At 36.3% G+C, this 72089-nt stretch overlaps 1 long non-coding RNA gene across 2 annotated transcripts; it reads right to left on the reverse strand.

The window, feature by feature from the left end:
- Positions 1-6383: 6383 nt before the first annotated feature.
- On the reverse strand, positions 6384-49174 carry LOC111925622 (uncharacterized). Of its 2 annotated transcripts, none has more exons than XR_015289441.1 (5): positions 48006-49174; positions 45579-45651; positions 36293-36343; positions 23841-23885; positions 6384-6496 (listed from the first exon to the last, which is right to left on the reverse strand). It is a non-coding gene; the product is annotated as an uncharacterized LOC111925622 (long non-coding RNA). The 2 variants fall into 2 exon arrangements; XR_015289440.1 differs by lacking the exon at positions 6384-6496 and adding an exon at positions 16181-20070.
- Positions 49175-72089: the final 22915 nt, after the last annotated feature.

Below are 72089 nucleotides of genomic sequence, written 5' to 3' on the forward strand. Positions count from 1 at the left end.
ACAAAGAAAATGAAACAAATCACCCCACCTATGCTGCTCCACTGTTCTGGTATTTGCAATGCTGGAGAGAAACATCTGTCTCTGCACGTGCAGAGTATGTGTATGCATATGGTTGTGAGCACCATGTTTGCATGGGTGTGTGGATCTTTTTTTTTAAAAGTCTCTGAAGACTTCTATATCTATATAGCTTGTTGGGGGAAAGGAATATAACTAGACACCCATGTCTAGTTATATTCATGTCATTATAAAATAATTTGAGATCTATTAAAAAAGTGTTGTGAGACTGTCCAAAGAAGAGAAAGCCATATCTGTCCTGTCCACATCCGTACCCTCTGTCTGGAGGTGGTCCTGGCATATGCTGCTGTGCCAGCTGTGCTCAAGTCACGTTTGATCAGCTTGGTCCAGATTGTTCTTTCACAGAACTTCTCTCAGAAGAGACCTAGGAAGAGACCTAGAGGTTTTGCAATGCTATAAGATGTTTAAGGTGCCCATTTCAAACACTCTTAAGGCCACAGAAGGACTTTGCCATGAGATAAGCACAGAAGGGAGTGACAGGATGGTGTGAACTCCAGGCCTGGCCACATCTGGTTGGCTCATCCTGGTTAACACATCAGGGCAGAAATTCCCACTGTGGCAAACCGTGTGAAGCGACTGCTCGTACACATATTGCTGGTCAAAGATTACCCCAAGTTATGGGACAGATGGCATCTGCAACCACCAATGAACATCAAAGCCCACCCAAACACCTGCTTGGGTACCCAGAACTTGGACTGTAAAAGAAGCCCACGTATCAGGACTTTGAGATAAGATAAAGATGGTACTACTGTCTGGGTGCTATTTCAGAGCTAAGGGAAGATTAACTAAACTGGGAGAGAGCAGTGGATCATTGAAAATGAAGAAAGCAAGCCAACTCAGTAACTGTTCTGAAACTGGCTTGGACTGGATGAAATGTAATTCCAGCAGGGGAGATCACACCAACCAAAAAAAGAAATTACTGACTCAAAAGAAGAGAGAGACTGAGCATGGGACAATTAGTATTAGAAGTGAGGGAATCATTTAATCAATAGGAGAACTGTGTAGTCAATGAGCATTAATTTTTTCTTTGCCTAGATGCATAAATAGTGAAAAGTTTTGAACAACCTCAGGACTCCACCACTGTCCAAGATAAAGAAGGACCAATGGGATGCTGCTGGATCCATGAATGGCAACGATCTTCTACCTGATCTTTCTCTCTCTCTCTCTCTCTCTCTTTCTGTCTCACACACACACATAACCCCCACTTCTATTTCTTTCTATCTCTTTACCTCACATTCATGCTTAAATAAAATCCATGTTATTGACTTCAGGCATATGGTCTCATTTGCACCCTAATTAGGGCAGCGGCATCTCTCACTAATCGGACCTTAACAAATGTAATCAACAGACTGTGCACCTGCCTGAACCAGCTCATTAAGTGAGCTTAATTGATAAAGTAAGCACATCCAAACAAAAATAAAACTAAATTATTTGGAGCAAATGATGCACTCAGCTGAAGTAAAACCATGATTATTGTTAAAATATTTCTCATGAATGCCGCCCTGAAACTGGGGATCTACATCTCTGATAACAGAAAAAGCCAAAATCTGAATCCGTATGTGGAACCAAGAGATACACACCCTTCATCACTGGGCAATGTCTGAGATGTTAAATGTCCAGGTCAGTCTAAATATTTTGAATTGTGAATTGACATAAAATTACCACTTTGAGAAGAGGGGCATTAGGAGCTCATTAGTTAGACGAAATGAAAGGCATTTTGTTCCAAGGTTGTGACTTCTTGTTATCATCTTTGGAAGCATCTACAAGATTTTGGATATGGATAGCATCTAAGCCTAAGGAGTCCCTATTTATCCTGAGAGTAGCTCTAGTCTGATAAATGTAGCTCTAGTCTGATAAATGTCTGCTAATATAATAAAGATATATATTCTTAATGAGTGTGCTTGCATGCTAACATGAGAAAACACAGATAAAATAGTCTCCTGTTGCTAAAGAAGTACAGTTTGTGTAGAAAGGCAGACAATCATTAGAAAACAGGCTCTTGTGTAGTATCCAAGTCTTTGTTGGTAGTGAACAGATGCTACACCAGCAGTCCTGGGACTTTCATGGAACTGCTATGAACATGTTCACGGCATGAGAATACGGGCAACATGCTGTTAAAATGCTGCTTCCCAAATCCCAGGACTCCTATAGAGCTGTTGTAGTCTGCCTTAATTCAAAGGCATGCTTAAAAAAAAGACCCTTTATAGTGGAGCATTCTGAAATCATGTCAGTGATTTTATAGTTCTGTTTATGGCTGAAGGGCTGGGAAGGAAAATGTGCATCTTGCTATTTCCTGATATATAAGAATCCATCCCTGGGTTTGAGATTCTTGGTTCAAGTACTAATAAAGGTCCTTTTCAAAAATCATGTGGTAACTTAAAGGAATGTTTTAATCAACCAGATTTTTCTTGTGCTGCAAATACCTGCATTAAGAAGCCTCCACTGTACAGTGTTACAGGGATTTTTCTGTTTTCATTAAACACATTCTAGAAAGGATGAATGCTACTAGGCAAATAATCTAATACAGAATCTATGCAAAATACAGAATAAAAGGAAAAAGTTTTTTTTACTTTTTTGTTTTAAAGTCTTTTCAGGAACCTGTTTTTACTGCTTACATCATGTTGGAATAAATTACATGCTTGCAATAGTAAAGAAAATAGGAAAAAATAACTTTATTTAAATAAAAGGTCTAAAATAAAGAAAATTGATTACTTAGAACCATGGTTATTTAACAGAATATTAAACAAACTCTTGTTCTGATGGCAATATTTAATGATAGGTACAGTGTCAGTGACAACAGATACCTGCAAAATCAGGAAGAGGTAAGAAAGAGGTTGTTAAAGCCCTGGGCATGTTTTAGATTGGATTTGTGCTTTCCAATCCTTAGTCCTCACAGAGGCACAAATCTAATCTTTAATTCACACAGAGGATGTAAAACCACAAAGGAATAGTGAGAAAAGTTGTTTTCTCATTTTTTACAGTAGCAACCTTTTACATTGCATTTCTGGCTTAATGGTAGAGAAAGTATGTCTATATTGGTCTTCGTTCTGCCATGTTGAAGTTTCCTTACACAAGTTTATGCTTTTTGTCTGTACTGCAAGAGTACAAATTAGGCAATTTCAGTAGACTGTAATTACCTCTGAAGTGACTGCACCATGAACATCAAATCAGAAAAAGATGTTTTTGGGAGAGAGAGATAACCACATGTGCTTTTTTCATCCCTGAAAAGTAATAGCAGCTACTCTTTGTACTGTGGGTCACCTTCTAGGTATAGTTGAAGGTACAACGATAATACGTTACCAAAACTCTGGGAACAGGAACATTATGAGGCGCTGGTAATTTCTGCAAAGGCTCATTTAAAAGTATTCACAGCAATATACATTTTTTTTCACAAAGCCAGGACTTTATGTTTGAATGATTCTTACTTGTAGGGATAGGGCAGCAGAGTTCAAGCACTTCTAGACTACTCTGCAGCATGAAATAAAGTATACAAAAAGGAGATATTAAATTTATTTTTTTAAAAAAACCCTATAAAATGCTAATGTAAACACGTCCTAATATGTCTTATTACACCAATTAATATGACAGTCCCAGCCTATAATGATCAGACTTGTAGTGTCACTGTATCTAGCTGTCATTTATGTAATGTATGGGCACTTCACAATAAAACATTTATTTTCCTTTGTTTACAGGCCTCAAACAATTCTGCAAGGCTAATTTTTATTCTGGCTACAGAATTGTATGTCCTTGACAGATAGCTATTATATACTATGTGAATATATTTAACACTCTAAGGCTTTTCAATAAAGAATTGAAAAATACTTTTACCTTGGCCTCTCAAATTAAGTGGCTTTCTCTGCTTTCTGTACAAAAATACAGAAATATGTACAAAATAGTTAAGAAAAAAAATATGGAAATATTGCTATCAGTGGCAGGACCTCGAAGTGCCACGTCTCCTTCTTTTATTTATTCTCCCTCCTCCCAGAATAGTGAACAAACATGTCAAAACCCTTTTAATACATGGCAAAAATTACTGAAAATTTTTCACATACTTCATACTGCTTCTATAACTTAGAGCATAGACTGAATTCAAGTGCAAGTGACATAAATAACTTTTACCTTTTTGTTGTGTTTATTGAGCAGAGCCACTGTGTATATCTGTGCACACATATGCATGCACAACACTGTCTGCATGCTTGTTCCTGGAAAATTGTTGTGGGTTATTCCATATAGTCTTGGAGGGAGAATGGGAACTGAAATTACATTGCAACAGCAGTTTTAAAGAGAAAGGGATCCCAGTGCCTGAGGCCAATTTCGAGGAAGTGAAAAGCTGCTTCGCAAAGCAAGTTGTAGTCTATTTGGAAGCCTATCATGCTTTTCACAGGACTGCATATTCCAATAACCTCAACTGAACTTTTGAGATTTTATTGGTGTTTTTTAAAGCTTTGACTCTTAGAATCATGCATGTTTTGCTTAAAAGTGGTTTTTATACTACTCATGGTTGTACAACAAAAGCCTTACAAGTCATTTGCCTACAAACTAATTGTGAAAAGCCAAATGAGAAGTAAATGATATGGTTTTGTTCTTAAATTTTTTTTGCGGGGCGATGGTTGGCTTTATCTGCTGTATTTGATAGGCAGAACACTTGCAGTTTCCATTTTTAAATCTTCTAGAAATACAGCAATACTATGGCTTGGTTCAGTGATGTTTGCTTGTTGCTTTAATCTACAGAAGCGTGCTTCAGGTTTTTAAAGACCAGAAATACATAAACTAAGACTGTGTACCCTCTAGACTTCTTTTAGGAAGGGTCCAGATATCTTGGGGAAGACTTCAAATGAACTTCCAATGATCAGGAAAATTGGTCTGGTCCATAAATATTTTTTTTCCTTTGTGACCAGAAGGGAAAACAAAACCAAGAAAGAAGCCAAACTCTTAAGATGACCAAAGAAACAATCTGTAAAATAGCAACTATTCCTTGTTCTAATGATTTCAGTCCAAACTTTAGAGATCATTACATCTGAAATTGCTGGCTTGTTCAGATGGTAGAAGTAGGCCTTTTTCATAAACTGTATAAATTACCTCAAAATACCTAGGCAAGGTATTGTATTGTATTGTAGCGAAAGGGAAAATATATTTGTTAAATTGATTGATTTGGAAAGAAGCAGTAGCATTTGAAGAGAGAAGCACATCTTCTGATCTGCTGCATCCATACACAGCTGTTTTGATGTTATAACTTGTGTATCCCTGCTAATTAGCTATAATATTTCTCCTTTGTAGTGTAAACAGGGTGAACTAGAGGTTCTTTAGATAGATGAGACCCAAAAGAAATAAGAGGTTTTGATTTTAGAAGTTAACCTAGTTGTGATTCAGATACAGATTTCTAAGATTTCTAAGTCACAGTTCATAGCCTGAGAATTATAGGGAATATCTCATTTTCTCTCTGTTCTGTCATTTTTTCTCTTTGTTATTTTTCTGCAATAGCTTTTACTGTTAGTTTCTATGTAAGTTTCATTAACTTGTCTGCCAAAGAAAAATTTCCTGTCATCATCCTCCTGGTTTCCTACTAGAGCTGTAGAAAACCTGCATACTGTGACATCTATTTTTCAATGCAAGCAAGCAGTTTACTATAAACTATCAGAAGTGTTGACTTTAAAATTCAGAACTAAAAGGACCACTCGTTCATATTTTCTACATATTAATTAAGGCATAAAACTTATAGATAGCCTGTGTTAAATATCTAATTTTTGTTCCCCATCCCATTTTCTATTACTGGGAAAACAGATGCTTTTGTGTCAGCATTTTTGCCCTTGAGTTAAAGGCAGCTACTACTGCCATCATATTGTGTAGATAAAAGTATTTGTAGGTGTAATTAGAATCACTGCATGAGCTGTCTTCTCATAGAAGGAGTAAAATTCTTTTTCTGCTTTGGATTTTGAAATAGATTTGGTTTTAGATAGAAGCCAATTGCAGAGAAAATAGATTAACATTATCAAGTGAACTTTTACATTTCTGTATACTTGTTGGGAGGAGGATAGTTTTTGCTTTGTTCTTGATTAATTGTTAAGGCTAAATATTAAAATATATCAGAGATTTGCTTTCCAAGATTAATGTGTCCCAGATGTAATTTGTGAACCATTTTAGTAGTTGTCCCTGACATTATTTTGTGTAGGAAGTTAGCTGGTCAAAGTAGAAACTGATCAGGTACCCATGATTCTCCACATATGACAGAAGAGATGTTAATTGATTAAAGCAGGAGAACAAGACAACTTTACTACAAATGGTTTTATAACTTTTGGAGTTATTAGATGTGAAAGCTTGAACTTCAGGGAGCTCTTGGAATGTCTCAGTGAATATTACATGCTTCATTTGAAGTCTTGCAGAAGTTACAAGGAAGGCAAGTGTGTCTGTGGATTTTTCCTGTCTGAGAACAATAATAAAAAATAATGTTATCACTACAAGCATTTACAGCATTAAGTAAAACTTTAACCCATTCCATTTTTCTGAGATGAAGTACCTGGGTTATACTTGAAACTAGGCAAGTGCAGAATTGTTGTGAGATAGGAAATGTGTCCCAGGTATATAAGCACTGTCAGGGGAAGCACAGACTCTTCTATATCAGTAAAAAGTAACATATTCAGTGTATTCCCCTAAATTCCCATATACAATAACAAGTGGTGTCCCTCAGATGTCTGTACTGGTATTCTTCAATGCCTTTATTAGTGACGGAGTGGGACTGAATACACCCTTGCCAGGTTTGCAAACGGCTGAGTGGTGCAGTTGATATATCTGAGGGATGGGATACTGTCCAGAAGGACCTTGACAGGCTTGAGGAGTGGCCCCATGTCAGCCTCATGACATTCAACAAAACCAAGTGCAAGCTCCTGCATTTGATTTGAGGCAATCACCTGTACTGCCAGTGTCATTACAAACTGGATTTAGAGCAGCTTTGCAGAGGATTCAGGGGTACTGGTGGACGAAACCTGAAATATGACCCAGCAGTGTGGGCTCACAGCCCAGAAAGCCAATCATACCCTGTGCTACGTGAAAGGAGGAGTGACCAGCAGATCAAGGGAGGTCATTCCGCCCCTCTGCCATTATAAGACCCCACCTGGAGTACTAAGTCCAGTTAGGAGGCCTCCAGCACAGGAAATATAAGGACCCATTGAATTGGGTCCAGAGGCCACAAAAATATTTTCAGGGCTGGAACACGTTCCCTATGAGGAAAATCTATGAACTGTGATTATTCAGTCTGGAGAAAAGAGGGCTCTGGAGTGTCGTAATGCATCTGAACAGCTTGGGCCATGACGTGCTCCAGCCAAACAGTATTTAGTTTCTTATCAGACCCTCTGGAATTTCTCAAGGTTGCTGAGACACAAGCTGTTCTAAAAGTAAGAATAGAAAGAAAAGAAAAGAAAAGAAAGAAGAGGCTGAAAAATAAGAGAACAGATAACAGAGGGCGGTTGAACACCTGGACTGTAACCAATCCTGTGCCACAAGGGGTGCATGCAGAGTGCGTGGACAGGAAAGGGGCACCAATGAAAAGATGTGTGTTTGCATGAACAGTGGTTTTGGAATGTATAAATAAGTATAAAATGTAAACAATAAATGTCTCTTGCAAAATCATATTGGTTCATTGGTCAGAGGTCCTGAGCTCCCACACTGGAGAGACCTCTCAGTATTTGTAATGGGCTTGTAAAAATAAAGAAAATATTTTCACCAGGACCAGTAATGCTGGGACAAGAAGCAACACTTTCACACTGACAGAGTGTAGGTTTGGATTAGATGTAATAAAGAGATTCTTTATTGTGGAGTCTGTGAGACACTGGAAGAGGCTGCCCAGAGACATTTGGATGCTCCTTCCCTGTGTGTTCAAGGCCAGAATGGATGAGGCTTTGAGGAAGCTGGTGTAGTAGAACCAGGTCTACTCACCCATGGTTAGGGGAGGTAGATTAAATGACCTGTGATTCTAAGACTCTGTCACAAAGGTCAATGGAAATTGTGGAGTTATTTAAATTGTCCCATCTACATCAGGGACAAGTGTATCTCCTGGGAGAAAGAATGAATTCTAGATCTTATTTTGGTTTCCAGTTAATCAGAGTTCTTCTCAAAGTCAAGTTTAGAATTCACAAGGAGTATTTTGCTTTCTGGGAAGTTTCTGTCATTTGCTTTCCCATACCTCAAATCAACCTTAGGGTTAACTAAAAGATTTATTGTTCAAAGTTTTAGAAAAACTTGATCTGACTTTTGTGAAAACACCAGATTTTTTTTGTGTTAGGCTGTTACTGAATATTAGGATTATAAAATAAAAAATATTGATCTTTAATGAAAATTTCTCTGGGTGGTTTTAAACATGAAGCTGAAATTGGACAGTATTATCCACCTGCTTTTATGCTAAATCACTTGAGTCTTGTAATGAAGTTTTTCCCATTTTTCATGAAACAAAAGTGTTTTTTCTCTACTTGTGCTCTCTCACAGTTTATAGTTAAGAAATCTCCAATGTTTGCTGTAAAGCTAATATGAATTGCAAGTAACTTCTGTAAGTACACAAAAGAAGTTCAGAACAACATTCAGTCAGTTTAATTTCTGTGAATATAACTTGTAGGTTTGCAGGTGATAAGCTTCAGATTTTGAGTCTTCTAGTCCTGAAGAAGTCTTGCTTCAGGAGTTTATTAGCTAAATGTGTCAGTTTCAGACTACTAGGAAGAGCTCATCTCACCTTTTCCTCTCAGAAGCTGCAGCTGGAAAAGTCACTTTTAGTTCAGGCTTTCAGCTTTAAAACTCAGACATTTCATACTGCAAATTGAAAATCTGAACTGGACTCCTATGTCAAATTAAAAGCATTTCCTATTACATCTCATATATCTATGACTCTATGACTTTTGAGACATTCATGATTTTAAATATTCACTTTTGCTATCCATATTGGTCTTGCATAATGTGCTAGAGGCCAGAGACACAAGGATCTCAACTATTAAATTTTAAATGCTGACTGCTTTCATATTTGGTAGAAATTGCTTGCAAACTATACTGATTGATGCCAAACAATTCCACCTGATTTGGAAGAATCTGCAGAATTATGCATTATATTAATCTTCTAGCTGCCTCACCTGTGTTTGAAAAGGTTTACTCTGCTATGATGAGGATTAGATTAACTCTACTGATTTTCATCAGCTAAAGCTTGAATCAGCATATGGCCTGAGGCTTAGGAGCACTTGAGTCTCTAGATTTGGTAGGGATCAGTTATTTTCCATCAAAGAAAAGAAATGTCATGGTGAATTTGTATAATTTTTCATTAACAAAAAATTACTCCCATGATTATTTCTAAATCTCCTTTAATCACTCTTACTTTTAACTAATTTTCATCAAATAATGAGAGGGAAGAAGTTTACTTTATTGTGGAACTACTTTCACTGTATTTATTAATTTTTCTGGCGTAAGAAGTGCAGTCTATTTGCCTTTCTGCTTAATGGCTAATACACAACTTCAAAGATCTTTCCACAGTTAATCAGCTGTAGGGAGCTGCCTTTCACTATGCTCACTTAGTAAACCGTTCTGATTTCATCTGGTATTCCCACTGTGGGGCAGATGGCAGAAAAGGCTGATATCTGTGCTACTCAGGCATGGTGTCTTCAGATCCCTGCGTCAGAACTGCATAATGTAGAGGGAAGCAATTTTTTGGCTGCTCACTCAAGATAACTCCCTTGAGTGATGAGGCATGTAAGCCTTCAGGCTCAAACCAGTGAACTGTTTTGTTTTCCTTGTCTCTGCTCCCTTCCTCTTCTCTCTCCCCTCCAATTCCAATTTTTGATGAATTAGGATATAAGCTTATTAATTCCATTCTAAAACACTACTGAATGTGAAATAATATCAACGTAGTGATTTCATTCTGTTTCAACAATTGGAACAAAGCAGAATATGCTATTATGTAATTCAAATCTCAGTGTATTATAACTGGCAAATGTTGACAAAAGGCTTACTGTGTTAAAACAAAATATGTAGGCTGCAATCAATCTCCTTTTTAGCTTTCATGAAACCTTAATGTCTGTGCTTCACACAAAGCTGTAACTATGATTCTAATGTAAAAAGAAATCCTTAATGGGATTTCTTTATATTATTAATCTTATTCGGCTTAGTCTTCATGGCTTGTCTAGTGCCAGTGTAATAGAGAACACAGTTTTCTCTCATTTCCTCTAATATTCTTTCCATTCTGGAGCATCAGGGCCAAAGCAGGCCACAACAAAAAGACTTCTAGATTTCCAGATAAATTTCCACTGTACAGTTCAAAATTTTAAAGGTTCTAAATGGTTCTTTTAACTCATTTGCATTGAATTTTAAGTCTGCATGTTATTTCCCAAACTTAATTTTTAAATCTAAGATAATAGCTTAATTAAAGTACTATAAAATCATCAAATTCTTTACACATTTCTTGAGGGACCATATACTCTGAAGTTTGACTTAGTTATGACTATGTGTCAGCTTTGCCTTTAATATTTACAGATAGTAGATGACAAATACAACAAAAGACTTTTTATTTTCTGAGTCAGAAAGAAGATATCAGATCTCTAGGCACTCAATATGCAATCCTTCTAAGTCGGAGAAAGATGTTAAATTCCAACCCTTCTTTCAGCTGAGTCATTTTGTCATTTATGTGCTACTAACAGAGTTGCATGCAGTTAAACTGCAAGCAAAGTAATTCAGCGTGTGATTTGGTGTGAAGGTTGTAACCCCATTCCAGAATGCTTGTGCCCCAGGTCTTTTGAATGAATATTTTTCCTGCTGTAACTGGTTCACTGTCCTTCAAGCCAACCTTTCAAGGAGCGCACTGTTTTCAGCTTTAGGGACTTAAAATAGCCTGCCAAAACTCCTGCAAAAGCACGCATCTTGCCATGGTTTGATTTGTTTCACTGTAGGAAGTTTAGGAAAGAGACCTAAATTCCTCATTCCAGATCAAGTATTTTTTGTTGATTCTGGGATGTCTGATAACTCTTGATGAACTGAAAGAGGTGAGGGAATAAGAATGAAACTAATGGAATCCTTCCTGCATTTTAGAAAGCGTTTGCACTGATTGTAATTACAGGGGAATCTATAGAAATAAATAGATGTGAAATGAACCTATAGAAAATATACAGTTCCTGTTCTCTTTCTGATGCTATCCTTTTCTGTTCATTTTCCACAATCTTCATGGTATATAAGCAAAGTATGTGTTTCAGGTCATCTGCTTTTATGAAAGCTCATATCTAGAGAGAAATATGGCCTTGGTTTCTGTGTCTTCCTCATACATCATCACTGGGAGAACAGATCTGGTGGTCAAGGTATGGAAGAATTTTGTGTGCTGACGGAACATCCAGATGGAGGGAAGATGAATCATGGGTTTATAATACAGAGTTTTTTCATGCCTAGATGAGGTTTCAAAGGGACCTACACAGACAGTTAAATATTTTTTAAGTCCAAATTAATGTCGGTGGAAATTCTGACAATCAATCTACTGTCCCAAATTCAATCATTTTCTGAAATGTTCATTGGTACCTTGAGAATTCAGGAGAAATCAGAGGTCTCCATTGTAATGGGAGCTGTTATAACTCAGTTTGTGTTCTTAGGAGATTCTCCAGTAAGAAAAGTAACAAAACAAGTAAAGCAGGATTGAAATAACTTACATGATGTATGGAGCTTGATTAAGAAATTAGATTTCACATTTCATAATTTGGATTTCTGATTACATTGCTGTAAAAGCCATAATCTTCTATCAGAAAGTCACATCTATGTCATGTACTACCTAGAGAAAGTATGCAAAGCTAATGCACTGTGGAAGTGGAAGGTGAAAATATGAACAAACATGCGTTATCCAGTCTGTAAGTATTCTAACAGCATTTTCATTTCTTCAGCTACATATATTTAATGATTTTTAATATACTTGATTAGTGCTTGTTTGTAACAAACACAGACATCGTGTTTTACATGACATTTGTTCTTGGCCATAAACTCTTTATTGAAGGGTCTTGAGGGTCTTGAGTTAAATTCTGAGAAGGAAGCTGTGTGAGACCATTGTCCTTGAAAGCCCACAGAAAGTGTACAGAAAGCAAAAGAATAGTATGTATGTTTTTCAAGTGTATAAACATAGTGGAGATGGCTTGTAATTCACATCAACTTTTGAGCTACAGGCAGAAATTGCATAAGAGCAAGTTAAATGGTATTTTTAGCTAAAAGGAATGATTACAAATCTGTCTTGGGCATTTTCAAGGCAAAAAAACCAACAGAAACTTGGATTTTTAAAAAACAAGATTAATATTTGAAACATGAAAAATGAAATTCACATAGTTTTATAATGTTAAATTAAGATATTAACATTACTTAAATGATGGGATAGAAGGTATTTCTTTCTGATTTTGATGTGCAGTCATCATTGTGGTGCTCATGTAGTATATGCTTAAGCTTTGCACCACGTGTCTGGTGAGATTTGAAAATAAACATCAAAGTTATATGTTGGGCCTCAAATAATGAGGGATGGGATTACCAGTGCTATTAATTTGATTTATTGCTGAAATATACCAGATAAGGCATCAGTCTCAAAGGTGTGAGATTTTGAGGAGCAGCAAGTCAGCCATAGCTCAAAGGTAGTCACGAGTTTCTCAGTTACACACCAATATATAACATTTTGCTCCAATAGACAGCTGACACGAAGTTTGTTTTTACTTAATAACCTATCATCTTTGCTAATTTGTCACACTGCATCTGTCTTTCAGCCAATAGACTGTTAGCTCACATACACACATGCTTCTTATTGTAACCTCTAGATTCGTAACTTACCCTATGAAATCACACTATTACAGCCTAAAACCCTTCACCATCTTACTCAATACAGTTTCTTTTTTACCTAAAGCGTATTCTTACTTGCAAGTATGGGAACTTAAGTTTATAATTTTTCTACTTAATGTCTGTGTACCTTTATCATTCCATTAACCCAAGCTCTTTCCAAGGCTGCAAATCAAACCCTTCAGTGTCTGTGGAAGTTTCTATTTTTTCCATTTCCCACAGCTGTAAAGCATTTGATGGCTTCTGGCCCATGTATGGGAGTCACAGAGTTAAAAAGAAAATATAATACACAAGGTTCCTCTAATCCTAATTACCCCACTAAAAAAAAGCCCTAAACTTTCGTCCTGAAGGCGAACATATAAAATATCCTTCAAGATTACAGTTTGAATGTTTCCAATGAGTATGTTGAAAACAATTGTCACAGCTGAAGTTACTCTTTGAAAAATATTTTATTTAGTATTGGTGACAATACATGTACAGCAACTGGATAGAAAGTATATACTACAATATGATAACTCACAAAGAAAAGAAAAATAAATTTAACTACTGTGATCTCAAAACCAGATAATTTATGTTCCAAAAATACATTGCTTACTAGTAATACAAGAACAAAAATTAAATTATGGTCACTTAAGAAACCAAAGATCATTTTTTTCTGATGGCAAGATTAAGTTGGTCTGAACTCACAAAATACAATTATTAGTAACTTCAAATTGTTATGAAACAAGAAGAATTTTATACTGCTGTTCCTGCTTTGACTTTTTCGGTGCGATGAATAAAGAACACTGGACTATCTGGACATTTTTGATTTTTCCCTTTTACAGACTTCGTATTTTAAGAAGTGAGGATGGGATGATAAAAAGATCATAAGAATCAGTATAAGAATAAAAAATATATCAGAAACTTTTTGTGATTGACAAGAGCTGAGGATAAATAGCAAGAAAATTAAGAATTTGTGCACAGCTGATTGGAAAGTAGTGCTACATAACTATTTAAAAACACTCTTTATGCTAATTTTTATCTCAGCACTCTCAATTATCTCATTACTTAGTCTTTAATGAAGTCTAGGAAAAAATATGAAAAGATACATTCATCAAAAGCAAATCTAAACTTTTGTTGAAGAGACCAGTTACTCAAAATGAGGTAAAAAAAAAGGCAGAAAGCCATGACAGAGTATGCATAGAAGCCTTTTTTTTTTCCCTACCACTTTCCTTGTTCTAAAAGATATATTTATGTATTAGATAGAAATAGACTTCTTAGGCAGAACAAGCCAAAAGCAGCTGGCAGGAATTTGCATGAGACAGCTACTACCTGGTTTTTTTCATGCTACGCTAATGCAGCCATTGCTTTGCAGTGCTCCACTGGTAATTTTTAAGATCTCATCTGAAGAATTCTTGAGATATTTCTTATTGAGTTTGTCCTCTGCTGCTTGAGGAGAATTTTTTTTTTTTCATTACTTGAGGGAAGAGTTTCAATGTGTGTTAAATGTTTTGCGTCTGCTTTAATAATGTTTTTACCTTCAAATCTTTTTCTATACCATCTCTCAAATGTTCAAAGTTCCTGATTATTGATATTATTGTTTATTTCCCTGCTCTTCCACATTTCTTTTTTGTTCTTGCAAGCTTATGACTTCCTTTTCATGTCTTTAGGAGGTTTGCAGGTTATTGGGGTGTACACTACAAGTGCATCTTCTGACCTGTGAGGTTTCTGGAGTGAAACATTAAGATGAGCCCTTCAAATCTAAATATAGAAAAGGAGATCGCTTGATATGTGAAACCTGATAGTGTAGTTAGATCATTATTGTCTTTAGACTGAAATGTGTAAGCACAGAAAATCCAAAATACATAAAATGCATTGAAGTTTCTTTCATTTTTTGATCAAATTCTTTCCATTATCAACTGTAGACCCATTTGACATATGACTCAAATTCTGCCTTTCCCTTCATCTAGATAAAGTATATAATCATGCCTTGTGCCCTATTCATAAAACTAACACCTTATGTATGGTTGCATGCTCCTTCCAGAGTAGCATGGGAAGGATTTCAGCTTGGCATGGAAAGGGGGAAAATATTCCCAGATCTGCATATTACTTTGTTTTCATTTGAGTTTGCTCCTGTATTAATTGTTTCAGATTTTAACCAAAACAATTGTGACTTTTTCTACATTTCTTCTCTCCTTCACTTTGCAAAACATGTCTTTCTGGACTCATGCCTAGAGTTTCCAGTCTCAAAGAAATAGTCTCAAGGTTTCCAAAGAAATACTAATTAAAAGCTGATGAGAACACCTTGACCTCTGCTACTTAAATAGATCTAGAAAAAAACATGCAGTGTACTTCACTATTCAATGTATTGGTGTAGCCGTGTATCTATTATATTTAACCAATGTTTTAGATTTTAACTGTAAATTTTGACACTTAAAAATTTAGAGTTCAGATATCTTCAAGTAACATTTCCCATAATTAGGAATTCCTAAAGTTTCAAAAAGCTATTTGTAAGCATACCTAAAATGAAAGTGAATACAACAAGCTGTTCTTCCTTACTCTGTGAAGCATAATAAAATACTTATTTAGTGTTGACTTTAAGACAACATGGAAGTCTTTCTGGGTAATTTGGAGAGAAATTAGGAGGAAGAAAGTAAAATATTGTAAAGGGAGTAGATGACTTTTTTAATGTTCAAGGTGTGTGAGTTGTGAAGATTTTGTTATCTTCCATCTCAGATAATAGGGCAAGTGAGCATTGTGGGAAGATCAGAAACAGATTACTCCTCAGTTTGGTTATTTCTTAATTTGGCTTACCAGGAAGCAGTTCCAACCTTGTGCTACACAAAATGTCTCAGTGAAGTCTGCAGCAGAACCTGAAGTGTTGTTCATTGGGGGTATATTAAGAAATATAATCTTCATGAACACAAAAGCAACAGTATGCCCAGGAATCTTGAAGCAATTGAACAAAATTTGTATATAATTTATCATTATAAATTTGATATGGACATGTCTAGAGATGCAGACCTCTAAATATTGACAGAAGAGATAAAATTTTCAGGCAAACTATTATGAAAATGTGGTTCTTTTTTAAATAACCTTATTCCTCTGAAAAATTCTAGATGAGATGTCATGTAACTATTTGTCTATTGTGTGGTTACAGTGAAGAATATCACAACAAAATAGAAAAACATTGCAACTCTCCAGATTTTGACTATTATAATTTATTATCTAATTATGAGATACAAATTATAATAAAATACTACTTTAGATATTTTAATTTTAAAATGTATTTTTAGAGCAAAGAATAAGCCTTCAAGCATAATTTAATCAAGAAATAAGAAATATGTTTTAGTTACATAGACAAACTAGTGTGGTAAGATACAAACTAGTGTGGTAAGATAAAAACTGGGTAACAACTTGTATTTGACAATCTAAAATGAAATCCCTTAGCAATTCACAAAAGTGGAAATTCTTAAAGAAATCTTACTTTTGTCAAACCAGTGCTTCAGTACTTATAAACTAGAGGATCTTTAACATTTTTTATCACTTCCTAATAAATATCCCTGAAAAGTTTCAATGGCATGTATTAAGTGGTTATACAGGAAGAACAGAATTCCTTTAAAGGTTTGTAGTGTTTATATATATTTTTCCAAAGTAAAAGGAACTTATATTGCAGATCACATTAAAAGTGGGGTTGCTATTCCATTCATTTAAGTTTAGTCCAGTGTTGCATGGTTTCCTCGTTCTATTGTTTGCTGTGCATTAAGTGTTGTAATTTGAGTATGCAGCATCTCAGAACAGCAGCAATCAGTTGGAGAGGATAAAGTTAGTTTTCTTGACATAGAAAACATTGAATTTTGTTTATGATTTAAAAAAAGAAATATAGCCCAACTTTTCTTTCCTTAGATGTTACTCTGTGTCACTAACTATGAAAAGCAAACATATGATTGCTGAAAGACAGGTGACTGGCAGTGTTGCTACAATTTTGTTTATCCAAAGCCAGGGATTCTTGAAAGACAAAAAAAAAAAAAAAAAAAAGAGTGCAATGAGGTATTTTGACATATATTGGCAAAGACTTCCATAATATAATTTATCATCAAGAGCTCTTGTGGCAGATAAAACATAGGATGCTTTTGTCTCTTTTTCCAGAGTGTTTTGTGGCCAGCTGATGAACATTTTCTGTTAATAAAAGATTTTTCCTAAACGCAAAAACTTGAGGTTTTTTAATCTCCCTGGCAGCTTTCATGAAATCTTAACAGCAATGAGGAGATCTATGAAAGTTTCTTAGTGATAATTAATATTTGCTTTCTCCAGTTTCTTTTCAATTTTTAATATTTCACTTTTCTCCACTGTTTTGAAATCCCATAATGTCAGCAGAGGTAAGGAAAAAAACAACATTTAAAAGACTTGCTACCATTACCCATGATGTCACCTCCTTCCCAGCCTTTTGAAAGTGTCAAACTTCCATCAGCTATGCAGAGATTACAAGGGATGTGTTTGCTTCCCTACAAAACAATATCAGCCATCTGTTCATTAGCACATTGCCATGGATCAAGGGTGGGTATTTGTCACTGTTGGACATGAAATGATTCACATAGACACAGCTCAAAGTGTGATGAAAGAAGAAGAATGTTTACTCTGTCCTTTCAGTATTTATAGGTTTTTGACAACGACCAGGGATTGGACAGTCAGGTTACCACCTTCTCAATAGCACTGGTTGTGAGAGACATCCATCAAAAGGTTTTAATGGAATGTATAAACACCTATGTTTATTGTTACTCTCCTGGGAAAGTGGCTAGAAATTATGAAAACAATATCAAAAGGCCCGATTCTCAGGGCGACAGGTATTCAGTTCTTTGGAAGACCCCTAAAGAATGATTTAGAGCTACCACTCAGTCACTGTTTTTCTCTTGCAGTAATTAGACTGTACACCTTGCTCTTTAAATTTCAGCAGAGGAAGTTTGTTGTCCTCTGTATCCTTTTTATTTGGATAGATTAATTTAGCTGGATATGTATATTTCAAAGAGAAATTCCTGAAGAGTTGGTAAAAAAAAACAACACATAGTACAGCAATAGGAAATTTTCTAAATTCCTGATCTCTCTTCAGAAGAATCACATAAAGACATGCAAATCATGATGGTTGCATTCATTGTATATAAAGCCTTGTGCAATCTTCAATTGCTTATTTTCAATAAACATGTTTAAAAGATAGGTAAATTGTGAAAATTATCCAGCATGGTTTAAAAATTTGTTTATGAAATAGCATAGAAAAAATGTATTTTAAAAATATGATGAGTCTGTTGCTGATCTATATCAGATAACTTTGCCTTATTTTCTGTGTATCAGCTTGAAAAATCTTGCAGCTGATTTTAGAACATTTAGTCATTCAAACATCAGGAAACTGATATTTTTCACAAAATGGTGTGGTAATTGCTCTTCTCTGCAAAATATATCGCCAAACCTGCTTTTAAATGGCATGGTAATGCTTGTGTCATATGCCACTAAATTGTACTCTTCATGTGAGAATGAGAATGTGAAGGCTGAAGCTAACTTGCTTAAAAACTCTGGATGTGTTTGTGCATTAAAAAAGTTATTATCAAAACCACAATCCAATCTTCAGAAACTCAATCACCTTTAATTTAATAACTTGATTATTAACTGTATTTAGTAACTGTACATAGCTAACAAGCTTGGAATTGTATGCAGAAGAGAAAAATTATGAATTTTAATAAAGTTTGTTCTACAAAAGAATAGAACTACTCATACATGGTTGTCAAAATGTTTTAAAGTGATTAATTTAAAAGAAAGAAGCATCAGCAAAATTAGAATTCTTTTTTTCTCTCCTCCTACTCATTTTCATTCTTTTATTATTTCTTTTAGTTTTCTTTTATTATGTCTTGCCTTGACTTTCTGAGGTGTTGAAAATCTCCAGTTAACTAAAATGAAGATAAATGGAGAAGACTAAACTCCACTGTTTCATATTGTAGTGATGATGACAGTGTTTAGCATGGCTTAAAATAACATCTAAAATATGAAACTTAGAGGAAGCAGAGACCTCAGATAGGTAATATTTCACAGATAGGGTCACAATTTGTCTTAAGAAACCTGTGACTCAAAGAATGCCCCAAATTATGTAAATACCTCTACTTGATTTAAATCATGCATTGTGTAAGAAAACAACCAAAAAATTTTATAACATGGAACTTTAATGGATGGATCTTTAAATTTAGAAAAATAGAGAGCAAAGTGATTTTTTTAAATTTTTGTATCTTGATGAATCGTGCGTTTATAATACAATAAATTTTGTTTTACCCTAAGTTTTCTATTTCCATGCTTCCTGAAGGAAATGTTATTCTTTTCTAGACAGTGAAACTATTACGTAAAATAATAATGCATTTTTTTAGTAAGAAATCCATTTTTTAATTTTGTAGCCTGGACTTTAATGGTTTCATAAGCATAAGATTATAAAATAACTCAACATAAATAATTGCCTTTTTTTTTTCTTGTTATTTTACACTATTCAGATGAATACACTAAGTGTTTATTTATTTCACACTTGTTAATTCTTTAATTAATTGGAAATTTTTTTGCCTGACTAGAACTTTCAATAACAAGCTGAGCTGGGTAGGAAAACAGAACAGTTATACTTCATAGGGGAAAACTACAGCACTGTAGTTCCCTAAATTTCCCTAAATTCTGACTATCCTTTAGGCAGTTTATCTCTTTTACTGTCCTTTCTAAAAAGATGTGGCTTGAAAATACCTGTCGTCTTATCGGGGGAAAAAACGAGAATCCAACCATTTAGAACATCTAAGTCATTTTCAGACAAATAGCATGAAGTAAATAAAAATGTCAGTTTTTCTCTCAATTATCTTTGAAGAGGTTTCCTAATTTATGACAGCAACAACAGCAGAAACCTACAATGACCTTTGATATTTATGAAGTTAATTATGTTCTTTGTAAGCTAATTATAAGTATGAAACATTTTTCTTAGTTTCACTTAATTTGTACTGTCCTTGTGCAGTGTATTGTAATGTCTTCTAAGAGAAAAATAAAACATAAGAATAGCTTACCTAATGAGTAGGGTAGTGGAATGATGGGTTTAATCTCCATGGGCTTCTGAAAACCCTTTGCTTCTGAAACTCTACACACTGAAAATTGGCATGAAACCAATATCACAAATGTAGGGATCACTGGCAACCACAACTGAAGGAGTCATGAGAAACATGAGTCAAAGTTTGCACCAAATACTAGTCACATCTGTTTTCTCCTGCTATGGATTGTTAAATCTGTTTTGAGATTAAAAGTCTGTCTAATACTTGGAAAAAAAGTTATAAGGTTTTTGAAAACGTGAATAGTATTTGCTCCTAACCCAAACCACAACTTCAGTATGGAGTGAGATTGCTTTGTAGAGGGCTTTCTGGAGGTACATCCCAAGCATATTGGAACAACTTCAGAGAAAATATGTTTACATAAGCTTTGTGTTATTTACAAATGCACCAATTTTTCTTTTCTATATATATTTTGAGATCTTTTTTTCTCTTTCAATCTGCTTCTCCGCAAAAAGGGAAGCATTCATGTTATGTTTCATGTCAAGGAGGTATTTCCACCTCTTAGACTGATTGTAGCCTAGCCCCATCTATATGCATGTTGTTGCTTATTTAGTTTTCTATGACAGATATTATTGTTCAGCATTCCACTCCTGGCTAGAGGAGTAATAGGTTCTCTCTCTCAGCTCTTTCACTGTGCATGCTTTCCCATGACACACTCTCAAGTAATCAAGGAAATTGTATTTTGGCATTATGGGAAGAAGGTGTGGTCTTTATTACCCAGTTTTTCTTCAACGTGCTGTTATGTTTTGAATGTGCTCTTCTTCCCATTTGCTGAATAATCCAAGTTTGTCTTTACTAAGAAAAGAAACGAGTAGTTCAACCCTCTCTTTAGGCTGAATGCAGGTACACTTAAGAGCAGAAATAGATTCAGTGGATAGTGTTGGTCTAAAAGAAAACCTCCCCCATGCTATACATGTGCACTAGGAAAGAAATCTGCACTGCTGACTCTTCCTAAGAGACACAGATATTGTAGGGTGAGTAACTATTCTCTCTGTAATGAAGGATCTGTGAGACTCTACACATATTCTAGGCTTACTTAAATAAAATAGTTTGCTCTTCTGTTAAGCAAAGGATTTTTTAATAATTTTGTTATCTGAAATGTTTAGTATATACTGAAGAGTTCAGTGTTTGAAATCTCTTTTCTGGTTTTCCTCTGTTGCTGTGTAGGATAGAAAAAATAAGCGCTGGAAAGCAGGCATGAAAGAAAGGTCAGTAGTTTTGCATCTGCAGTTCTATATTTGCACAGGTTGCTAGGCAATGTGAGAAAATCATAGCTCTAAACTGCAAGTGTGTTTTCAGACATCAATTATTAAAAAGAAAACAACTGTATTTAATAATATACTTCAGTCCAATTGCCTTTCATTAATGTTACTAATTTTTAACAATTATTAGGTGAAATTGATATTATACAGTCTGCATTTGCTTCAGAATTGGTAGGCACCTCCCCTGAAGGATCAGCTTATATTTTTGTCATGCAGTGATAAAAATTCCTTATTCTCTATTTAAACATAGGAACTTGATTCCTTTTTTGCATTTTTGCTTCAAGAGCAATCGACTGTCATGATATGTGTTGTCAGAGTTATCAGACTGTAAGAATGTACCTTCTTCTAGTTTTATGGCTGCTGCTGAAACAGAAAGCATGATTCTGGCTGGCACTTGGCAGGTGTAAGCCATCTAATATATTTATGATAAAGACTGAGGAAGGGCTTTCAAATGATTTAAAAACTATAATATGAATGTATTGGGCCTGAGCTGTATAAGCAGGGAATATAGGAAGAACCTACAAATACAAGAGAGGGAAAAGACTGGAATCAAAGCAGAGGATGCTGCCTGCCCTGGGGCACTGTCTGAGGCTCTGCCTATGTAGATTTGGAAGCACAGTGACTCAGCAGGGCTCCTGGGGATCTAATCATGGTGGGGCAGAAGGTGACATGATTATTTTTTTCTGGCTCACAATGTCACTTCATATTTTATATAATGGATGAACATGGAGAAGCATAAGATCTAAATGCTTTGGATTCTGTGCTTCATTCCAGAATTTCTGGGTCTGTTGTTGGCAATCTAGATAAATTCCTTAAAAAGTAAAAAAAACTTGTAACAGTGAGGGAAAAGGAACTGGGTTTTTTTTGAATTATATGCTAATTTGCTGTCTTAATATTTTACATTAATAACCAGCTTTAAGAGGAGAAATTAAAGCATCAGTTCAAGATTTTTGTTTCTGTGATATTATACAGAACTCTGAATGTTCATTTTATCTTTTTCCCCTCTTAATAGTTTTCATTCAAAAACACACATACAGACGTGTGATCTAATGACTTGGATTCTGCTTATTATAATTAAATGTCATCTGGGACAAACAGTCCCTTATGAGTCCTCCCTGTTGCAGCCTGGAGGGGTCCAGTTAATCCTGTGTGTGTTTATCTCTCCGTGGCTCACCTTAAATCAGTTTTAAGCAGAAAATCTCTGTCTGAATATGTAAAATGCTTGTGTGGCTACATACGGTTAGAGTTTTCAAAAGATTTGAAAAGACTTGAAGATTTGGGATTATGTAAATATAATCCAAGAGGTGAATATGTCTTTTCTTAGCTCACCTGATCACATCAGAGGGCACAGTTCAGAAAATTTACATCAAGGGGCCTTGAAAGGTAAACCACCTAAATCACCCAAGTATTTGCATAAATTATAAATGAAGTGTGAGTTTAGTTATTGAGGAAATGGAGATGAAGCAGAGGTAAAAATTAGAATGTGTTCTACTAAATGGAAGAAACTATTTTTAGAGTATGAAAATCTTAACAACATAATACAAAGGAACACTAAATGAAAACCTGAAGTTTAACATTAGGCTTTCTTAAAATAACAGCAGTGAAGAGAAACCTGGTTGCTTTGGTCCTCAGCTCCCCAGAAGACTAAAGTCTTGTTCAGCTAGATATTATCAGTATAAATGCAAAAATAAATATCAGTAATGTTTGACCCTTTAAAATCAATATTAGATATTACAATCATGGTCAGCACAGTTTTGCAAACTATTTAGTTTTGTTCTCTGTGAAAAAAATAGAATTGCCTCACCAAAATAACTTCCATGCTATTATATAAAAACATTTTAATTGTTTGATATTACCATTAAAAAAGACAGACTAGTTCTGTGTTCATGCGCATGCTTGTGTGCATGGGTGCAGTGCTGTGCAGCAGCAATCTGTACTCACAATACCTTTCTGAGGCAAGGTGGATGCCTTATTCCTATCAATGACTGCAGGGGGCTTCAGAGGGCCATTTGGGTAAAAAAGATGTGCAGCAGCTGTTCCTACAGCATCTTGTGTGAGCTACATTGACCATTCAATTTATTACATAAAATGCCCTTAACTGACTGCTTATAGTGGCATTCAATAAATAACCCACATTTTTCTTCGGTTTGGTAAATTGTGTCATCAGCTATTTGGAAAAGCATGATCTTTTGGAAGTTATTTTGTGAGACTATTTTTGTGTATTCTAATGAATTCTGTGAGAATTCTTCACTGAGATTTCTGAGAACATGGTCTTCTCACAATAAATTTATTGGAGGTTCTTTCAAATATTAAAATAGTAAGAGTAACATGCGTAAAATGATTAATAGAGTGAAATCAGTTGGATTGTTGATGATGAAGAGAAACAAAAAATATATTTCTTTGATTTGTTGTAGTGTAAATCAGATTTCTAACACTACTTTAGCAAGCTTTGCTATTTTTCGTATCTAATACAATATTACCTTTTTGAAAAAAAAGATATGATATTCAACATGCAGAAAATATTGTAAAGTCTTTACAGATGTAAATTTTGACCACAATTATGTGATAATATTTTGATACTATATGAAAAATGTGCACTTACTTCCTCATCAGCCTAAGTTAAACAGGTCTTTGCACAACTTCTTTCCTGTAGGTGGATAAGAAAAGTGATTGTGAATGAAAATCTGAAAAAAATCTAAAACATACAGCAGTCAAAGATCAAGGAGAATCAACTTCAAAATGGAAACACAATCTAGGACACAAACCAGTAATATTTTATGTTTTATACTTCTTCATTTGGAATCACTAATACTTTTATTACATGATTACATCATTTATCCTCTTAGTTTTATTCAGTACCACATCTCTTATACACTCCATGTAAAACAGAATGTAAAGTCTGCTTTTCATTGCACACTTCTATATTAATGGTAGTTAACACAGAACTCCTGGGTTACAGTATATAGTGAAATTAATCTTATTATACTATATTAACCTAATTATAATGTATTGATTTAATGCTTTATCCATACTTATGTATTTATTTCATTTCAATGACTTTAAGAAAATACTGGAGTTGATAAGATAGGAGAGAGGAGATATCGCGCAATACTTTCCTTATTAGTGTAAACTCTAATTCTTTAAGGCACTGACAGACTGTAGTTTTTAGGCTGAAATATTTTATGCTCGCTTCCTGTTTCATGGCTCATGTGTTTTCAGTTGGTTTTTAAGGAAACAAGACCTGTTCAATCATGCAATCATATTAGCCCCCACTTGTTTTATCTCCAAGGGCCAGTTTCAAAGACACCAAATTATCACAAACTTTGTAAAAACCATCAGCTATGTAAGGGAGAAAAATTCAGCTGCTGTCTCAGCTAAGGGGTAGCAGAGGAACTGAACAGACTTTTAGCTCTGTTAGCTGCAAGCCAGCTTGCACACAGATATAGAGCAGCCACAGTACTTGCTGTGCTTTTACCAGTCAGCGTGCTAAAAAGGCAGGCAAAGGACCCAGCAGGTGCCTGGGATAAAGGATGTGCCTCATGGCATTTTGATAAAAACCCATCCCAACTGTGCCGTATTATTCTCATACTAGTGCAATTTTCATATGCACATATAAAAGCTGCTCTGACCATAATTAGAGCTGCACATTTAACCAGGATGAAATCCTTATCTTGTTATGAATCCATTAATTCTTTGTTGACAAGAAAAGAGCTGGTTTTGAAGATTCTGACTCTGCTCATAATCACTGTCAGATGTGATGCCTTTATTGCCCTAATGGCCTTATGTGCCCCCTGCCCTGTCCAAGGATGGCCCTTTGAACTCAGACCAAGATATTTGGGCCTAATATGAGCTTTCTTTGGACTCGGGTCTGCCACATGGCCTGGGTTGCCTAGACAGACTTCAAATCTATGTAGTATACCAGTTTCAACATGTGGTATGACTAGAGCTTTGGTTGTTTCCTTTTATCCTGGAAATTGTAAGCAAAGTGGAGAGACATGAATTCAAGTTCTAGATATGGTCAGTAAAATTACATTCTTTCAAAGCACTTGCCTATTTTTCCATGCCAGTCTGGACTCAGATCTGAATAGGCAGGCATAAAATTCTGCATTTCAAGCCAATTTTCATTACAATGAGCAGGATTCTTCAGCAGAGATTCACAGATACTGCCTCTGGTTTGTAGAGAACTGTGCTAATCAAGATTCAAAACCCACCTCTTGCAGCTGAAACAGAGACTTCTGAATCCAGAGCATTGCAGGTTAGCTGGCTTATTGTACACCTTCCTATGAAGTGTGGCAGAATAGGCTGTTTGAAACTAGAGGAGTCCCCCAAGCCATTCCATGGAATAGCTCTTAGCTCCTTTCTTGCTGACACAACTACAAGTTCACTATAAATTGTTTCTGAACTACTTTATCAATGGGTTGTGTGAGTGGAAGTTAGGGGGATATAAAGCTATCACTTGGCTTTGTACCACTGTGTTAGATTAATGCTTTTAAAAAACTTATATGGCTCTCTGGACCTTGAACCTATTTGGAGAGTAGCCCTGTCTCTTGAATGTACTTGGATCTTTGTTACAGCCTTGTCTCCAGCTCTGATTCCTCAGTGAACCTTGGTGGCTTTTCTCCAGCCCTGTCTTTGTCCATGTCTACTGCTATTCCTGTCAGGACTCTGTTGCCCCTGAGACTGCTGGAGCGCTCCTTTGTCATGTCTAGGGGTGCAGATATACCTTGTTTACTGTGACCTGGTGTGGGATTGTGTCCTGTTGGTGAGATCCCTATCACCAAGTGCTTCCCCTGGCTCCTGAGTCACCCTATCTCTTCCAATGATTGTGTCTTCATTAGTCTCTGGTACTTGGGTATGAAAATGTGGTGAAGATTTTCTCCTTTAGTTTGCTTACCACTAAGGCTGGAAATCTCCTGACATAAAATGACTTTGAAAAAAAAGTTAAGCATAAAGGAATAGTAGAATGAAGTTGTTTATGGAATCCTTATTTGCCAAACTCTTGTGAGATTTCTGTCTATGTCTGTTGCTATAATTACTGTATTTTGCTCAGGGCACTGTAACGTGTATTCAGCAAATCAGCAGGCACATTTTGTTGTTTGCTGTATAGCTCAGACCTTATTTCAGTCACAGTATTTGAACACAGAAATATATGAGACAATTTTGCACATACTTTTCTTGCTAATCACTGTTACACTGCATAGGCACAGAAATTATTATAGTAGTTTTAGCTTGAGTGTGATTCTTTTACTAACTATTTTTCTTGCATAGTAACTGTCCAAATGCAGTTATTGGGCAGAGGTTAAGCAAATTTATTTTTCTTTTAGTGGAAAATGAGCCATTTATGCCTACTTGAACAGAAAAAGTCAGGTTCATGGACATTTTAGATAGCATTGACATGCTGCAAGCTGTTGGCTTGCCTCTTCCTAAATGTCTTCATGGTGCTTCCAGACCATGAATTTATCCACTTCTAAAGCACTTGGCTTTTTATCCCACTCCTTGCCTTTAAAGTCTGTCTTCCACTAACATCATATATACAGAGTCAGTATTTATAGTTTCAGCAAACTGAAACTCAGTGCCAGGGGGTTCCAAGTAGGGCCTTTATTGACCACTTATGAAAAGTTTTGTTAATACTCATAACCAAAACCCTGTCACCAGACCTCAGACAGAGCTAAAAGCAATTTGCTCATGAGTTCTTCTGTAGTGTTGTCTTTTTCCTTTTATTCACGTTTCCAGCACTTGTAACAAGGAAGCTGTCTTTTCTAGGAAGGTTTGTATTATGCAATGCATACTTATTAATTTCTGAGGTAAATCTACACAAGTTTGGCTCAGAAAAAGAACAGAAGATATTCCAGAGGGACTTGGCCCTCTGTGGTACTTCAGTAGGTTTGCTTTCTAAGTGAAGCCATGTCTGCAGGTAAACATAATAGTTTTATAATAGGTCATCTGCAGTTTTGTGTGTTTTAAAATTATATGCAATAAGAAGGAAAGAAAAGGTAATACATCAGCATTGGCAGCTGTGCTAGAGAACAAAAAAATATTTGTAGAAAGACTTTCTTCAATAATAATTTCCAGTGACTTGCATGCAGTGTTTTCACTAATAGAAATTCTTACACATTAGTTGTTGCTGCTATGTGAGCCTGAATCTACAGATACTTAGCAGTGGCAGTAAGGGTTTACTGTGGAATTCTTGTGACAGTTTGACACTTATGACTAAATATGCCTAGCAATAATGAGACATGGTTTGTTAGTGCCTGCGTAAGTTAGAATAAGTTTAAGGATGACCTTCTATCATAGCTATTTTGGAAGAGTTATCTCTGTGCTTGAGCTTAGCTCACCCCAATAAATGTGAGCTAGCGAGGAAACTCCAGCATTTGTGAGATGGTCATGAGACCGTGAAACCAGACTGACAAGTTACCACCCCTGGTGGGTTGGTTCTTCATGCACCCATCCCATGAAATGAAGTTTCTCAAGAGAAATGTCTCAGTTTGTGACACTGCCTCATTTTACAAAACCCTTGCAAAAAGGGCAGAATGGAGAAACCTAGTGGCCATAGGGTGACTACATCAGTGGACATGAGAAGGATTGTTAAAGTAATTTATCTGTAAAGCCTTTGACATGAACCTCCAGAATAACCTTTTCTCTAAGTTGGAGATGAATTTGATGGGTGGACTGTTTGATAGATATGGAATTGGTTGGATGGTCGCATCCAGAGGATGGAAGTCAATGGTTCAAAGTCTCAGTGGACATCAGTGACAAGTGCTGTCCCTCAGGGTTCTGTATTGGATTATTTAATATCATCATTAATGACACAGACAATGACAAAGTGATCAGGCACAGCCTCAGCAAGTTTGGAGATGACATCAAGCTGAGTGATTCATTTAATGCACCTGAGGCACGCAGGGGGAGGTGGACAAGTCCAAGAAGTGGGCCCATGGGAATTCCATGAAGTTTAACAAGACCAAGTACATGGGGCTGCACCTGGGTTAGGGCAGCCTCCAATGTCAACTCAAGCTGGGGGATGAGCAAATCAAGACAGCCCTGATGAGAAGGGTTTGGGAATGCTGGTGGATGAGATAACCCAGCCATGTGCACTCACAGCCCAGAAAGCCAGGAAGATCCTGTCCTGGGCTGCATCCAAAGGAGAGTGACCAGCAGGGTGAGGAAGGGGATTGTGCCCCTCTGCACTGTTGAGAGCCCACCTGTCGTGCTGTATCCAGCTCTGGGAGCTCCAGCACAGGATCTATTGGGACAAGTCCACAGGAGGCCACCAAGATCGTTAGACAGATGGAAAATCCCTCCTGTAAGGAAAAGCTAAGAGAATTGGGATGGTTTAGCCTGGAAAAGAGAAGGTTTGTGGGTGGCGTAATTATGGCCTTCCAGTACCTGAGGGGAACCTACAAAAAAAGATGGATAGATATTTTATAAGGTTGTGTAGTGAAAGGACAAAGGGGAATGGTTTCAAGCTGAAAGACAGTCAGTTTATATTAGAAGGAAAAAAAAATTCTTTACTGTGAGGATGGTGAGGTACTGGGACAGACTGATCAGTTAAGTTGTGGATATTCCATCCCTGGGAGTATTCAAGGTCAGGTTGGATAGAGTTTTGACCAATATAGTCTAGTGGAAGGTGTCCCTGTCCATGGCAAGGGGATTGGAAATAGGTGGTATTTAAGGCCCCTTCTAATCCAAGCCATTATATGATTCCTACTTTAGTAATTTTACTTGCTGATGCAATGGAAGGCAGTGTGTAGTGGTGAGTTTAGATAGGTACTCTTGCATGTCCAGCAACTGTGAAGAGAGCTGTGCTAATAGATGCAGCTTTTTAGTTTTTTAACAAATCTATATGCAATTTTATGTTTTCTTTACCTGTTTGTATTTTCTGTACCTGTTATGTATTGATGCTTGGGTGGTTTAGAAAAGATCTGAAATTGTGCATGGGTGTTTTTGTACTGAATAATCAGTCTAAAGAAAATGTTTTTGCAAGAGACTTTTTCTCATCTTGACTTAGTTGTAATTCAGTAGATGATTCAGGTGCTAGTCTTAATCCAAATAATATTTATTGCTCCATTCTGCAGTAACTGGTAAATTCTCATTTGAACAGTGTTTATTTTATAACATAAGACAAATCTTGACCTGCTGGTTTGTTCTTATTGAAGTATCAGGAATTCAAATCACATATATAAACTAAATGGCAAAGAACACAGTAAGTTCAAATTCTGACCTCATTCTGGTAGGTTACAATGACTGTTCAGAGGTGGAAGTAAACACATAAATTAAAACAATTTCCTAACTGCTTTTCATTTTCAGTAGGTCAGGACATAGAATATATACAACATTACTGATTTATAGCACTATATCTATTGTTGTCTAAAGAAGCAAATGAACATCTGTACTCCAAGTTTCTTGGGACACTAATCCATTATAAAATGAGAAACTTGACAGAATGTTTGCCCAAAGTGTAAATGTATGCGTGAGTAGCATGTAAGTGATGAAAAAAGCAACTAAATTATCAAATAAAGATTAAAAAAATAAAATAGCATGTAGAGATATGAAATATATTTAATATTCCTAGGGAAAAAAAGAATTTTTCTTAAACAAATACTTAGGTTAGGTAAGTTTTATTTTGGAATTCCATTTTCATCCATGTGGCAGGATGCTGTAACAGCTAAGGTCACTACTTAATGTAAACACAAACTTACACCTCCTTTTCTCTGCCACAACAACCATTAATAGGTTTAGAGAAATAAATCCAGTGGCTATCTACATCTGGACTAGATTTCTACTACCTCAGTTACCATTTCCTACCAATTAAAACTGACTGGATGTGTTTCTTCCTTGTTTCACTTTGTCAGTGAATTGCACTGAATATTGTACCTGTTGTAAGAGAGAACATTGTTTCAGGTACAACATATGTGGGAAGTCCCCGAATCAAACCTTTTATTTACTGAAGAGGTGCTCGTCTATTGGTAGGTACATGGACTCCTGATTTATTACATGTTACTTCAGATCAATCATGTAAATATCTATTAGCCAGAGAACCAGCAGAAGAGACACTTCCATGTAGCAACAGCCCTGTGGGAGAGGTGAGCAGCTGTTTCAAGCTGCAATTTGAGTATTCTGATGTGGAATGACTAAGTTGCTCAACTGGAACAACTTTCTACCAGTAGCATTCCTAACACTATTAACCTGAGTTACAGGCATGCTCCTAATGAAAGAGAGAAAACTGCTTTGTTCAAAAATAGAGTAATAACTGCTGATCTTTCTCCATTTTCTCACTACACATGCTTTCATGTAGCCAGCACTTCACAATCTTTCACAAAATATGATAATGAAGAAGACAACAGATATGGACTTCTTGTTTTTCTGGAGAATTCTTAGAAAAGAAAACAAAACCAAAAAAAAAAATCCAATAATAGCAACAAACCCAACCAAAAAAAAAATCCATTCAAATTTTTCCCTGAAAAACCCTGTCATTTTGCCAGATGTTAGCCTTTGGAGATTTTTTTTGTGCTGGCTAAAAATGCCTGAATTTCATTTTTGTGTGTTGGAGGACATTTTTGCATCGCAGTTATAATAGCAGAAGTAGGTCAGGGAGCAGATGCTCTAGCTGTTCAGACCAGACCACTGTCATGGTGCCTTAGACAGTTCAAATGTCTAAGATCCTGTCCACAAATGTGATGCTTTAAATGCTTCCTAGCATGTTCAATTCCATAAGCTGGCAAAACAAAATCTCAATAAAGACTTTTATGTCTCTAATTTTTGACAGAAGATGTTTTTTCTTCAGTCTTTCTAAATTTCTTTATTTGGATAAGTGTATTAAAGATACATTTTGTAATTTTAGAGTTTTGATCAGTCCTTTTGATACATCTAATTTAGGAGCTTTTCTAAGTAAACTTGAAAATTTACAAATAATCTTAAACATTTTTTTTTTCACATAATGAATTTGGTGTTTGGCTAGTACTGAAATTTATAATTTTTAGGAGAGTAAAAGCCTTTTGTTAATTCATAGCTTCTGGTTCTCTTAACATTTCAAACAATGGCATCATTTTTGATAATGACTTGGTCAGTCAAGTATGTTCCATTTCAATTTTGAAATGAGAAATTATGAAACTCACTGTCAAGGAAATTATGTTGGAAAGAATTAAGGTAGAGGTAATTATAGCATGAGTTTGACTATCCAAGCAATTATTAACTAACTACATCAACTTTAGGGAAAATTATGCATTTTTTTCATAATCCAGAAATGAATTTTCTATACATTGTGTATGCTCTGTCTATGATGTGGATTACTATTCACGAATCTTCATGCAAATAATCAGTTATTGTATCATGCTCAAACACTATTTCTTCCTGCAATACCTGTTTTCTTTCAGTCTCTGACATTAATATTCCTATTCTTCATTTGCATAAGAGGTTACTTGTTGGCAGCAACCAAAAAAAAGGAGATTTTTTATGGCATGAAAAGACATGTGAAGGTAAAGTCTTGTAAGAGCTAGGTAAACTTTTTTTGTTTGTTTGTTTTTTTTCAGTCCAGCCTTTAGGCAACATAAGTGGGGTGGGTTATAGCAATGGTGATACATAGCATTGAAGTTCTGTGTTGATGACTTCAACCTCCTAGTTTTAGGTACTGTTAAGAAAATTGTAAACCAGCAAAGAATCTGCTTTGGTTTTAACATGTGTTCTCCCTCCTGCCCCCCACCTTGTCTGTGAAATACCAGTTGAAATGTATCTGTCTTGTTTTTTTTTTTAAATAAAACCTAAATAAAAACTGATTGTATTTGTGATTTAATGAATCTCTGGAAAGAAGCAACACAGTCATATGAAATTAAAATGCTCACACCGTTTAAAAAAGTCAAGAGATTTAGTAATAAACATTTTCAAATTTAAAAGATCAATTAGGTCAGTAGAAAACAGACACTGGGATACGACATATCAGAGAAGCCCAGACAGTCACCCTTAAACTCTCCAAATCTAACTAGACAAAAAGCATGCACTGTGGTTAATCAAGCAGTCTATTATGTTCACCTACCATACATATGATTTCTTAGAAATGTAAACTGAATGTGAATGAATGTGAATGAAGATGTGATTTGGGAAATTTGCTTTTCAGACAGAAACTGTCTGTGATTAATATTTTGACTGCACTAATTGAAGTTTGACTGGACATCTGATTTATATGTAATTCAGTTCCAAGCCTGTTGAAAGATGGAATACTGAACATATAGATTTGTCATGTGGGTCACCACTTGTAAAATCCATTGCCCTGGCAGATTTATCTTGTGCTAGCTGCAAGAATTTTTGTTAGCAAAAACATGAACTATTATGCATAGCTCTTGCCTGAGGTTTGGAACAAGACCTTGCTGTGAAATGGTAACTGACTTAAAAAGTCTGTATTGTATATAACAATGATTTTGCCTCTCTAGAGATCTGGAAAATATTGACAACAGAGATGAGAAATAATGTGCATGAAGAAGAGGCAAATCAGTTTGTTTTTTTTTTTAGAATTTATAATTCCTCTTTTGAGCAGAGGAACATTACTCACTTCAAAATATTTGTACCTTTTTTAAACTCAGCAGATGATTGATTTAGATGGGTATGCTGTAATGATGTGACTAAATGCTACCAGGAGTACAAAATAAAGTCTGGAGTTATTGGTAAAAGAGGAATTTGATAGAGGCAGATCACTGAGATACCATGGTTGATTAAGTAAATTAATTAAATTTATTGAAGTAAGTACAGTCCTGCTGGCATGTTAAATGGTTTCTTCTTGGTGAGTGTGTGAAATCTGCTGGAAATTAACAATTGATTTCTATTCATAATTTTTTTCCTTAGATCAGCCTTCAAAAATAAATGTTATTGCGCCCTGTGATTTAGACTACATTTATATGTTGACTTTCATTTCAAATTGTGCTGTTAATATCTGTGAAAACTTAAAGCTACAATTAAGCACTATGTATCATTTAGCTAAAATTCAAATTTGCAAGCCATGCATGGTTTTGACTGATTGGAAGAAGAAGTCATCTGTCTAGCACAAAGGATGATATGAACTTCATCATTCATTTGCTATCCAGGAATGTAAAGAATTTCATGTACACAAATCTACCAATTCACAGAAAGCTTCAAAAAAAATTTTATACATGAAAAAAATCCTTCATGGAAATTGTCTATCCTTTGTTGAGGCTGATATTATTTAAGGGGACTGTGGAATGGGAACAGGCTGACAAACTTCACTGTTTGTCACAGCTGACCCAGAATCCACAGTCCAGGAAGGTTTCCTAACAGTTTGACCATCTTTCGTCTTTTCAGACAGTCCATCAGACTGCTTTTGGCTTCTAGATCCTTTGCCAAGTTATCTTTCTGAGAACCAGGATATGTCACATGGTTGATATTTAGGTTTATTTATAATTAAAAAATTTGAAATATGAAAATCTTATTTTGGTGCTTGTCTTGTTCCAATTTCAGTTGCTTTGTAAATATTAAAATTCTTAAATAAAATATTGGTAGGGATGTATTACTCACTTCTACTGTGAACTAGCTTGCTTATGTCAATGATTATAGCATTTTTATCCAAGAACAAAAACATGTATCTATCTCAGCTAATGTGCTGTAGGAGGTAAAATTCTTGGAATGGAAGGGTAACATGGTATTTCACACATGCATCTTGTGGCAAAGATTACACAGGATGAAAATATTCTCCTGACATAGAAAGAAAGCTCTAGACTATCTGCTTGCACTGGAATATTGTCCTTCACTATGTAACATTTGCAAACTATCACCTTTTCTTTTTGTAAAAAGCTCTGAAAATCTTCCAGGTCTAATTCAAAAAAAACACAGAAGCTTAGTTGCGGGTCATAAAGATATTGATTTTTTTTTTTTTTTTTTTAATTATTATTATTTTTTTTACTTTCAGTTCTCTTTGGATGCTTACCAGGAAGCTGGGCACTGGACCTATCAAGCTGAGGAATGTTTTTTCTCCCCTAGGGAACTTCCACTTCAAAACACAACAAACAGGGGCAAACAAGGGGTCATAAATGGAAAAAAGAAGACAGGAGCTTGTTGACAGTATCATGTGGTTATTCAGTAAGCTATGGCCATATCTTAGTTGCTTTTATTTTACTTTGGTAGTTAGAGGTTTTTGAGGAGTTAGAAAGCATGAACTTTATATGAACTATGGTTTTCTGGGTGCCTGATGGCTGAGCTGCAGGGCTCTCAAGCTGCATGTAATTGAAAAGACAACATATATTGGTGTGTCAGGAAACATCACTTAAATCTTTTTATGCTGCACTTCTATTTTATCAAAACTTAACAACTGACACTCCCTCAGGTCTAGAATAGCCATTATGAATGGACTCCTACAAACAAGTGAACAAATACTGACTTTTAAAAAAATTATCCTCTGGAAAACAGATTTTGGTAAAATCAGTGGAAAAGTAAAACATTAAGAGATTTCTTATGGTTAGCACAGCATGTTTTCAATACTTCAGGTGAGGGGTGAGGACTGGGGTAAAAGACACTCCTCTTCTTTAGTCATGCTTTAATCACCATAGCTACATGAATCAAGAAGAACAACATGCTTGAATTTCTAAGTGAATTTTGACCTGAAAAACATTTCCTGACAGATAGTGATTAACAGGACTCACAAAATGGAGAAATGTTCTTCTAAGGTCCAAAAGGTGAAATAGTAACTTCTGCCTCCATGTTTTTTTTTAATACAGTAGATATTTAACTCTGTGTTTCAGAATTAAGCAGATGTGAAGTAGCTGCTTCAGTAGATTTCACAAAGATTTAAGACAACACAGATCTATGAGTGGTCTGAAAATTGCAGGATTAGCAGGCTGTTAAAGGATTTAACTCTTTCTAAGGTTGGTTAATTTCAAATGCTAACAGTTTTTCCCAAGGATGTGTTAAACATTTTTGCAGTCAGGAGATAAATGATATTGAGGCTGTTTTCTTACTGACAGTTCCTCAGTAAAATATTGAAAAAAAAAAAAAAGAGAAAACACAAAAAAAACAAAGGGCTAAACACTATTTTTTCTTGGGGAGGTACAGCTCAGTTTCTCACAAGAACAAAATTGAATTTACCTTGGTTTAGCCAGCTGATTTTTCTGGACAGGTTTCTGGAATGTAAGGCAGGGTCTTAAACATGGTAGGTTTGATTGGCTTGTGCAAAAAGAAGTTTGTAATTAAATACTTTGTCCTTGCATCTTTTACAAAGGATTTTCCAGGAAATGACAAAACAGTATTCTATTGGTGATTGCTCCTTTACGGACAGTCTTTTTAAAAAAAAATGAAAAAATCCTATCCCAGAATGATTCAGGGATTTCAATTTTGAAATAAAGAGGTGTTGAAACTTCATAAATGAAAATCTTCTAACAATTAATTGAAGCTTAACTTCCTACTGAGGTACCATGCATTGTCCTGGTACCTCAATGATATTTGTAGAGAGCCATCTGGAGCTCATTAACAGGAATTAGAAATACTGTGAAGAAGGAGCATTAAAGAAATATCTGCCACTAAACAACTTGTGAGCAGCGGATGATACCATAAAATACTACCTCTCTGCCTTGCCTAGCACTTTCTTTTCTGGATTGAGCAACAATCAAAAAGAAGTGACTGTAAAAGGGATATATCTGATGAATGTTTTCAGAATTACATCAGTATCTTGCCTGAAAGTGACTTCTTTCTGGGTGATGTATACTCTCTGACTTTTTCAAATCAAGCACTAAAGCCTTAAATCTTCAGTTCTTCTGTCTTCTGTATTTTTCTTTTTCTTTTGCATGTGCAGAAGTCATTAATAACCCCCATGATCCTAACTTGCCTCTATATTTTTATTACTTATTTGTTTTGCTAAACTATGGTATGTGCAATAGCGAATTTGTTCAACCTTTCCAAACTCTGAGAAACCCCACAGTTGAATAGTGGGGAATACTTTTTTTTTTATCTTTGTGGAAAAGAGTGGTTTAGAAATGGCTTCATCAGCTGTATCCATTTCATACAGAACTGCAAAAGCTGGTTGTCAGCAGGGAACAAAACCAGACCATACAAGTTTTTAGTTACCTTAACTCATAAGCACTGCAAGGAGTCAGATCTCATGGTATTACTTGAGGTCTGTACGGAAACAATGAGAAAATGGTTGCCATAAATTAAAAATAATAATAAGAAAAACAGAACTCTGCAAGTAAGCAGTAACTAACTCTGCAAACCTGTTTAGCTGCATAAACAACTCTCTGCTTTATAAGTAATTTTTGGTTGTAAATAATAAATGAGTGATATACTTCACGTATAAGAGTTTTCTTTATACTCTATAGTACTAAGACTGTTTTTTGCTTATTAAATTTTGAGAAAGTAACACTGGAATTCAAAATGTTTTCAAAAGAGCACTGGAGGAGATTTCAAGAGTCTATTTATGAGCCTGAAACTGCAGCATTTCCAGGTAAAATAAACTCAGATTTTTTTTATTTTTTGAAATGCCAGATACTTTTCTAATGCTGTAGAAATATGATCCACATTGTGGTTTTCCAGAATGTCTAGAACTATCTGGTGACTTATTTAATTTTTAGCTTTGCAATGAAACTTAACACTGATAGGCTTTGCTGTAATACTGGGATGCTATTATTGTTACAGAGGATGCAATGACCTTAAATTTAGGAAAATTTTGAAGGTGAAGGGAAAATAAGATCCAGCTTTACAGGTTTACTGAGTGTAGGTCATGCCAATATAAGTGGTAGAGGGAGTAGGAAATAAAGCAAGTACTCTGATCAACTGATGTAACTGTCTCGGTTTGGAAGACAGGTGTCTGCTAGGGAGGGCAGGAGCCTCCCTTGGAATGAAAAATGTAGACACCCCCCCCCCCCCCCCCCCCGAATTTTTATAATTTGAAATCAAGGGGCTCTCAGGCAGAGATCTGGGGATAGGAATAACAGCTCTTTACTAAGATTTATAACAAGGCAAACAAACAAACAATAACTACAGCATTAGCAAGAAAACAGAACCAGGGACCTCGTGACAGCTTTCTCGGCTGAGACGGGAAGGGATGGAGGAGAGGCTTTGCTTCACAAACCCCTTGGGCAGTCCCGGTGCTCCTGCAGGGCTCTGAGGAACACCCAGCTGGAACAGCAGGGACGAGCTGAGAAAATAAGGTATGAGGCCCACAGATGAAGAAAAAGAAGAAGCAGCAGCAGCTCCATCTGGGTGATGGCGAATGTTCTTCTCCAATCAACCTCAGCTCCGAGTTGTGTCCTGCTCTGAAGCTGGAGAAAACCAACCAGCCCCCAGCTGCCCTCACCTCCCTTTTACCTGCCCCGTTTCCCCCGGGCCCAGCCTCACTCTTTCTGCTCTCAAGCACTCAGTAAGTACCAGCAGTCAGATTTCCCCACCACTAAAAGGGAAAAATTCTATAGGTGAGAAGGAACAAAAGGAAGGACACCTAACCCCCAACAGTAATACTTCATGAGATGTCATAAAAAAGGAAAAGGAGTAATATGAAAGGTCACCAACACTTTCTTTTGAAGGAAGTTCATTGGAGTGAAGTTGTTGGCAGATTTTAAATGTTCCCTTCTCATATTCCCTTTGTTGTTTACTTTGCATGTTATGGAATTTGTTAGTGTACAATGTGTCCCAGGTGAACTCCAGGACTGTAACAGAAGTTCAGCGGTGCTTAGTGGTACAAAAGACACAGACACGAATGCAAAACCTAGTTCTGAATTTCTGCTGTCTGGAATTTACACCCAGAAGTTAAAGAAGACAGACCTGAGTGTGATAGGTGAACCCAAGTGATGCAGCAACTAAAGAAAGTAAAATATCAGAAAATGTAGAGGTGCTGCTGCCAATATTCCATCAGTCGTGAAACCTTCTTATCTGGTGTGGCCATCTGAGCTGTAACAACTGCAGTGATGGCTGTGGGCAGAAGTTGAGAGAATGAAAGAGCTCATCTCATAACAAAAAACAGTGTGGCATGGTCAACTGAGGCCAGTGCTTTACTGTCTTTATGGGACAATAAGTCTTCTGAAGAAAAGCAATCCTTGGAAAACTGGAATAAATGGGAGGGGAGGAGGGAGGGGTGGGAAGAGCTATTAGTGATCAATACAATATTTTGTGAAAACAACAATATTATAATTTAATATTAAATATTTAAAATTAAATTTAAATTTTAAAATTTAAATTTAAATTTCAAATTCAATTTAAATTTGAATAGTAAATAAAAATGTTTAGTAACAATATTATAATTTAATAATATAATATTATAATTTCTGAACATATGTGGGACTTTTGTAATAGTTGCAGAGAATTAAAAAAGCAGTTTACAATGTGTCACATATATCTGTGGAATTTAAGGAATCTAATGGCAAGGGACAGCTTTGAAATATTTCTTGATAGTTCAGTAATCCATTGTTTGACTATAAAACATAGATTAGAAATACCTAAACCATTTGACATTAGAAAGGAAAATGTTTATACTTTTTCCCCTTTATGTATCAAGATAGATATGTAGACAAAATTTTTATTAATTTAGCTAAAAGAATACCTAGACACTTGAATTATAAAGAAAAGAAAATGAACTGACCTCTAAAATGCTTTTCTTTTTAATATAGTTATTTTATCTACTTAATCAAGCCACTAAATGAGGAAAGAAAGGTATTGATGCATCCCACAGCAAACCCAGACTCAAGTTAGCTTCTAGTAATCTTTGAGAAGTAGTCAAGGATGCTTTAAAAACTTAGAGCAAAATGCAAAATTATGGCACTGAAGCAATGAATTACTTCTCTGGTCTTTTAACACATAGCTACAGATGCAAATCTTAATAATTTCTCAGATAAATATTGCAGAATACTCAATAATGTAATTGGCAAAAAATATATATTTTTTTTAAGAATCTTATTCATGAGTTAAAATTGTCAATATGAGATTTATCTAGATATCAGGAAATAACTAATCTGTATGTATTGTGGGGTATTTGTTTTGTTTTTTTTTTCCCTATTAGTTCTAATGTTAATGAAGACTGAGTGCTGGGTGGGAAAAGGCCTTTTTTTACTGTTTGTATAAACTGTGGTATTTTCTGACATTTGCAGCAGCTTCATACTGGTAAACTGTCTGAGAAAGATGACTTTTAGTCTTGTCATTTCCAAAGTTCACGCTCAAGTTTATATGGTCAGGGTCTCAGAGACATTCGGGGGAGTAACATCTGAGTTCTAACTCCATACAATATGAATTATCCATGAGGGATAATGTAACTGTTCCTGGAATATGCTTTAACTTGTATATAATGAAAAAAAGCATATTTTGGAAGAATGGACTTGGCTGATTTTAGGAAAAGAAGACAGAAAAGAATGAGAAAAAAAACCAATACAATAAATAAAGATGATCAAGGTGCATTTTCCTTTTCTGTAATGTTCCTCAAAATAACCCTAAACAACAGTCTAACTAATTCCCCTCAAAAAAAAACCCCAATACCCAGAAACACCCCAAACCCCCAAAAGCAAACAGATAAAATTTTGACTTTCACTTTTTCTATTGGTTATATTTCACAATTCATCAAGTAATTAACAGTTTTGATTATAAACCTGCATTTAACTGAAGGCTTTTCAAACAGCTGTTTCATAGAAAAGTTTTCACTCTCAAAAGCAATAATAATTCAATAAAAAAATTTACCACATCCAGCTGAACAGAAAATGGCTATGAGTGGCTGTGCTACTGTACTCTGAGGTATAAACTTTAAATTCAATAAGGAACTATTTTAGCAGTAGCATCCAGCTAGAGGATAGGCATATTTCTTCTTCTTTATGAATTGATATAATATTTTACTCTTTTCTTAGTTTTGGCTAGAACATGTTTGTTTTGGAGATTCGCCTTAATATGAGAAATTGTGCCTCAGATACAATAATTAATCTTCATAGAAGATAATTTTCACTTCAGAATGCAAATGTTAACTCTAAAGCAGGATTCATTAAAAGCTTTGTTAAGTGGATTCATAGTGATACCAGACTTAAAGAGCTCATTACTTGCCAGCAGACTAAAAAAGTTGAAGGAGACTTTGAAGCTGCCCAACTGACTAAATATTCTCTGATAAAGTTATATTACTTTAAGGCTAACAACTTAAATATAATTGTTCTTTTTTTATTCTAATCTCATTTGACTATGAAAAAACTTTGCTATTTAATCTAGAATTATTGTTGCATTCTTGAAATGTTTAAAAATTAGCCTAAACTGTTACTAGTTTGTGTTTCAGCTCCAGTCTCTAAAGTATGGTGCTAAAATTTGCTGTGTTTCAGCTCCAGTCTCTAAAGTATGGTGCTAAAATTTGCTTAGGAGGGTCAGAATAAATTATAATATGAAAAACAACTTTTACTGAGGTTTTTAACTCCCTCTGCAGTAAAAATAAAACCTCAACTAGCATATTACTTGGTGCATCTCCATATTGAGGAGAATATGTGTCTGCAGCAAACAGCAAACTGTAGTAATTAATAAAATATGGATTTTTTATGACTCAGCAAGATTGATGTGTCTTGTAACCAGTGTTGTTTTAATATAGGAGAACACAAAAGATGTACTGATTTCTCTGAAAAGTGCTCAAAGTTCACCCAGTGGTGAACTTGCTGGTTCATTTGTTGTCAAAATAAAAATTTCGTGTGAGAGAGTCTAAACTAATACATCCATTGAAGACTTTCTGTATTACATGGCTATGCTAGCACAGCAGAAAATAAGGCAGTAGCATTGTCTTCAGTGCCTGTCATACTTCGAGAAACTTTGAACCTATTTATTTCAAAACAACAACAATAAATCTAAAAATCTATTAATTTTAAAATAATAGAACACCATGAATTGTTTTTGTCCATAGAGGAAAAAGAAGTACAAGTGTCCTGGTTCTGGACAGTACAGGGCTAATTTTTGCAGTCGGCAGGATGGGCATGGCCAGGACCCAGAGATTATTCTTTACCACCTGACATCATTTTTCAGGGATGGAGAAAGGACTAAACAGGTTTCAAAGGTAATCACATAACTGAAGGCAGATTTCTAGCTGTATAAGATTTTAGATTTATTTGTAATACAAGTTCCCTACTGAACATTCTGAAGATAAAAATTCTAAGCTTCTCTTCCTCATCATCCAGGGAAAAGATTTAACTATCATTTATCAAAGGTATTCTTTTAACTGCTTGATATATATAGACCACTTGATTTAACTATTCTGTTGTACTTCAAGGTATCCTACCTGCCTTTTCATCTTCTCTTTTCACTTAAACAGAACTTTTATTTAATTCATTTACCTTGCTCCATAGGAAAATGAGGGAAGGGGAACTGCCTATACTGAGGAGTAAAAGCACTTATGTGCTATAAATTGTAGGCAGAAAATAAGTCTATCCTGCAAATAATAACATGCTAGGTTTAAGAACAATCAATCTTCTGTTGCAAGGTTTGGGATGTAGTTTGCTTGTCGTTTAACCTTTGATGTTGTCAGAATGAGAACATGCAGCTGTTTAAATCAACAGTTACCATGGCTTTGATAGTCCTTGGTAATGCTTGCACCAAAAGTTTGAGTCAAGCCAAAAGTTTAAGGTTATATTATTTGACTAGGGAGGTTTTTCTGCAGCATCTGTCTACTCTCTACATCAGAAGTGTGTGTAGCTGCATCATGACAAACCAGTACAACACTAAAGTCAAAATTTATGCTGTGATTTCATTTCATTTTCCGTCTAGAGATTGAACACAGAGAATGGTGTACAACATATTTAGACCAAATATCTCACTGTTCAACTGCATTAAAATGAATGGAGATCCACCAGGCATGCTAAGTGATCTTCATGTGTGTTTTTTAGAAAGTCCTTTCTGTCATATTTTCACTGCTTCTTCAGACAGTGGTGGATCACTAAATTATTATAGCATTCCTGAGTCAAGAATTTAATAAAAGTTGGAATGTTTATTTGGCACTTTTATCCCTAGTACCACCTAGTTTTATGTTTGTTTTATGTTAGTATGTTTGTTACCTATATAGCATAACTAAAAATACAAGAATAATTGTAACCTCCAAAAGTATCCCTAATAGCAAAATAATGATGCCAACTGTATGTCTTTGAAATTACTTCAGTATTTTGTGCATTGTCTTGCATGACATAATAACAAGTAGAAACAGAGTATTGTTTGGCTTTTTTTTTTTTTGCCAAAAATTTCAGGAGAAATTAAAGAATATAGCAAAGGAGTTAATTTTTTTCCCTTAAATATCTAGAGAATTACGATTTAGATAAATCTCCTATGGAAATAGTTTTCTGAAGGAAACAATATTGAGTAGACAATACAGGAATACTATAAATTATTGGCTAATGTTTCACTATATTAAAAGACATAAACTTTAAATTATGTCCCAAAGTTCTAGTACCTCTGAGGACCTCTCAGTTCTACATTTAGAATGTATAAGTTTTCTCTAAGAGAATCAGGATTTCTGACATGTTTGATACAAACAAGTACTTGTTTTCCCTGAAAGTAAATGAATTTTGGTACCAGCAGCAATGAATTAAGGGGGGTAGTGAAAGTTTCAATTTCCTGTTCTTTATACTATTTTTAGTAATGCACTGAAGTCCTCCTGTGAAACCCAATCTCTCAAATTGGAATTTAGGTGACATAAAATCTGTCTGAGAAGAGGGTGCCTCAAAATGGCTCTGGTGGTCTTGACAAACACTTGTAAGTGTCAGATAGGTCTTCTGATGTGCTTTCGTTTTCCACATGAATTAGGACTGTGTACTAGTGCTGCTTAACATATCCTGCTCTCTCTAGTCTTCAGTATAGCAATGACAAGGTAAATATAAGTTAATTCAATCGACAGGCAATTAATGGAGAACTGCTGTACTTCCTAGTAGCCTGTATAATGTGTTTTCTGTTAACTTCTGGATGGGGATAAGAGGTGGTTTTTTGAAAAGAGAAAAAGTTCACGCAGTCTTCCTGCTCTAGATATAATCCATTCTGTCACAGAGTTGTTTTTTACTGTGGTTCTCTTGCAATCACTGTTGATTTCTGCTGGAAATTAATTTTTAGATCTCTTCTTGCTTTTGTTGCTCTGTTAATGAAAGTATCTTTTGCTCATATATTGAGACAAAATCCTTCTTGGGTACTCTTTTCCCTTTTCACTTTTTCATAGCATGATTAATTTAGTCAAATGTGAAAGACTGGCTATGATTTAAAGTCACATATTTTACAATGGGAGCCTAAGACTTTTGAGTAACATTTTTATTATTGGTTATGGATACCACCACAGATAACTGTTCAGACTAGAAAATTTTTATAAAGAAAAACTATCTCAGTTGCAATTTTGCCATGAATAGAAAAGCTGAGTTCAATGCACTGCTTCAAACAAATTTTTCAGGCTATTGGAGTGGCACATTAAATAAATGTTTCACAGGATTCACTTGTGAATTCACAGTGGATTCAACTGTATCTCTTAGATTTTTTCTGCTTTCTGATTTTAAGATTTGATGGGGGAGGGGGGTTGCTATTCAAGTGTGATTAAATGAATGAAAAGTATAGGATATTTCATGGAATGCTGGAAATAAAATAAAAACTTTCTGAAGTTTTGAAAAACAGTCATGCTGACAATAAAGGCACAATTTTATTATTAATGACTTTATAATTGTTCTAGTGATAATTTTTTAAGTAATCACAAAGTTGATTTATAAACCATTGTGAAAATATAAAAATTTTATTGGCTAAAGAAAAGGCTAAACAACAATCTGTTCAGCATTAAAATAAAAAAGAAACAAAAACCCCAAACACTGAAACTCATTCTAAAGCCAAACAATTGTTTTTGTACTTTTTTCACTTTAAAGGTCAAAACCAGAAACATATTGCAATGATTTGAGGGCTGAAAATAACAGTGCCTTTTCCTTGAAATGCCTAGTTTTCTTAAAATGACTAGTTGTACATCTGGTTGGTGAAAACTTGCTATTTGCTTATTTTAAATTCTACTAGTCTTACTACATGGACATCTGCTGACCTGCAGATGTGGATTTTAATTTCTACTCCAGATCAATGTTTTGTTCCAAATAGAACATTTCTTTTAGGACATGCTGAAATAAATTGCTTAATATCTATCTCACATTTAGAAAACTGAAAATTAAAAATGTTTTGAAGAAACAAGAGCAAGCCAGGAGGCCTCAGACTCTTGTCATAAGTTTTGCCCTTGAGATCTTTCTCCACCTTGTCTGTCATCCTGTGTACACATTGTTACAGTTTGATGTCCTTCCTGTATTGATGGTCCCAAAACTGCAGACGTCCTGCATAGATAGATTTGAATGGTTTAAGAGGGTATAATTTAAAAAACAAATAGACTGAGAAGACACCAGTATGTCTCAGAAATAGATCATTTGGGAGGGAAAAGTGATATTTGTTCAGAAATGTAGTAGAGAAAAAAAAAATCTTTGTTAACTGGGGTGGGCTGAGGACTATCTTGTGGAGGCGTTCTTCAAGTGAGATTGGTGGAAGCAAATCTTGTGAGTGTGATATGATTGTTTCAACTGGAATAGTGTTAATGAATAATGCAAGAATCTGAAAGTTCTATATTTGGGACAAAAAAGGTGTTTCAAGGATAAGAATATAATTAAATTAAGTTAATGACTGGAAGGAAAGACAATTGTAGCTGACAGTGTTACAATAATCAAGTGTTCTGGGAAAATGTAATTGATTAATGATATTCAAAATTGATTCATAAAGTAGTGATGCAGAGAACCAATGTATAAATCTTTAAAAGCAGAAGAATATTAATTACATGAACAAGTTAAGCTCATAAACAGATTATGTAATAAATTAATTATGGGGAATTAAAAATGCAGAAAATTGATAATGGAGTTATAAATGCAAAGAAAGGGTTAAATGACAAATTCCAGTAAGATATTATGTAAGGCTTGACTTAATTGTTATGGTCTCAGGATGTGGAATGACTTGCAGAATGACAATTGGTTATTCATTAGAAAAATGAGCAAGCTCTTCATGTGAATGTAATGGTATAATAGCTAAACATGAGAAATTATTCCAAATCTGCATATGAGTTGTGGTTGGCTTTTGAGATCTGAAGGGCTGAATACACAGAATTCTTTTCCTTTTTTGACTGATAATATCAGTTCATTTAGTATAATTTTAATTTTCCTATATGTTTTACCTATATTCAGTATATCTGGTAAATGAAGTGTGAATATACTTCTGAATGCCAGAAGTGTACCTTTTGGCTTTAGAACTAATTATTTCTTCTTTATTCAAATAATCTGGAAATTATGTGACAAGCATCCTACTTGTAAATATCTTGACTATACTTGCAGATTATTAACATAAATATCTGCACAAATGTTGACACATTTTTGCTCTTTACCTTCATTTTCCCTTCCATTTTTCCTATGGATGTTCTTCATGCTGATTAAAATTTCATTGTACGCAGGTACCTTCTGGAGTAAAAGGGAAATTATATTGGAAAACTAGATATAGGATGCGGAGGAAGCCCAGTCCTCTGAAAGGCATCTTCCCTGGAGATCAACCCCCTAAGATAAGATAAAACTGCCTAGTCACGGTGACTAAGCTGTGGACCCCTTCCTGCTTCAGGACCCCATATTATCTCCCTGTTAACTATTGGTCATTTTATCCCAGTCTCAGACCATTGGCCCTTTTCCCAATTCTTCCCTTCCCTATGAAAACCCCAGCTTTTACCCAGATCCTTGGTTAGACCATCACTGTCCCCCTTCACTGAAGCCCGCACTAAAGACTCTCTGCAGAACAGCACATGGTCTACCTGTCTCTTGTCTGCGTCGGCAGAGGTAACACCTTAACAGAGCTGGCTGGGCTGATCTGAGCTGATCACAGGGCAGAAATCACTTCTAAAAGAGATGATCACCCTAAAACCTCTGCCCATGCTCCAAGGGTTGCCCCTGGCTGGAGACTGCCTGCAGAACCCCGGAGCATGGCTCTGTCCCCTGGGACAGCCTGGCTATCTGGGTTGTTGCCAGCAGAAGCCAGGGGTCAGACAGGCCCCTAGGACCCAGCCGCAACAATGGAAAACTTACTAGGATAACAATGTTAGAATAATAAATTAATGAATTTTCTAAAACACTAATTTTCTAAGACACTTCTCATAAGTCCTACCCTTGAGACCTTTCTCCACCTTACCAGTTTTCCCCTGGACACACTCTAATAGTTTGATGTCCCTCTTTATATTGATGTACCCAAAAACGTAGACCTGCATGGATCTGCATTTGGGAGTGGGCTGCAATTCCTTGGATCATAAACAGATCTTGCTGAATGGTGAAGATGCTTCCTAGTCTTCCATCCCCACCCTAACCCCAGAACTATTGTTGCTGTAAGGGTTTCTTGCATGTTGCTGAAATCAGTCTCTTCAGATAAATGCATTGCACTACATCAATTGTCTTCCTTTGGGAAGAAGAAGCCCAGAGATAGAACCTGCTTAGCAGCTAGGAAATACAGATTAATTTTCTAAATAAATATCTTTCATTAGTCAGCATTAGTCAGGCCTTCAGAGACACTCGATATACTGCTGTTTCAAATATTTCACTTTTGAGTTCAAAATACTGTGTAGTGTAAGCCAAATCGTTTTCAAAATAGTAAGCAGTGAACAGTATTTGAAACCTGTGGCTGCCACTTTATTAATATTTTATTCATGTGGCTGTTCAGTGCAGTTCAATTGACTTCAGCCACTGACACCATGGTTCCACAGAATTATTGACTGTTGAATGATTATAAATGCTATTGGTCTGAGCACTTAAAACTCTCAACAAATTTGAAATGGACTTCTCACATTTTAGAGATGAGGCCATGGAAAAGGAGAACTTGCTCTTTCCAGCTTTCTCATTTTTCCTTATTTCTCTCTTACTGATGTGTTATCATTTCTTTTCCAACCTAAATCAAGGTGCGAATGTAATCCAAAGAGAATCTTCATGACCTATTTTGGGAAGAACTACTGATATGGGAATACAAACTACGTGCAAGAATTTTATTTTGCAATTCAGAATGAAATAATTGTACTTGGGATGAATTAGACTTTAAAGAAAAACAGGTGGATTGTTAGCGCTCCACGATTTTTGTGTAATCAAGACACAGCATTCAGTCTTTGAAGCCCTATGTAATCAGAATCTTTCTTTCTAAATCTCGATTACTGCATCTCTCAGGAGGCAGATGAATCCTTAGGCTACTATCTAAACAAAAAGCAGCAAGTTTGAAACAAATTAGGCACAGAGGACTGGGGGAAAGCATGCTTTCTAGTCTAGTGGTTCTCAGAAATTCCTGCTGTGATCTTTTCTATAGTATCAAACATGTTCAAAGTAAAATACCATTAAAGAATTGTACATTTTACCTTGTAAGGAGAAGGGTCTCCTCCTTCAATAGAGTGGAGAAAGAAGCAGTGACGAGTGTGTTAGTATGGTACAATCTCTAAATCATATGTCCTGTTGAGCTTTCTCTAAAATCCTCTAACTTTGATTTTCACAGAATCATAGCAGGGTTTGGGTTGGAGGTGACCTTAAAGATCATCTGATTCTGACCCCTATCAAGGGGGAAGGGACATCTTTCATTAGACTAAGTTATTCAGAGCCCCATCCAACCTGATCTTGAGCACTCTAAGGTGTGGGGAGTCCACAACTTCTCTGGGCAACCTGTTCCAGTGCCTCATCGACCTTACAGTAAATTTTTTTTTCATAATGTCAAATCTAAACCTACCCTCCTTCAGCTTAAGACCATTCCCTCTTGTCCTATCATTACATTTAAAACCCCTACTGTCATGGGGTGACTTTACCTTTAAGGTGGCTTTGGGAGCTAAGGAAGTTGAAGCTGCTGGTGGCTGATGGGAGTCTTTTCTCCTGACCAATTATCAGTCATTTCTAAGAATTGACAGCAGTTTTGACCATTGAAAAGTGAGATCAACTTGTGAACACCACCTTAAGATGTAAAGCCAGAGTTGTTTTACTTTTTTTGGTTTATGGCTTCTGAAAAGGTAACAGGCCCCGTCTCGGCCTCCACCCCCACCTCCAGGCCGGACAAGGCCGCAGGGAGGGGCGGGGAGAGAAACGGAGCCGGCCGGCCTGGCTTGGTTTGTAGTTTCTGCCGCTGAACTGAAACCTGACACCGTGAACATCTGCAGCTTGAGCAAGACTTTAATTCTTTTACTACCTGGATAAAATGTACAGATTACTCCTTTTTCTCAGAGACACAGAGAGAGACAATTAACATGAAAAAGACATCATAAAATCATCAAAGACAGTGAAGAAAAGAGTTAAGTTTTAGATGGAGAAGAGAGAATAAGGAGATGCTTTATAAGCTGAAATATTTTTTCTGTTAAAGATATGGAGATGGACAATAGTGTTCTGAAAAAACTTTAATTCATGACAGAGTATATTGGGAGGAATGGAGTGTTCAAAGTGTGGATTTTGAGCAAAAGGTAGAGTAATTGTGATACAGTGAGGTGCTGGAATAGAGTGAAGAGAAGTAATAGTTGAAGATTTGGGGCCACTTGAGGCAAAGAGAAAACTTCTGTTTTCCAGGAAAGCTCACAGAGACAAATGAAGAGAACTTTTGCCTTTGAATAACCCATCCTTAAAAATGACATCCCTAGACTCATTGACCCATACACACCTCAGAGTGATGTGAAATGGGAGGAGTGAACTGATGACAGATTTCTGGGCAGCTGGCATCAGAAAAATAGAAAACTATAACAGAAATAGTTTTCTTGTGAGAAACTCCATAGATTAGCAGAAGACTTCTGTTTCTCTACAAAAACTGATGAAAAGATTCTAGCAGGAATTGGGACTGTTTTAAACACCAAAGTTGCAAAGATTTTTGTCTCCATGTTGTCATGTGAACGAGAGAATGGTTAAGTAGTGGGGGATAAAGGGGTTTTCTGGAGGTTTATTCTTGTGTTCTTATTCTTGTAGTTTTGTTAATAAACTTTCTTTATTCCTTTTAAGTTTTAAACCTGTTTTGCTCTTGTTCTAATCCATATCTCATAGCAAGAAATAAGTAAGTTTTCTAATATTTTTTTTAGTTACTGCTTTGAAACCATGACATTTATTTGTTGCATTGGCCGGGAAAACAAAATTAGCAAATCTAAACCACTACACCGATTCTTCTTTGGGTTCTGGAAGGTGTTCTAAGGTATCTCTGGAGCCTTTTCCCTCTCTAGGCTGAACAGCCCTAACTCTCTCAGCCTGTCTTCATAGGAGGGGTGCTCCAGCCCTCTGATCAACTCAGTGCCCCTCTTCTGGATCTGCTCTAACAAGCACATGTCTTTTTTGTGTTGGATACCCCAGACCTGGATGCAGCACTCCAGGTGGGGGCTCACAAGAGCAGAGTAGAAAGAAAGAATCACCTCCCTCAACCTGCTGATGCAGCCCAGAGCACAGCTGTCTTTCTGGGCTATGAGGGCATAGCCAAATCATGTTGAGCTTCTCACCTGTAAACACCTTCACATCTTTCTTCCCAGAGCTAGTCACAATCTTTTCCTCACCCAGGCTTGCACTTGACGTTGCTGAACTCCATGAGGTTCTCACTGGCCCACTTCTTAAATTTGTCAAGGTCCCTCTGGATTTTACAAAACTAGTTCAACATAATAATAGCAGCATATTACTCAAGCATTGAAATCCAAAGGATTTAAGCTCAGTCAAATCAATAAAAAAGTTTCTAAAAAGTTGCCAAAAAGTTGCCAGTGGACTCAGTTTAAGTCTAGTCTTAAATGAGAAAACCCACATCAACATTAGTTGGTATATAGAGTAGGAAGGAAAAGTGTAGGCACACATATAAGAAAGAGAAAAAGACTTTTTTCCCCAGTATTGGCGATGGGATGTTTGTGGTGGTTGTTTAAAAAACAAAGCAAAGAAAGCAAATCAGCAAAACCCCAAACCAACCAAACAACAAAAACTATCAAACAAACCACCAAAGTGCCAAACCCCCCAACCAAACAAAAAACCCAAACCCACAAACCCAAAACAAAACAACCCAAAAAGCCACTTGAATCCATGGATGGTACCTCATTCCAACAGCCTTGAATGGTAGATGCTTTCCTTATCTCTTTGGGGAGAACTTTTATTTCATTACGGGGCACAGCAACAATCTGCCACTGATCATTAGAGAACAGAGGACCATAGAAGGATAACAAACTGAATATGCACAAGGACTGAAGTATTTGTACTTGGTACCAGACACTAGTACTTGCATGGAATCATCTGGTCAATGCTGTTTCTTCAAAACCTTCATCAAAAATTGTTCACTCATAGTAGAAAAGGTATGTCTTCTATGCCAAGAGTTAAAATATACAAAAAGACTTGGAATATAGCTTTTTGTATTATATGAATATGAGCAAAGCCAGGACCTCTGGAACGCTTTATGTACTTTTCTGTTCTTCCACACCCACTTGGTGGGGTGAAACAGAAACAGTACCTCTAATCTGGTGATTTGTTTCCTCCTGCACAAGCCTCCACTTCTTTCTTAGAGGATTTCTTTCAGAATTCTGTTCTTTAAATCACAGTGTTAAGAATAAATAATAATATTTTTCTTGTCATACTTGATATATTTTTCTGACTCAAGATTTTTTTGCTGTTTCTAAAAGTGATTAGGGTAAATAATTTGAATCTATGTTTACTTTTATACATCCATCACCTCTTATATACAAATGAGGAATTTCCTACTCCATGGCCACTTGCTGTTTATTCTACCCTAGCACCTACAGTGTTTTGTATCTGAGTTTAGATTGTGACTGCCATTTGGACCTCATTTTAAGATGAAATGTGGAAATATCAAGCTTACTATCTCAGTATTAAATTTTAAAAAGTGATGGATTAACTTCAGTGTGTTAAAATTTTAGGTAGGAACCTGTTTTGGCAAGCAGAGAAGATAAAAATACATGCTTGTATGAAATTGTTCACATTATCAGTCCATTTTCTTCTTTTGTCCTTTCTTGGTAACTATAGGTATGATCGTGTTTTTTACTTTGCAGATCTTTAGAAAAAAATCTTTGCTTAGAAGCTGCATATTTTAAATGCCAGCTTCTTTTTTGCCAATATAGAATTTATATTTACGATCTCTTCTTTGCTAATTCTTCTACTACAAAAAGCCTATCTGTAAGCAACCTTCTGAAGCTACTTTTTCCAGTGGTGAATAGGAAATCTTTGAAAATATGTATTGTATGCTCTCCAATCTCCTGATCTGACTGGGAAGATTGAAAGAGATATGCCCTGAAGGTTTCATAGCATCAGCTTGGCCATAAGCCACCCTCATATTAGGACTAGGATTGACTTGAAATAGCCCTAAAACACTTACATGTCTGAAATTTTATAGAAAGGGAAAGAGATTATAGGTCTCCTTGGTACATAAGAGGGGCAAAGAACTGCTCTGATTTTCAATTGGAGAGAGACCTAGAAGGGCAACAAAGGTCTACGCGTGTCTGGGAGAGGATTAAACCATCTGGCATGACATGGTGAGGTCCACTACTGTACCAGCATCAAAACAATTGGAACACACCATTTTCAGTATAGAAATTAATGTGCCCTCAAGGGTGGAATCACAGCTAGCCATGTCTATTCATGTGTGGGTGATGTGGCTGAAGCTGTTGACAGCCTCACCAGCCTGGCAAATGGGAACAAAAACTAAGAATAGCAAAATAGATTTGAAATGTGAAGGATGCTATTGCAAAGTGCCCCTCTAATGCCTCCACTGCACAAGTCTGTGTGTAATTGACTTCTTTTAAATCAGTTGAAACATTGTGGGTAGCAGGTACATTTTTTGTGTCCTATTGTGATGATGAGGTAACAGATTAAATTTGAGTAAATATTGCCTAAATGTGATAAAGTTAATATTTACTTATAAAAATCAGTGGAATGCAGAGTGCTACATGTATTTTACTATAGAAATAGATGCATATAAAATGTATGGTTTTGTTCTCAGGCTTCTATTATTCTACTAGTCCTATAAATATTTATAGTAAGCATAACATCAAAGCAAATTACAAAATATCTGAGAAAATGAAGAAAAACTCCTGCATGTTCACCTTTTAGTAAGGTAAATCCTGTAAATCCTCTTTATGACCTGCAGTAATTCAGGCACTTGTTAATGCAAGAAGCGTGCAGTAACAGTGGGACCATGTAATTTTCTTATTGAAAATAATTCCAGATTTCATAGAAGATGAGATTATCTCTCTGTCTAATTGTATCTTGAAAACCTTCAACACAGGGGGCTCTATCATACCTCTGGGGAGGTTGTTTCTGTAGCTGATTTTCTTTCTGTTAAAATTTCTTTCTTATGTTGAGTTTAAACCTTTTTTTACAAACCCTCCTGGTTTGTACCTGTAATCCCTTGTTTTCTTTATGTGGCTCTCTCCAAATAGATTTTCTCTATCCTCTTTGTAGTTGCCCTTTAAATAGCTGAATACCATGAAAAAAACATCCCCAAGCCTTTTCTTCTTTAAGGAGATAAGACCTAACTCCTTCAGTCTTTCCTCACAGTGGTGTTCTCCACCATTGTTCCTCTTGGTGGCCCTCCTTTAGACCATCTCTAGTCTATCCACATCATTCTTTAAAAGTAGGGACCAGCACTGGACCTAATACTCCAGGTGCAGTCTGAAAAGCACGGAGTAGATTGAGATGACTGCCTGTCTATCGGTGCTAGCAATGCCCCTGAGAATGCAGCCCAGGATCCAATTTGGCTTTGCTGCTGCAGCAGAACTGTGCTGACTCATGTCCAATTTTTTGTCTGCCAAGACCCTCTGGTACTTTACAGCAAGGCTTCTCCCCAGCCACACAGACCCCAACCTGCACTGGGCTCCTCAGTTATTCTGACCCAACTGCAGAACTTGATAGTCACCCTCTTCCAAACATCAAGGACATCCCCTGGGCTTCAACACTGTTCAAATATTACAGTCAGTGGGTCTGCAACAGTGTCAGCCACTTCTCCTCACTCACTGGGGCGCATTCCCTCAGGATGCATAGATTTATGTGTGCTAAAACCTTGCAGGAAGCCAAAGATCAGCCCTTCTTCCACTACTGGTGGATTGACATGTGCTGTCTTACCCGCTTGATCTTTTGTACTCCATCTATGCCACTAGAGACAGTAGAAAAGAAAATACCTGAAACCTCTGTCTTGTCACATTATTAATAACTACTAACTATTAATAACTAGGTTCTCTGCTTTGTTTAGTAATGGGTCTGTGTTTTCCCTGTGCTTCTGCTTACTTCTCTGATTTTCCTTGGACTTTACAACTTTGACGAGTTTTAGTTCAACTTCAGATTTAAAGACCACTTTTAAGAGCTACTATGCAGTTTTCTTTGTGTGTTAAGCAATGGACAGTATTTACATTTATAGATAATTCATTACATACTACAGAGCTAAATTATTGAATGCTGAATCATTCTCTGAATATGTTAAGCATCAAACTGAATCTTTTTATACTAAATTTGAACTAAAAATCACAACTGCTTGAAATATTTTTCAAAGACTGTCTAAAGTTCTAATGTTAAAAATGTCACAGCAAATGAAACAGAATTTCAGAAGAAAACTGTCATTATGGAAAGCAAAATAAAGTTTTCTGTTGGGATATAGGATGTTTCTGATTTAATACTTTTTTCAACTTACCTGCACTGGTCTTTATTTGTATTTTCCATTGTTTATGCTTGGCAGTCTCAGTTCTCACTAGAGGAGAAAATAAATAAATGGGGAACGTCCTTTATCTAGCTCAACCTGTGAAATTAAAGACTTGAAGAAGTAATCACAGATATAAGTGCACTTCTGGAAAAAATAGGTTAATGTCTACTCATTATTAATGCCAAATAACAAAAAAACAAACTACCTGCACACTTTCAAACCTTGAGGAATGTTATTTGTAAGACAAACCTTAAATTAATTTCCCTCATGCCTCCTATTTTCCCTTGTGTCTATTGGAAATCCACAGTGGGTCAGACTGGCCGTGGCACTGTCAGACAGTGCTGTTGGCTGCAGTACAGTTCCTGCAGCCTACAGCGACACACCTCCCAAGCCTTCTAACTTGTTTCCTTGGTTGCACATCTCTTCATAGAGGGGGCTTCAGAAATTTCTTTATAAAACAACTCATTTGTTTTGGATTTCCTGCTTGTTAGTGAAGTCAACTGTATATATTACTCAGATTTTAGTTTCACTATCTTCCTTTCTGTTCCTTTTTCCTCCTGAAATTGCATTTCCTTAGGAATGCATGTGGGGAGAATTTGTGTCCCACTGATCTTATTTGTACTCTATTCCACCCTTTATGTCTGTACTATCTGTTGTCATAATGAAGAAAGTATAAGAGAAAAATGCTTTAAAGCAATTTAATCTTGATGTTTACATGGAGTTTTACACAAATTTTTCAGGTGGTCATTCAGACCACAGAAGTAAGGAAATTTGCTACACTTTAGAGTTTTGTAACACTGATAAAATCAATATATACAATACTACTTCTATTTATAGCCAAAAGAGGACCAAATCTTTTTTAAAATAAATGAAAATAACTTTGGCATGTTCCACGGAGAGGAAACCTGTGAGGAAAGGTTGTCCTTAAATTTTTAAGTCAAAGCCAGATGACACACAAAAGCTCCTGTTGAGTAACACATCAGCTAACATGAAGTCACTTCATAATTCAAACAGCAGGACAGAGTAGTGCATTCCAATGAGATATTTGAAATTGCATTGAAACCTGATCGTGACTCAGTGGTTCCTGCCTACAATTGAATGTACAGCAGCTGGAAGCACTTTAAAGCAGCATAACCGTTTGTGTACCCTTATCTTCATTGAATGTGTTCCAAATCTTCAAGACTGTGGTCATGTTTTACCTCTTATAATGGTGTTACTGTATCATTTGGAGCAGGAATTCCTTGCACACATTCCTGTTTGAGTTTCTAAATGTTTGTGTTAAAAGAATTCTGGCTATCTATCATCAATAGAAGCTACCTGAAATACTTTTCCATAAACATTTTCAAAGCTATTAAATTCTTTCACTTTATTTGCATATTTAATATTGTCTCTTGGAATGATTTCAGAATTTATTTTTTTTTTTAGAAAGCTGTACTAGACAAGTTTCTTCTGATATTTCAGTTTAAAGGTCAATTAACTCTCAACAACTGATCAAAAGGAAGGATCAGCATTGAGTTCTTCTGCAAAACCAGTGTATCACTCACAGCATGGAAAGGGTAAAGACAGAGAAGCCTGCCAAACCCAGCAGGCCTGATTTGATTGTAAATTCCAGATCCATTTGCTTAGATCACCTTCTGTAAGACTATTTCAAAACAGTCCAGGTGTCTCATGATTTTTTTTTTCATTATTCAAAATATTGTTTCCATGATTTAAATAGACAGTTATTTTATTATAAATACTACCACAGTCCTGCCACATAGAATGGAGGCAGAAAGGAGAGAGAGGCAGCCTTTTGTTATCAGTACAAGCAACATGTATTATCACATAAAGTTATGCGGTTCAAACACCGATTAAAACTATGTATTACAATGTGAGCATCTACAATTCTCTTTGAAACCTGCCTTCAGTATTATTTAGAATAGGAACTGTCAGTACCTACTTCACCTCCCTTGCCTCCTCCCAAATTGTGTGTATAACTTTACTTCTTTCTGATGTTCTTTGATGGTTCAAAAAATAATAGAAACATGGAATATTCTTAGTTGGAAGGGATCCAGAAGGATCATCAAAGTTCAACCCCTGGCCCTTTCACAACAGAGCCCCAGGTATCCCACCATGCCCCTGAGAGAATTGTTCAAATGCTTCTTGAGATCTGTCAGGCTTGGTGCTGTGACCACTTCCCTCAGGAGCTGCTCCAGTGTCCAACCACCCTCTGGGTGAAGAACCTTTTCCTAATATCCAACCTAAACCTCCCCTGACACAACTTCAGGCCATTCCATTGGGTCCTGTCACTGGTCACCACAGAGAAGAGATCAATGTCTGCCCATCCTCTGCATCTCATGAGGAAGCTGTAACTGCTGTGAGGTCTCCCCTCAGTCTCCTCTTCTCTGGGCTGAACAGACCAAGTGCTCTCAGCCACTCCTCATACAGCTCCCCTTCCAGACCCTTCACCACTTCATGGCCCTCATTTGGAAACTCTCTAATAGTTTAATGTCTTTCTTATATTTTGGCACTCAAAACTGCCTCCAGCACTCAAGATTCAGGCTGCCCCAGTGCAGAGCAGAGCGGGACAATCCCCTACCTTGCCCGGCTGGCCATGCTGTGCCTGATGCCCCCCAGGACAGGGTTGTTCCTCCTGGCTGCCAGGGCATTGCTGGTTTGTGTTCAACTTGCCATGGACCAGGACCCCTGGGTCCCTTTCCATGGCACTGCTTTCCAGGGTCATTCCTCAGGCCGTATGTAGGTATTACTTGTAGTTAGCTAGTACTCTTGGCAGTCCAAAGCTAACAGTATCTGGGAGAAGTAGCAAATAGACTGAGTCATTTGTCTTGTTTTGGTTTATTTTCAGTCAAGAATATCTGTTACTCTTATGTGGTTTGTATTTAGGTTTGGAAGACAACAACACCTTTTTTTATTTTTTAGGTAATTCAAATTGTTAAGATGACTTTGGAAGGAAAAAATACTTTGTACTAAGTGAGTGTTCAATAAACTTTGTCAAAAGTTAAGCAATTCTTTCAGTCTAAACCAATTAATTAACTTCTATATTTGAAATTTAATTTTTGAAAAGTTATTTTTGCCAAAACCATATTTTCTCAACATGTTCTGTCTGATGACATGGTTTTGAAGCCTTACCTAGCTTTGAAAATATGGGCTACTCAGATCTAGAATCTGATTCTAATATAATTAAATCTTTGTCATTTCTGTTTATAAAAACTTGATTTGAGATGGATTTTGTTTACATTTCAGAATTAAAATTCTTGCTCTGAAAAACTGAAGAGCCTAGAAAAGTTAGCAGTCTTGCGTGTTTCCCAGTCTGGGCTTTCGATTCTGTAGATCTTACGAAATGACCAGGCAACTCAATTAAAAGGTTTAGACACATCAGTAAGGAACTGAGGATTGCAGAATAAGACCTGTTTTCCATTTTCCTAAAATACTTCTTTTATGTTCACTACAGCAGTAAGAACTTCTTTGTATAATCATTTTTAAGGAAAATCAAATCCAATTTCAATTATTGAATCAAATGTAATTTAAAGAATTTTTAAGTAGTTTCTTTTCTTAGTTACCTCCTTAAAAAAAGAGGAAATCTCCTTCTGAGGCTCTACACTAGCTATCCAAGTGTTTTCTGGTTTAGAAACTGTTTTCTGGTTTTTATGGTTTTGCACTTAGTCCTTTGCTAGCTGATAATATGCTGGAGAGGCTTTCAATATGTACAGGAAACGCTTTGAATGAGAGTATGGGATTTCTATCTTTGTTGAGATACACAGTCATATAAATCAATTATGAGTGCAAAAATTGGCATGTAGATTTTTATGTAGTTATGTAAATACTGCAAATTAAAGTATACGATAATTGAACTTTCTTGGCTTATTCTGCATGATAACCTTTCAGTGAAAAGTCAAAGGTATTTCTGACCTTTTGAAAGGGCATACAGCAACTATGTTCTTGATGCTTAATAGGAAACAAAACATTATGAAAAGGAAATGTGAAATAATGGTTTGCTGAAGCAGGCACATTTGAATCTGGATAGATTTAGCCAGAAATATGTTTAAATAACTAATCACAGAAGACAAGGTAGAGCACCTATTTATTGATGGGGTTGGTGCGTGTATTGATGGAGTTGCTCTGTCTTGCAAAAGAGCTGAAGATACAGAGGGTGGAATGCAAAGTGGCACAGAAATTCGTTTGGATTTCTGGATAGCAGGTAATAGAACAGAGCTATCATCTGATACCTCACTATTATCAACTTCAAAAAAAGCTTTTCTTAGCCACCCCTGTGTTGGCCTGGTGGCTCAACTGAGGTAAGTTAACTTCTGAAGTATGAAACTATAGATAGCAGCGGCACTATTCTGCTGTAAGGGCAGGCTTACTCTTCTTTGTTTTGTCTATATACATGGCTTTGTTAATACTGTATAATAAGTTAGAAGGAAAGGAGTTGGTCAATAAAGATCATTGTTATAACTTATGGATTTTTTTCACAGTCACAATACTATACACTTAAGTTTCAATGTCTGTGAAGAATTATGATGACTTAAAATGACTTATTTCTCATTTCATTTGCTTTGAGACAAAAGTAAATGCAAGCATATGTACACACACATTAACATTTCAGAAGAAATTATATGAGGATTACTCTCCTCACTATATATATATATAGCAAGCAGAGTAATTCTGAACACAACTCTGTGTTCTTATTTAAAAATAATTTTTAAAATTTTAAAACTTCGACACCAAATATAGCTTAGGCTGAGCAAGCCAATTGATCTTTCCTATTATTTTAAACTTCACACCTGAATGTTCTATTTCTTGAACCTAGCAAGGCTTTGTTTCTTCCTTTTAATGAATGATTAAATTGTAAAGATTTCAAATACGACATTGAAACTGAGAGTGGTAACAAGCTGAATTGTTTAATTTGAGATCACTTAGCTTATTAGAGAATGCTTATATAGTTCATAGTCCAGTCCGTTGCTACTAGCTGTCAGGCATATGTTTCTGATAAATATTTTACATATGAAACTGCTACACTAGCAGGAAGGGTTATACTTCATAATATTTGCTACAAAGTGTTACTAACAGAAATAAAGAACAAGTACATGTTGATCCTCAATAATTTATTTAAAAAGACTAATGTTCCCTCCTCCTTATAAATCTATATTCCTTCTTAAGTCCTCTGTGTGTGTGTATGTGTTTAGATGAAGCATTCATTAACTAACATTGACCATTGGTTTTCATAATCCTTGTTTCAGAAGATTTAGCATGCCTTTCTACATCCTGAATTCCTAGTCTTGATTCAGTCACAGTGGAAAATATTGGACATATCTTTGCAGGCTTTAATGATGCATCTCCTGTCCTACCTTCAACATTCCTTTCCCACCCCTTCCTTTACACACAAAAAGTGGTTGCAGTGAAGGCTAAAGACAAAGGACACCATCTTCCATCCTCCCTGAGTGAAAATGATGTGTCAAGAGGAGTAAAGCATAGTTAGTGCCCCTCAGGAGAAAATAAAATTGTTCCTTTGGATCTAAAGACTTTGAAAAAGAGAGAAAAAGCTAGAAGCATCTCCTTCAGCTTTTATACTATGCACCATAGTTTATTGTAAGAATAATGAATTCTTGTTATTACTGAATTTATATATATAATTTATAATATAATATGCATTTCATATATAATATATAATATTTAAATTATTAGCAATATTTAAATTATTAACCATATATACTTTATATAATCATATAGAATATATATTATTTAATATATAATATGTAATATATAATATATAGCATATAACATAATATATAACATATAATATGGAACATATAATATATAATATAATATATAATCTATATAAATAACACACTCTCACACACACACACACACACACACACACACACACACACATATATATATATAGTGTACTTTATAATATGTACTGAATTACTGAATACAGAATTACCATTCCAGAAATGCTGGAATCTCAACTAAAAGCAAAGTTCTGGCTCTTGATTCAACTTGCTACTTAGAAAAATGAATATCACAAAATTAGTAAATTGGATAGTGGGAAGAAATAAAAAGATGGTGTTCTTCAGGAGAAAATCCTAACCTAGATCTGAACTAGTAAAAAAGAGACAACTAGGTGTATGACAGAAAATGCCATTTTTGTTTTTTTCCAAAATACTGGGGAAGATGAGAGAAGAAAGTGTGAACAGGAAATAATCCTGGACTCCCAAATTCCAGAGGAATGAAAGATGATGCAAAGAAATAAAAGCAGATATCTCATGATTTAATCAAAATCTCTGTTCGGTTTATGCTAGGCAAGCTAAGGTGTAGATATGTGACCCTATGAGAAAGCCATACTTGTAGTATGGCTTTGAAAAAGAGATTAAATGAATGGTAAAAATATTCAGGTAATGTGCAGAAACATTCAATAAGGTGTTTCATTTAAGTTTGTTGTAACAGTGGTAATTTTCACATTGACACAAAAATAGTAATTTTACTCACTGAAAGCTGTCATCATCAAGATTTTATGATGAAACTATCACAATATAACAATTTACTGAAGTATTTTAAAATTTACATAGTAGTTTGAGTCCAACTTAATATTTGCTGCACTCTCTTGGGATAAAGATCGAATATAATGATTTCACCAATATATGCAATCTCTATATCAACTCCCTAATATAACATGACAGCACACCGGTAACATTCCTTGGAGAGAAATGCTAGAGAGTATTAGAGGATTTAAAAAATAAAATGATTGACTCAAGTTGACAGACCAGTTATTTTTAAAACAGCTTCAGATAAATTTTAAAATGCAGCCAATGCCCTTGCTGACAGAACCTGGCCTCTGTTAGTTATTTCAGGAATACAAGTTGTTTGGTTTCTTTTCTTTATCAAGGCCTTTTGCTCTTAAATTTTTCATTTTGTTTGATACAACTCAGCTTGGTATATTTTTGACCCCACTTGAGTCAGTATCTACAAAAGATAAGCTAGATTAAAAACTATGTAATTTTTGTGAAGGTTCAAATTTACAGGCAGAGAGTTCTATATGGCTGATTGTGCTTTTTTTTTTTTTTTGCTTTTTTTTTGTCTATGTGTGTTTGGCTGGTTTTTATTCCTTGGACTGGCTAACTAGAATGGAGGCTATTTAGAGAATAGAGTGGGTATTTATTAAAAAACTTGAACAGATGCACCTTGGGCAGTGCAGGAGCCTCACAGAGGCTACACCTGACATGGACAATGGTCACCAGTTTTTCAGCCAGGTATAAATTTGGTCTGATTTGCATATCAGGGGTTGTTTGTCCAATTACAGCTCCAGGTAATGAAGTCACATTCCCCCAATTTGCGCCTCCCCAGTTTACTTCTGTTTATACTTTTCAGGCCTGAGGCTGTGAGGGTGACCTTGGTTCTCAGGCCTGGGAGGATTGTTTTGTCTGACCAGACTGTGAAGAGAGCTTACTAACACTCTATATGAAATTCAAAGTTATAGACTAATCCAGTACAAGATCTGAAAAATCTAAAAGCTAAAACTTAAGGCATCACTTTTGTTGGTGTGGGGTTTTTTTGATGTTGTTGGGTTGTTGTGTGGTTTTTTTTTTCTCCAGAAACCCAAGAGACTGAATTAATGGAAAAATCCTGCTTACAAAAAAAATATTATGAAATAAAGTCACTGTTGCGGTTGCTGCAGATGATTTTATTAAAAAATGTGGTTAATTTGGTTGGCCAACCTATGAAGAGATAAAAGTTAATTTGTTGGTGATATTATTTATGGCAAATTATTTGCCCACATTTTAATGATGCTTTTTACCCATTAGCTATATCCTGCCTTAAAATAGGCAATTATGTGCCTCTGGGGTTTTTTTCCTTCCCTTTTATTGTTTAACATTTTCCTGCAGTTGTAAATGGCCCAATGTGTTCCAAGAACTGAAAAAAACTGTTTTTTTTTTTAATTCTTGCATAGCACATTGTCAGATGTACACAGAAGTCCTTGTTCACGTTTGTTTTCTCACTGCAAATAGCAGGGAAAAAAAAAAAAAAAGGTGTTTCAGATAGCTGTCTTTCCAAAAAATGGCAGAGCAGTAACTGGACATTTTCAGTTGTCTTACATGCAATTTTTTTTCTCTTATTTTTCTATGTAAGATATTACTGTAAAATATCTATCATGACTGTGGAAGAGAAATGTGCCCAAGGAAAAAAATAAAGACAGCCTTTTTCTATATGTCTGTATCATAAACTCCTTGTAATGTCCTGGGCACCTTTTTTCCTGCTACAATTTTTTTAAGCTTCTGCTTTTACTAAGTCTTGTGTTCACATTGTTTGTTGCCACGTTATGGTCATTCTAGCACAGGTGAACTGAGTGGGAATAGAGACTAAAAAGCTCTCCTTTTTCCAAACTACATGTGGCATTTTGGTTGCCTGCAGATATCAAAGGAACAAGGACTGACACTGATGGCTTTAGCAGGCAGCTGGGTGCAGCTGGGTACATCTCTCCTGGCTTTGCCCTTCTGATCAAGGACTCTGCTAGGCTGCTGCTACTCTGAAAAGGTTTCTGCTTCTGCTGCTCTACTTCTTTTCTCACTAAGTACCTTTGCCAGCACTGTGAGTATCCCTCCCTTCACCATTTTTAGCTAAGAAGCTGCAGGGACAATGTTATCTGAAGGCTTCACAGCAGCATAGGCTGTTTGGAAATTCTGCTAGTTTTTTACCTGGCACCATATAATAGCACCAGGGTATTAGAAGCAAACCTAAGTGGAAGTCTGGTTTTCTTTCTCTTTTGTAATTCAGACTTTCAGTTTTTATTCATTTAGAGTAAGATCTGGCCCATTGCATAATTATCAAAATTTTCAGATGTACAAATATTAAGTAATTGTCTCTATTTATTTATGCCATGACCCATACTAAAACACACATGTGCTTATGCATAGATGGAAATCAGAGTAATTGGCTGAATAAACATGAAGGCCTGAATGTGACTTCAATACACTCCCTTCTCTTTGCATCATGCTTTAGCTTTCACTGTATTTGTGCTGGCTTAAAGGAAGATGCATCTCAGTGTTGGATGCAAAGGTGGACCCAACTAAATGAGCAGAAAGGGAACACACATTCTACATAACACACCAATACTGCGTCTGGCTATGTAATGAAAATGAAAAATCAAAAATAGCTTCTATGATTGCAGTGTTGTTATAGTCACTTGCAGTTTGCCATGCTATATCTAGGTCAGAAAAAAAAATCTAAAAATTCAAGATTGTTTTCATGATGGTGTGTGTCCAGAAGTTCTAAAAATACCTATATTAGTATCAAAGCAGTGCTTATATCTTTGCTGTGGAAAACAGCAAGCTCAATGTCTAATGTTGCAGCTCGCAGCATCACAGACTAAGCTGCCTGTGTTTGGTTTTGTTTGGTGGTTGTTTTGGTGGGTTTTGGGGTTTTTTTTTTTTCCAAGACGGTACAAAATGCTTTGCTAGTATAAAGACAGCAGATGTTCCTCTACTCATTCTGGCACAGCAGACAGGACAGTGAAGTCCTGTGTTCCAGCAGTACCACATACAGAATAGACCACTTTTTTATAGTGGTCTATTCTGGCTTACTTTTGGACAAATGGTTCAGAGTAATTTTGGAGATCTTATATTATATTAGTGTGACTGGATTTGTACGTCATATATGGAAAAAACAGTGTCATTCTGTCTCCCGGTAGAAAATCCTAATTATTTTATTCTGCATAAAGAGCAGAAGCAGAATCGAGGTAATGAATTATTTGGCATCCTAAACTACTGCCTGCCACTGTCCATTACATTTGTAATGACCCTACATTCCTCTTGCCTCTGACATACACTGTGTTTGGGTATCATAGCCACCAAAGCTGGTATATTAGTTCTTTGGCAGGTACTGCTTTCTCTTACCCTGTGTGTCTTTGTCACACACCAAATTAGTTCTTCAAAGATGTTGAAATAACTAGTGACACATTTTTTTATAGCAGAACTGTATATTCTTCTTCATGCTGAAAATCTTTCCTTAGAAGTAGCATATTTATGGTTCAGCTCTTCCCTTACCTGAAATTTCTGTTAAACCTTGCTTAAATCCTGCTGAGCTCTAGTTATTGCTAGTATTTGGGGATTTTTAATATGATAGTATTGGATTTAAAAAGGAAGTATGGAATAGGCAGGAAAATTTTATTTGGCGTCTAATTGGAAAATTTTTTTGTCAGCCATTCTAAAAGATGTGCTGTTTCCAGCTTTAGTTGCTGAAATTGAAAATTGCTGTGGAGATAATAAAGGCTACACTTTTTTGTTGTTTTTGCACCCAATATTTAATGTTCATCATTTAGTGAATCAGTCATTTTAAGAAAAACTTGTTTTCTGGGGACTCTTCTTGAAGCTCCATCTACTATTGCAGTTACTGCAGAACTCATGTGTCTAGAAAACACTGAATCAGTATGCAAATCTATCATTCTGCTGAAAAATAGTACAGGACCTGAGGACTTGAGGAACTTAGGAATAAAAAGAGGATGTATCATCCTTGGAATGAGGGTCAGGTCTCTCAGGAAGTATTTAAGGGGGCTGCTAGGGCATGTAGGAAAAATATTAGGGAGGCCAAAGCTCAGTTTGAACTTAAAATGGAGATATCTATAAAGGATAATAAAAAATGCTTTTACAAATATATTAATGGTAAAAGGAAAGGTAAGACCAACCTTTGTCCTTTATTAGATGTGGGAGGGAACTTAGTAACTGCAGATGAACAGATGGTGGAAGTGCTTAACACCTTCTTTGCCTCAGTTTTTATGGGAAAACAACTTGCCTTCAGAACAACTGTCCTCCTGGGCTGGTAGATGATGTCAGGGAGCAGAATGGTCCCCCTGTTATCCAGGAGGATGAAGTCAGAGAACTGGTGAGCCACCTGGATGTTTGTAAATCTATGGACCTGGATGGGATCCACCCCAGGGTGATGAGGGAGCTGTCAGATGAGCTTACAAAGCTGCTCTCTATCATTTACCAGCAGTCCTGGCTCACTGGTGAGGTTCCAGATGATTGGAAGCTGGCCAGTGTGACTCTCATTCACAAAAAGGGTGGGAAGGAGGATCCTGGTAATTATAGACAATCAGCCTGACCTCAGTACCTGGTAAGGTAATGGAGCAGTTTATACTGAGTGTCATCACACAGCACTTACAGAATGGCCGGGGTATCAGACCCAGCCAGCATGGGTTTAGGAGAGGTAAGTCATGTTTGACCAACCTGATCTCCTTCTATGACCAGGTGACCCACCTGGTGGATGCAGGAAAGGCTGTGGATGTTGTCTATTTGGACTTCAGCAAGGCCTTTGACACTCTATCCCACAGCACACTCCTGGAAAAGCTGGCAGCCCATGGCTTGGACAGGAGTATTCTTTGCTGGGTTAAGAACTGGCTGGGTGGCCATGCCCAGAGAGTGATGGTGAATGGTGCTGCATCCAGCTGGCATCCAGTCACCAGTGGTGCTCCTCAGGGGTCTGTGCTGGGGCCTGCTCTGTTCAATATTTTTATTGATGACATGGATGAGGGAATTGAATCCTTCATCAGTAAATTTGCAGATGACAGTAAGCTGGGAGCATGTGTTGATCTGTTGGAAGGTAGGAGGGCTTTGCAGAGAAACCTGGAATGGTTGGATGGATGGGCAGAGTCCAACAAGATGAAGTACAATAAGTCCAAGTGCCAGGTCCTGCATTTTGGCCACAATAACCCCCTGCAATGTCATAGGCTGGGGATGGTGTGGCTGGACAGTGTCCAGGCAGAAAGGGACCTGGGGGTACTGGTGGCAGCCAGCTGAACATGAGCCAGCAGTGTGCCCTGGTGGCCAAGAAAGCTCCTGGCCTGGATCAGGAATAGTGTGTCCAGGAGGAGCAGGGAGGTCATTGTACTGTACTTGGCACTGGTGACGCCACACCTGGAGTGCTGTGTCCAGTTCTGGGCCCTCAGTTTGAGAAGGACTTTGAGACACTTGAGCACATCCAGAGGAGGCAACGAGGCTGGTGAGGGGCTTGGAACACAAACCTTGTGAGGAACAGCTGAGGGAGCTGGGGTTGTTTAGCCTGGAGAAAAGGAGACTCAGGGGTGACCTTATCACTCTCTACATCTCCCTGAAAGGTGGCTGTGGTCAGGTGGGGGTTGGTCTCTTTCTCCAGGCAGCAACTGACAGAACGAGAGGACACAGTCTCAAGCCACACCAAAGCAAATATAGGTTGGATATTAGGAGAAAGTTTTCTATGGAAAAAGTGATAAAGTACTGGAATGGTCTGCCTGGGGAGGTGGTGGAGTCAGCATCTCTGGATGTGTTTAAAAAAAGACTGGATGTGACACTCAGTGACATGGTTTAGTTGTGGTGTTAGGGCTGGGTTGGATTTGATGATCATGAAGGTCTCTTCTAACCTGTGAATTTTGTGAACCCTTTGAAATAGTGTTATTATTCACCAAAGCAAGAATTTTTTTGCCAGTACAGTCTTGCCTTTGCTATAATGATTTCTTCTCATCATTTTGGGATCAACCACTATTATATGCTAGTTCTTAACTTTCTTCTTAACTGCCCTAATCTTAAATGGAATATAGTCATATGCTTGTCTGACCCATCTTCCTCTTCCAGTTTAAAAAAGCTATATATAATTTATGAGTCACTGAATATGTTAAATCTTGTGTTTTTAAAACTATATTCATGATTACTGCATTGGGCACATGTCTGGATACAAACATTTCACTTCTGATAGAAACAACACCATCTCATGAGCAAAATTGTTTGAGATCACTCAATTAGAAACTTTTAAATATGGAATGCATCCAATTTTAATATGAAATAATAAGATATTATGGGGAGGAGGTAAAAGAGTATTCACAGCAATTATTAGCCATTACGGTTTTTTTAGTACTCTATCTAAAAAAACCTGAACACTTAGAACACTAAAAGTGACAACTGTTCCATGTTTGACTTTTGAAGCTGACTTTCACTTTATGATGTGTTGTTCCATCAAGTAGAAAACTATTGAAGAGTTCTATATGTTTGCATTACTGCCTCCTAAGTTATGAATCCAGGTAATTTGTTACTGTCTTGTGCTTAAATGGCATACTCTGAGAACTGCTACATCTGTTCCCACCTCCAGGAAACGCCAGTGGAAAAATGAGTGTGGAGAGATATGAGTGACAAGGGATTATAAATGTTAGAGACTTAATTAAACCAGAAATGCTTCAGCAAGGTTCAGGCTGGTAAACTTATATCTTCCCTTGCTGAACTAAGATAGGAAAAATTATTTTGGTTGCCTAGCAACTACATTGTACAAACTAACTCAGTGGAGAACTTCTGGGTTTGATAAGCAAATTAAAAATGGGCATTTTATATGAAGAGAATAAAAATTCTTCAGAACTTTTATTCAACTGAAAAATTAGTTGCATGGTACTACAACTTAAAATGGCAACAGATCTGGGAGTATTTTGTGGGAAATTGTAGATAGTCAATATTGTTTAACATCTTGGTAGAAATGGTGAATTGGCTTTCAGTAACAGAGCACTAAATGTATTCAAAGCACACAGTGTTAGTGGAGGAAAGGCAAAGACTGAGAAGCTTGGTGAGAAAAAAGGTTATTTTGGAAGATCTTCTAGCATATAAGTGCATTTTGTACACTCATGACATGTTAGTTTAGCAGATTTTTAGAAATTTAGTCTTAAATAGAGAAGGAAGATGAAAGTGCTAGAGAATTCACATTTTCAAATATCAGCTTCAGAGGATTATATTGCAGCAGCCCAATTCTGCTAACTGTTGAATACACAGCTGCAGCAGAACTTGCTGCTTTGAGCTTCAGAGTGGTTCCCTATGCCCTTGAGAAAGAAGCAGTGCCATTTGTCCCAAAGATGCAAGGTGCACTTTGCATCAAGCTGTGAATTAAAGAATATTACATTAATATAGTGCTCATAACTGATATTGCATCTGCCACCGGTGTCTCTCTTCCACTTCTTTTCAGTCACAAAACAGAACTTTGCTACCATAAAAATACTTTTACCAGCCAGTCCGAATAAGGAATGTTTCCTAGTCAGGGCAGCTCAAGTAACAAGGGTTGCAGGGTTTCTCTGTCTGTCTCTATAAAGGCAACAGGTGAGCCTGAGCATGTGGAACCTGTTTTCTGCCTCCCAGATTCAAACTGATTGTGGAGATAAACTGAGCCACTGTTTCAAGAGCCGCTATACCACAACTCCTCTAGAACTTTGTTCTTCTAGAATGAAGATTGATTTTTTCAAAGTTGCTGTACATATACCACTGCTTAATAAATAATGTACAATAATAATGTCTAATAATAATAATATATTTATATTTATATTTATATTTATAGTTATATTTCTAGTTATAGTTATAGTTATAGTTATAGTTATATTCACATACTAGTACTGAGTTTATAGGTATTTTTTCACTTTTTCACAAAAAAAGTTTGATTTGTGGCTTTTAAGGAGGTAAGGCTGAACTCACCCAGTGATGTGGGTGAAAAGCTCACTGTACTAGTCCTCCTGTCCAGAATAAAGAAGCAATTATATACAACCCTAACACAGTTAGAAGATAGTACATTTCTCTGCATGACAACATCTTCTCTATTCTATATTGCAGCCTTTAGCTCCTACAAAACACTTCAAAAGTCACCATTGCTTGTGAAGGACTGAGGCCTATTAGGCCTGAACTCTAGTGTCAGTGGAGTCGTGCAGAAATACATGTATTTATAGACTGAAGTTCAGAATCAGGTGTACAGGGCTAAGATTATGATAGGATAAAATATAACTCCTGGCCATATGAAAATTTTGGTAAAGGGTTTGTTTCTGGAAATTTGTTGCTGTCTTTTCTACCTGTATTTCTTTGCAATTTAAGATTTAGATAAAAAAAATAAATTTTAGAGTTGGATTTTAGAGATTATGTGATCTGACAACAGTCAACACAAAGCAGCTCAGCTAGCCATTTTTCTGTTCAATGTAAAGAGCTATTATTGCAAGACTGTGTCTATATAACATTTTATTTTTAAATTGAGAAATATTCCCCTTTATTACCTGCTATGATGTCTGGAGCAGCTACAGTGTACTCGTAATGACTTTCATGTTTCAGACAGTGGATGTCAGTAATGTTAATAGCTATCTGGATCATGCAATTAAGAGAGTTCTTAAAATGCTTTAGGGACCTTTGGTGCAGATAATTTAAGCCTTACAATTTATCTTCCATGAAATTCCTAGTCAGAAATAAAACACAAATATTTTTATCTTGCAACATATATTTGTTTTCAAACCATGAGGGAATTTTATTCTTTATCTTAAACTAAATTTCAATTTAAAGTAGCAATCCTTCCAAGAAAACAATTATTTTAAATAGATGTGCAGTTCACACACTGATAAAAAGCAAAACTGACTGTATCCATGTTAAACTTCTCAGAAAATCAAACTAAAGAGCTTTTCATAATTAGATATGTCTGCGCTCATATATTTAAGCAGCTGCTTTAAATCGTTGTATTAATTACAGAACAGCAGAATACATGAAATTGGAAGGCACCTCTGGATGCCATCAGGTCCTGCTCATCTCTCTTGAGGTGGTGAGAAAAGGGGAGGAGATACTGGGGCAGGTGGCTCTTTTCAGCTCCTGGGAAGGCCCAGGCTGGAGCAGGGAAAAGTGTGAGGAGGAAGGAGTGGCAGAGCTACTTTGGACTGACTGCAGTCACCTATTCCCCATCCTCCTGTGGAGCTTTGGGTGAGGTTTGGGGTGGTAGGGGAGTTAAAGATGGAGTGAAGCAGCACCTGGGAAGAAGGCTGGAGTGGGGAAAGGTGTTTTAGAGTATTTTGTCTTTGTTCATCAACTGATCCTATTTTAATTAGTAACTAATCAAAATTATTTTCCTTAAGTCCTGATTTCCCTGTCTTTATCTTGACCCTCAATATATATTTTCTTATTTTCCACCCTGTCCTGTTGAGGAGAGGGGTGAAAGAAGGTAAAGGTCTGGTAGCCAGCCAAGATAAATTCACCATCATATTACAAACAGGACTAATTTCAAAGTCACAGTAGGCTGCTCCAAGTCTTGTCCAGTTAATTTTTATTTCCTTTTTTTTGAAATTGTCATGGATGAAGCTGCCTCAGCCTCTCTGGGCACCTCTTCTAGTATGTAACTTCTCTCCTTGCAACGAATAACTTTCTTTCAGCACACTTCAACCCTCAGTCATTTACTACAACATAATCATTTGGATAGACAGGCTGGATTCAAGCAGAATATTCTTATTTTTCAAGGCAGTTATGCAGTGGATCTCTCAATAATTGCTTTAGGTTACATACAGAAAACTAGATGCTTTGTGCTGTCTATTCAACTATATTTTAAAGTCTCAATTTCCCACTTTTTCAGAGAATGTTATCTTTGGACGGAAATTTGTTCTTAAACTGGTTTTCCACTCTAAACAAAATCAAACCTTTCACATTTTAAGATTCTGGGTTCCCTGTCTCTTCCTTCTGTTCCTCACCCAGCAATTCCATCTCCAAATGCAGCAGGGGCAGGCCTAATGTATTTTTAGACTTATTAGAAAAGTAGTTTGAAAACCTTTAATTACAAGAACAGGTAAACATAAATTATGAGAAATCCTTCTTGGAACTACACTTGTGTCTTTTCAGGATAAGCATTTGAAAACTGAAGTTCACTAAAGCCAGTACTAAAGCTGGAATCTGTGTAAAATATATTTGCAATTCTTTCAATGAGCAAGGTGATTATTGAATTGGAAGCTTATATCAAATTAGGAAATGCTCTGAAAATGTATCCATCAGTATTCAAAGGAAGCGGATGATGAGTGGTGGCCTGCAGGAACATTAGACAGCTAAAGAAAAACATTGAAGAGTCATATGGAAAAAAGTACTAAACTTAAAGTAGACTAGAGCAAGAGGGGTTGAATTTTTGCATATTACGTATTCAGATCTATGTCCTAGTTTGAAAACACGTGATCCACTAGGAAAGGCTCAGGGAGCTGAGATCATTTAGCCTAGAGAGTAAAAGGGGAAGTGGGCTGAAAAGGCAGCAATAATAGAAGCCTTCCAGTCCTTATGGAGGGCTATGAGAAGATGCAGTCAGGCTCTAGATATGTGCGTGACAGGACCACATGAGATAGTAGACATAAATTGAAAGAGACAGAAGATCCAGTTTAAGGGCTGGGAGGAGTGCACATGACAAGAAGACAGACAAGTGTTGGAATAGGCTTCCCGGAGATGATGCAGAATGTCTGTACTGGAGGTTTTCAAGACCAGACTTTATAAAGCCCTGAGCAACCTGGTCTGACCTCAGAGTTTTAGTTGGATTGGAGAACTCCTGAGGCTTCTCCAGACTGAATGACTCTGCAATTCATTATTGATTCTATCTTTAGTCCTGCCTAGTTAAAAAAACAATTGATTTTTATTTTTCTTTTAACAAAATGTTTAGTATGATTTCTGATATTTTTGTTCATATGGGATTTAATTTTGTGGTTGACTTACTAACAGGTCTGAGGAGCTGCACAAATGTACAGCTCTCATTAGAAACTTCTACAGTATAGTTTTGCTGACCTAGGCATTCAGAGATAGAGTCATGCTTTTTAGATGCAGCCAAAGACAACCAGCATCTTGTACTGTGCTCTTATTCTATAATCTCCTTTTCATCAAGGTTATGTGCATGACAGACTGTTACTGAGCTAGTTCTCAAACAGAAAATTCAGAGTTCTAGTAATTGAAGTCATCTTGCTTGCTGAAATGAAAATCCAAGAGAAGTCATGCTGTAGAGAAGACTGACTTCAGATTGATGTCAGACAGATTTCATTCAGTCTGAAGGAAAATGGTTTGTCTCTGTGTGCTTCTAGGTTGACAAGATGGATAGATTTGCAGGAAACATTGGTGAAGGATGTTTGGGCTGGATATATGGCATTCTCACTGTGAGAAGAGTCACACTGTGGAAGAGGCTGCCCAGGCAGACTGTGTAGCCTTCATACTTGTAGGTTTCCAAGGTCTGACTGACTAAGGCAATGAGCAGCCTAAGTCTTATAGCTGACCAAATGGAAGGGTGGAGTGGGGACCTCAAGGTTGGGAATAACATCAGTCCTTCCCACTGCAATATAAATGGTCAGTGCAGGTGAAAAAACATTAAGTGCATGTTACACAATACTCTGGGCTCTCATGGTTTCCCAGGTCACACCTGGTGACACTGATGCATTTCATTAAAGAAATCATTTGGAGCAAAAATGTGAATCATGGGATTTTAGTCGCCAGTGTGCTGTGAG

This window comes from Cyanistes caeruleus, chromosome 1 (genome assembly GCF_971803275.1).
Source record: "Cyanistes caeruleus chromosome 1, bCyaCae1.hap1.1, whole genome shotgun sequence".
NCBI classification, from domain to species: Eukaryota; Metazoa; Chordata; class Aves; order Passeriformes; family Paridae; genus Cyanistes; species Cyanistes caeruleus.